Here is a 65,281-nt window from a genome sequence, read left to right as displayed (position 1 = left end):
GTGGTCTAGAGTATTCCATTAGAAAGAAAATCGACACTCAGTATATTCGCGATATGTCTTTACTCGCAGATAGAGTGAGGCACATCGAAGTGCTAAAGGCCGAAAAGTCTGAGGAAAGGGCCAAGACTACTAAGTGGCCAAAGAAGGGGAAAGGTAGCGTACATAGATGCGGATCCAGTATGTCAAAGTCCATGTTCTATCGAGAAGTTCCTGAAGACGTCGAATTAAATGATTGTCAATCTGGCTGAACTTCAGCCAGGGGATCCTTATGTTTGTAAAGCATTGAAACCACGTGAAAACAAACTTGGGGAGCAAAACCCCAAGAACGCGATTCCTGCTGTGAAAACTTATACTTTTGATGTGACCAAATGTGATGCAATTTATGATATACTTGTGTCTGATGGTTTGCTTGTGGTCCCTAAAGACCAAAAACTTCCTTCTCCTGAACAAAGGAAAGGGAAGAAATATTGTAAATATCACAACTTTTTTGGTCATTGGACCTCACAATGTGTTCGTTTCAGGGATCTTGTGCAGGGGGCATTGGATTCGGGAAGGCTCAAGTATGACGAGAAAGCCAAAGCCAAATGAAGATTGATTCCGACCCACTGCAGGTAGCTGAAGCCAACTACGTGGAACCTTTCTACATTGGCAACGGTCGACATTTCTGAGAAGCTAAATCTGGGCCTGACACTCGAGGAAGCAAAGGAGGGAAACATGGCTGTCAAAGAACCAGAGGTCGCGAAAGAGGTGAGCCTAGAGGGGGTTTACCCCAAGGCAGGAGAAACTCTTGTTGAGTTTTTGTCACGAAGCAAAGATGGCGAGAAAGAGGTCATGCTTTGTTCTCGGTGTAGTGCCGTTTTCGACAAGTCAGCAGCTAAAGCCTATCAAGATTCCGAGATGAAGAGGCATTACCAGAGCAAAATGCCTGTGTCCAGAAGGTTGAAATATCCCCACGAGGAGTGGATTGAAAGGGATCAAGAACTCGATGGCAATAGAGGCCAAAAGTCAAGAATCAAGGACAAGACTTATGTCCCTGATGCTGGTTTGCCAAAGAATCAATGGTTCAGGCCAGCACCCCAAAACCGAAGCATCACCAGAAGTGGTCGAAGATCGATTTGGGCCAGGGGTCTTCCTATATTAACAACTCCCGCGTATCACGGAGCTACTCCTATGGCTCTGGAAACTACTATGCCCCCGAGCAAATGACCAGAACTCAATTCAGACGTTTCCTGAGGAAAAGAAAAGCTGAGAGAGAAAGAGGTGGCAAGTTCCGTTCCTTATGGGACATAAAGCCAAAAGATAACCCTCGCAATGAACCTAGTGTGGCGTCGATTATTAACCAGCTCGACCACGCCATCAAACAAGGAACAGTTGTGCCACCAAACCCGGCCAAAGAAAAAGGGAAAGATGTGGCTGAGGATGAGGATGAAGACATGCTCGACGATTTCGACGATAGTGATGGGGAAGATCTTAACATCATCTGCATAGTGTCTATCTTACCCGCTGAATTCGACAGAATCTCGGAGGTAACCGAAAATGAAGAGGACTACTACGACGAGGAAGAGCCGGATGACAACCCTTGTGCTACTACGTGATGCAAAAAGGATCCGTCGAAGACGAAAGAGCTATTTTCCAGAGGCCAACGGAGCAGATGAAAAGCCATTTGAAGCCGTTGTTCGTTTGGGCAAAAGTCGACGAAAAAGGAGTCAATAAAGTTCTTGTCGACGGAGGAGCCACAATCAATTTAATGCCTAAGTTCATGCTCAAGAAATTGGGCAAAACTGAAGCAGACCTAATCCCTCACGACATGGTCCTTTCCGACTACGAGGGGAAGACAGGTTCTTCTTTAGGAGCAATTATGTTGAACATAACCGTAGGAACGGTAGCCCGTTCCACATTGTTCATCGTGGTGCCTTCAAAAGCCAACTACAACCTGCTATTGGGGAGAGAATGGATCCACGGCGTGGGGGCAGTGCCCTCAACCCTGCACCAACGTATTTCCATTTGGAAAGCAGATGGAGTCGTCGAGAATGTGCAAGCAGATCAGAGCTACTACTTAGCGGAGACAGGCTACGTCAGCAAAAAGAATTTCGACAAAATTTTAGCCACAATTGCTCCTCTAGACACAGTGGCCTCTCAATATTTCAACCCGTACTCAGAGTACTCAGTGACATTAGATCCTATCAGGGGTTTGAACCTTAATGAAGCATACAAACCTGATGCCATGAGTGGATGGCACAGCGATGAAGAAAAGGATGCCACAACTGAGTGGCAAAATGAGGTTAAAGATGATTAATTCGAGCCTAGCTCGAATTTCGGCTTATGCAGCCGAAAACAGAATAAGGACGGCCTTAGAGGCCGCAAGAATAGCCAAAGAAATGGCTACTGAAGAAACCAATGCCTCAATTCTGCCTGTCGAAATGACATCCCAAGAGGAGGCAACAGCAAATGAGGATAACACGTGCATAAGAAAAAACGAGCAGAGAGTCGATGAATGCGAATTCGAGGATCTTCGCGATTTGAGACTGGATTGCATCTATGATGACGGTCCATTAGGTTTCGAAAAGCCAGTGGTCGACATTTCCAAGAAAATGGAAGCACAAGACCCTTTGGAAGAAGTGGACCTGGGAGATGGCTTAGAAAAGAGGCCAACATACATCAGTGCTCTCATTGACCCAGAGTTGAAGGACAGGATGGTGAAATTACTCAAGGAATTCAAAGACTGTTTCGCTTGGGATTATGATGAAATGCCTGGCCTCAGTCGAGAATTGGTGGAATTGAAGTTACCCATCAAAGAAGACAAGAAACCGGTCAAGCAATTGCCCAGGAGGTTCCATCCAGATGTGTTGGTGAAAATCAAGGAAGAGATTGAAAGACTCCTCAGGTGTAAATTTATCAGAACGGCTCGATACGTGGACTGGCTAGCCAACGTGGTTCCAGTGATCAAGAAGAATGGAAAGATGAGAGTTTGCATCGATTTCCGAGATCTTAACGCTGCCACTCCAAAAGACGAGTATCACATGCCTATTGCTGAGATGATGGTGGATTCAGCTGCTGGTCACGAATATTTAAGCTTGTTGGATGGTTACTCAGGTTACAACCAAATCTTCATAGCAGAAGAGGATGTGTCGAAAACAGCTTTTCGATGTCCTGGTGCCTTGGGGACATACGAGTGGGTGGTCATGCCATTTGGATTGAAAAACGCTGGCGCGACCTACCAAAGGGTAATGAATACCATTTTTCATGATTTTATCGAAACTTTCATGCAGGTTTACATTGATGACATTGTGGTGAAATCCCCATCAAGGGATGACCATTTGTTGCATCTAAGGAAATCCTTTTAGAGGATGAGAAAATATGGCTTGAAGATGAATCCCCTTAAATGTGCCTTTGGTGTTATTGCAGGTGACTTTTTGGGTTTTGTGGTGCATAAAAAGGGCATCGAGATCAACAAGAACAAAGCCAAAGCCATTCTCGACACAAATCCACCAACCAGCAAGAAACAACTGCAATCATTGTTAGGAAAGATTAACTTCCTAAGGAGATTTATTGCCAACCTCAGCGAGAAGACCAAATCATTTTCCCCACTTCTTCGACTCAAGAAAGAAGACACGTTTCGCTGGGAAGCAGAGCACCAGAAAGCATTCGATGAATTCAAAGCGTACTTGTCCAGTCCACCTGTAATGGCACCACCTATAGGAGGAAAGCCAATGAAGTTGTATATCTCTGCCACAGATGGAACCATTGGAAGCATGTTGGCTCAAGAAGATGAAGATAGCAAGGAGAGAGCCATATTTTACTTAAGTAGGGTGTTGAATGATGCAGAAACTCGATACACCATGATCGAGAAATTGTGCTTATGCTTGTACTTCTCTTGTGTGAAGCTGAAATATTATATAAAGCCAATTGATGTAATGGTTTTTTCTCATTATGATATAATAAAGCATATGTTATCTAAACCGATCTTGCACAGTCGAATTGGCAAATGGGCTTTGGCCCTAACCGAATATTCACTCACTTATGCCCCACTAAAGGCAGTTAAGGGGCAAGCAGTCGCTGATTTCCTAGTAGATCATACTTTGCCTAAAGAAATTGTAACCTATGTGGGTGTCCAACCTTGGAAGCTATTTTTCGACGGTTCTAGCCATAAAAATGGCACCGGAATCGGGATGTTCATAGTATCCCCAGGGGCATCCCCACGAAGTTCAAGTTTAGGATCAAGAAGAAGTGCTCGAACAATGAGGCCGAGTATGAGGCTTTGATATCAGGCCTCGAGATCCTAATAGCCTTGGGGGCAAGGAACGTTGTCGTAAAAGGAGACTCTGAGTTGGTAATAAAGCAACTCACCAAGGAATACAAATGCATCAGTGAAAATCTAGCTAAGTACTACACGAAAGCTAATAATCTGTTGGCCAAATTCGACGACGCTAGGCTAGGCCATGTTTCCAGAATAGACAATCAAGAGGCCAATGAATTGGCACAAATCGCGTCAGGATATATGGTCGATAAATATAGGCTAAAAGAGCTTATCGAAGTCAAAGAAAAACTGAACCCCTCTGACCTCAACGTCCTAGTCATTGACAACATGGCACCTAATGATTGGAGAAAGCCAATTGTCGATTACTTGCAAAATCCTGTGGGTACCACAGACAGAAAGACGAAATACAGGGCAATGAGCTATGTCATCATGGGAAACGAGCTATTCAAAAAAAACGTCGACGGAACACTACTGAAGTGTTTAAGTGAAGACGACGCGTTCGTAGCAATCTCGGCCGTTCACGATGGGTTATGTGGTGCCCACCAGGCAGGGATCAAGATGAAATGGATCCTATTTCGACAAGGGATGTATTGGCCTACTATTATGAAAGATTGTATGGAGTATGCCAAGGGGTGCCAAGATTGCCAGAGACACGCAGGGATACAACATGTGCCAGCAAGTGAATTACACTCAATCGTTAAACCTTGGCCATTCAGGGGATGGGCTTTAGACCTAATTGGCGAAATTAACCCATGTTCTTCTAAGCAACACAAGTACATAATAGTGGCTATAGATTACTTTACCAAGTGGGTAGAGGCAATTCCTCTACAAAATGTTACCCAGGACACGGTGATCGATTTCATTCAGAATCACATAGTGTATCGTTTCGGGTTACCTGAGTCACTTACTACAGACCAAGGCACAGTATTTGTAGGCCAAAAAGTGGCATCATTCGCAGAATCTTGGGGCATAAAACTCCTAACCTCGACTCCTTATTACGCTCAAGCGAATGGTCAAGTAGAAGCGGCCAACAAAACATTGATCTCCTTGATTAAAAAACATATTGGTCGAAAACCTAAAAGATGGCATCAAACATTGGGCCAAGTGCTTTGGGCTTACAGGAATTCACCTAAAGAAGCTACCGGGGCAACGCCATTTCGATTAGCGTACGGCCAAGAAGCGGTGTTACCAGCAGAAGTATATTTACAATCATGCAGAATTCAAAGGCAAGAGGAAATTCCAAGTGAAGATTATTGGAATATGATGCTTGATGAATTAGTCAATCTCGACGAAGAAAGACTATTGGCATTGGATACCTTAACCAGGCAAAAGGATCGCGTTGCTAAAGCTTATAATAAAAAGGTTAGAGCTAAATCTTTTATGCCCGGTGATTACGTATGGAAGGTTGTATTACCAGTCGATAAAAGGGATAAACGCTATGGAAAGTGGGCCCCAAACTGGGAAGGCCCTTTCACAGTCGAGAAAGTACTTTTACACAACGCTTATTCGATTAAAGAATTAGAAGGTCGAAATCGAAAAATAACGGTAAATGGCAAATACTTAAAAACGTATAAGCCAACGTTGTATGAAGTAAACATCGAATAAGGAAGCAAGAATAAGAAAATAAACAAAGTAAATTGCCAAACTCGAATGTTTTATTAATTGGAATAGAACATTTACAACTATGACAAAGAAACTTTAAAAAGGGGGATTGGCCCTATAACTATCGTATTTAGCCCTAAGAGGCTCCATGCGCCTCAAGACATCCTCTTGTTGGGATTCCAGTCTCGACTTCTCCTGTCGAAGATCCAGCTCCTCACGGGCAGCGGAAGAAAGCTTGTCCACCAAGGCTTTCAGAGCTCCCACACTCCCCTCAGGGTCCGCTCGGTTCAGAGCAGCCTTCAACTCTTCAAATTCTTCCATCTTCTCCTCAATTTGGTGTTCAGCAAAGAACACTCGAGCAGTAAGCTCCCGGTGTTCTTCATATAGGGGTACAGCTTCATGCAGGAGGCCCAGGAACTCCAGGAGAGGAGTTTTTACAGAGGCAATAATATTCCTCTGCAGAAGCTGGTTAACGAGCCTGGTAAGCTCTTCAGCCAGAGAAAGGGAGGAATGCAATTCCCAAAACAGGTCTTCTTCAAAGGCCAAGCTCCGGATCTGGTTAAGAACACGACGGCTAGCCATGGTTGAAAAGGAAGCAGGAAAAGAATTCTGAGAAAAAGGCAAGGAAGAGCTTGAAGAAGTTGCTGAAAAGAAGTAACCAAGAATGCTCTATTTATAGTAAAACAACAAAGGAGTGCATTAATTAGTGGCAATCGATTGCCAACTCTTCATCTTATGGTTACCGGCCACATAAATCACCACTACCATCGTGAATAGCTTTGGCCTTTAATGAACAAAGACTTACATCGAATCAAGAAAACGTGGTATAAGATTGCAATAAATGGGTTCATTCCCCAGAAACCAAGCAACGACTACGTAAGGGGGTGCAAGGAAGTTTGAACGGTGCAACAATAAGTGAATAGCCGTCAGAATAAAGGCGTAGTGGAAACTGAAAAGACATGGCAAATTAAACGTCAAATTATATGGCCTACGTGCCAAAACCATTGTCGAAATATTACATACAAATCGGCATCGAAAGCCATGGTTAAAATAGTGCCATCATTACATATTGATAAGATAAAATTCTAAAGCAGGAATTTAAAGGAATTCAAGCGATCAGCAAAGGTGGCAATCTTGGCATCGAGATCCTTCTTTACGGCCTGGTCAACCTCCAACTCCTTGATAACATCTTTTGTCGAGATGATCAGAGCCTTGGAATCCTTGGTAAGCACCTCCAACTGAGCCTTCACAGCAGGGCCTTCCTCGACCAAATCAGCTCGCTTTTTCTCCAACTTGGTAATCTCTCGATGCAGCTCCTCAAGTTTAGTGTCGACTTTGGAGATTTCATCTGCAATCAAAACCTTCCTAGCAGTGAATTTCTTGAAGTCCTCTTTCATTGCTGCAACTTGAGCTTTACCAGAAGAGACTTTTGCTTCCTTAAGGCTAACAGCTTGGCCAACATCCTTGGCTTGATGAAAAGTGGCTAAAGCATCCACTAAGAAAGATTGAAGGTTGGCCATAGCAGCATCCTGGTGAGAATCAAGTTTTTGGCCAAGAAGGAAGACAAGCAACTCCTTGGCAGCATGACTCGCTTGAGGATCAACTTGAATCTGGTCGAGAAACCCACTGGCGAAAACAATAGCCTTTAGCTGACCCATGCTTTCCTCGATTTGCTGAAGGTTGGCCACCCCACTAGATTGAGCAGTCTCAGTAGTGGCATCAGCTCGACGGGGTGGAGAATCTAAGTCTAAGGTGCCATCAAGAAAACCATCCAAAGCTGCCAACGGGTCCTCCTCGAACAAAGTGTCAAGCTTTTCACTAGACACATGAGACGAAGAGCCACCCTTGGCTGGAGGCGAAGGTTGCACAGTGGCAGACGATTTTGGAGGAGGCATAGGGGTATCATCCTTGCCTGGAAGAGTTTCTGCTTCGCGAAGGGGAGAGGTTGCACCTTGAGTTTCCTACAAGATAAACCTCTTTAATACCCTTTTCGATAAAGTAAAATGCACAAACCAGCAGAACATGAAGAAATGTAAAGATACCTGGCAAGCAGATTCCCTAGAAGGGCTTGAGTTGGTGGAGCTTTTGGAACGACGGGGAGATTTATGGACAGGTTTGCTCCTAACCTTCCTCCGCCCCTCAGATGTTGAGGTCTTTTTGGCCGAAGATGCGGCCTTGGGAGGTTTCTCGACACCTTCAGTTTTGGATTTTGCAGGGTTGGGAGCTGGAGAATTCTCGCGAGATGGAGGATTGGAGGTGGAATGCTCATGAACATCAGCCTGAAAATAAAGACAAACACAATCAGATTAAGAAACCACAGGTTAAAAATGTCACAAGGTACCCTCGAGAATGGAAAACGTACCTGAATGGCGGCGTCGCCACCACCTTCTTTATCATCGACTTCTGGTTGAGCATCAGATGCCAACTTAGTAGCCCCACTGGTGGTGGAAACACCAGCCCCCTTGGCCCTCTTCTGACTGGCCGAAGCAACAGGCTTAGGTTTCCTTTTTCGACTCTGTCGAAGAATACGTTAGTTCATAATCCAAAGAGATTGAAAAGAAAGAGGGAAAAGCATGAGGAAAGTACCTTGAGCTTGTCAGCAAGACTGACATCATCGTCCTCATCATCATCATCATCATCCTCAATCACGACTGGCTTGGAAGAATGAGCCACTGGGGAAATAACTTGAGGAGCCGGTCGAGTAATGACTTCGGCTGTAAACAAAAGAAAAATTAAGAAGTAAAACAGGAAAACCAAGGCCAAGTCGAAGTATTACCTTGACCAATACGCATGTTCAGCGATATGTGGTTGAAGATTTCGACGGGCACATGATACGGAAAATTCCATAGGTGGTACTTAGTCCAAGTCACTCGCTTTCGAGGAGGTAGAGCTTGATTGGCCAACACATTTATGTTTACATGGTCAACCCATTTAGGCAAGACCGGTGGAAAGGCCAATGCAAACCTACTCGTAGGCAAAGATGGGAACCTAAAGCCAGTTTTTCGAATAACAAAAGATAGACCCTCCTCACCAGGAGGAACAACTAACTTGGATTTCTTGGCTCTAAGTTCCCATTTTTGCCTTAGTACTTGAGCTGCTTTCGCAACCGTATCTCGAAGGCGAAGAGTTGGATAATATACCACACCAAAGAATTCTTGAAAAGATCGAATTTCTGCCAGGTGCATACCTTTGGTCTTCTTCGGATCCTGCTTCTGCAAAAGAAAAGCATCTGTCATGCATTGCAGACAATCGACGAGGGGCTTCGAAATTTGAGCCCAATACTCAGACCACCAGGCTTTGAAAGCATTGGTAGCATAATATGAATGAGCGTAAGTGAAGGGGCTTAGGTTGAGGAGTTTCTTGTTATAAAACTGAACAGTCGTGTCGAAAGCGGCAGCCCTCTTAATAGCTCCGGGGTACAGGACTAGACTCTTGTCAAATAAAGTGTTGGGTAGAACTTGGCTAAGCCCAAACTGTCGAGAAACCAGTTGAGGGTTGTAGCCACATAGAGTGTAGTCACTGCTAGCAAAGCCCACAGTTAAAACTCTAGGAGATAAGAGGGTCCTCCAGAGCGTAATGTGGTGTTCCTTGGGCAATGCAGAATCAGAAGCATTAGGGTAAGAATTCCTCAGCCAGAAAGGGCCACGAACAGCCTTGCTGTAAGGAGAGAAACTGGAACGATAGTGCTTCAGCTCGAGAAACATGGTAAAGTACCTTCTGAAGTCAGCTTCAAAACTCGACGCATCATAAGCAGGGGTCAGGGTCTCGAGCCTGTGGGCATCAATCCTAGTGTTAGAAACAGTCGGAGGATTATCTTGTGCCGGCAGAAGAGATTCGAAAACTGCATTCAACCAAAGTTGAAACAGCCAAAGAGGTCCAGCGGCATTCAGAGAGACGGTCTTGGTATTCCGGATATCCTCGACAGCTTCATTCAGCATTTGGTAAAGGTTGCCAAGGACAAGCCTAGCCATAGCAAGTTGTCGACCCTCGTGAAGCAGATTGGCTAAGGGCAAAAGTTTGGCAGGAATGCGCAAAGACTTGGTGCAAAAAACATAAGCAGACAGCCAATACAGCAAGAAAGCGACATGTTCAGCATCAGATACCTCACCACTCTCGACATAATGGTCCTTAATGAATCGACTAAAAGAAATGTTGTCAGTAGGAATCGAGATGGGTTTAACAGGGGCAGGTGCAGAGTGATAATCATCACCAATGGGCCATAATCCGGTGATAGCAGCAACATCCAAGAGAGTGGGAGTAATCATGCCAAAGGGAACATGAAGGCAATTGGTGGACCTCTCCCAGAAATAGAGTGCACTCAACAACATAGCAGGGTTATACGATATTGGAGATCTCGACAGCTGAATCAAGTCGAGAATCCCGACATCCTTCCAGTGTTGCCTCTTATCTTCCTCAACCCTACCTAACCATTTCAGGTAGGCTTTGTCATTAGCAGAGGGGTTAGGAGGAGCTGAACGAAAGGCTCGTTTTGGGTCAGAAAGAAATGGCATACGGTAAGAGGGTTGAAATGCCAAAACAAGCTCCTCCCCCCTAACGCTAGGGTGAAATGATTCATGGTCTTCAGGGAGACTATTGGGCCTATCATGCTTCACTACTTTTAAAGGACCCAAAATGGCGCGTAAAGTACCATTAACAGAGAAAGGAATGAGTACCTGGGATTTCCAGATAGCTCTCTTCTCTGCTTCGTTGGGGGGTTCCGGGATTGCCACGCGCTTGGATTCATCCAGCTTAAGCTCAGTGGCCAACGGAATGGTCTGCTCAGGATTGGAAGCCATTGAAGAGATTAGTAGATATTCCAGAGAAAACGGAAGAAGATGAAGTGAGAGCGCTTGGAGACGGAGTTGAAGGTTTGAGAAAAGAGTAAAGCTTGAACGGGGAATGCCAAGAGGGTATTTATAAACAGAGGGGCAAACGGAACCCAGGCCGCATTGAGTAATAATTTATAAAATTTTGGGGTCCAAGCGATTATTTTATTAGTTAACTCATGTCACCTCTCAGCTTTTTGGCATAGGTGAAATCATGGCCCTAAAAAGGCTATAACTGTCAGCTAGTGGAGAAGTCATCAGACGTTATGGCTGCTGATTGGACTTGAAGATCGGATGGTCGAGAGCACAAAGTATTTGAATCGTTGGAATCGAACGGCTACGATCAAAAATGCTTGGTGTCTTCAAGCTGAAGCAGTCGACAACCAACATTCTTGGGGGGCAACTGTTAAGCTAAAAACTACGAGGACTACGACTCTCGACATCATGGTGCAAAGGTGGATTCTCGACAACAAGGGCTACGGCGAAACCGGCAACTCAGCATACGGTGCCCCTCAAAGTCAAGTTAAGAAGAGTTATATCTCGACAAACTCAGCAGATGAAGAAATCTCGATCATCCTAATGGAAGAGGCAGTTACCGAGTAACAAGTAACTACAAGCACGTGCATATACCCACGATGCCACGAATAGCAACGGTTGCCCACGACTCAGAACCACCCACGTGGCAATAGAGTCACGTGCTCGAAAACCAGCGGCTAAACGTGGGGCATGGCGCCAAAATTCAAAACCCACGAAGCCATCATGCACCCAAGAAAAACCGCCAAGAACGTGGGCAATGACAGCACTATAAATAGAAGAAGCAGCAGCAGAAAGAAAGGTTCCCAACTCAAAACTCCGAAAGTTCACCAAAAAGCTCTAAACGTCCGCATCAATGAGACTCAGAGAGCAAAACGTGACGATGGAGGAGTATGTTGCAGAACCAACGCTTTAGTTTTCTTGCATTTAAGTTTGTTAATTCCCCAGTTCTTCTACGCATTTCCCTGTCGAGATCTTCATCTTTTGTAGTTTTTATGTTATTTTGATGTATGTGATTTCTTTGTAATTTACCCGTGTGTAATGAAATTCAGTTCTGTTTAAACCAACTTGGTGTTATCGAAAAAGCACTCACACACGCAACACTTTGGCAAAGCGTTTTCTCAAAAGGACCCCGAATCTAAACTTCCTTTAGTCGAACTAAGAGGATATTTGTTTACCAAAAAACCACGTAAACACAGTGTCAAACTCTTGGTTTCATATATTCCATTTTATGTTGTGTGATATTGATAACCAGACATAAATATGAGCAATTGCATAATCTGTAATCTAATGAACGAGAAAGAAAAGATGATATTCAAAGGTGAAAATGAGTGAATGAAAAGGTGGTCGGCATGGCACAATACAGATTGAAATAAAATGTCTGAATTGATCTGAGATTCACAGAGCATTAACATATATATTATCAGAGGAAAATCCGACCAAAATTTTGCATTTTCCACAAAAATGCGTTGCATGTCAGAGATCGAACGAATATGCTATGTCACTAATGGAAATTCCTTCTGATCAGCATTGCTCTAGTTGACATTTTTAATGAATAGCCAAAAATGGCTGCCCTATTTGCCTATCTCTTATCTTGTCAAGAACCTATGCAATTAATATTTTGCAGCATATCATGTGAGTCATTCCTAAATTTTACTACTTGCTAAGCTTGGTGTACTTGCTGCATTGGAAATTAACAGGGGATTGAGCACAACAGTAGCCTTAGCCTATGTTTAGATACACAGTTGAAATCAATACAAAAAGATGTTAACACAAATCTTAACACAAAAAGTAAATAAAACTCTTTTTATAAATAAGGGTGAACCTAAAATGCACCATTTTTAGGTGGTGTAATTTTACACCTTCTACTTTGATTGGGTATAGCAGGTCAACATATTATTTTTTTTTAAAGAAAAAATATCATTAAAAATTTATCATATATTAAATTTCTTTAAAAAAATGTGTTGACTTGTTATAGTAAGTTAAAAAAAGTGGTCTAAAATTAGACCACTTTAAAAGTGGTCCACATTAGGGGTCACCTATAAATAAAGGTGGAAAGTTGTTTACATTGCAAAACTAGTCTCCAAACACACGTACTCTAGGATAGCATATCACAACTTGGTCTTGCTAAAAGTGCAGGGAACACCAAAAATCTTTCTGCACAACTAGTTTAAGCACTCCTCTCTCCTCAACATGTTTCTTGTCTTTTAACTATTTATCATGTAACACACACTCATAGAAGTGGTCTTCTATTAATATTTTTCTTTTTCTTTTTTACCTCTATGGGAGAAAATACTACGAGCTCGAAACATATACTTGGTAGGACTAACTTTCATTATAAGGTTATTTTTCATTCACAAGACTCCAACCCGAGAGATTGCTGTAAAACTAGAACCAATTAGGTATTTTTTTGGCCCACTGGTATACTAATTTTCACAAGGATGCAGCTAACAAGTTCATTGTACTCCCTACATTCATGATCTTTTATTGTTTTAATTTTTTGTCTAAATTCTAAATTTTTTGTTGTTTTACAAACCCAAAACATTTTTTCACAATTTATTCCATGTATACCTTCATTTAATACTATATCTCTCACCTACCGGCTCTTATTTTCACCAATCAAAATCGTAACAAGTTTTTTAACCAATAACTTACATTCTCTTTCTTCACTTTAACTCAACATTAAATATGGGTGTTTATGTCAATAAATATATCAATTATTGAACTCTTAAACAATATACATAATCTTAAACAACAAAAGATCAAGAACGGAGGGAGTATTACTTTATTTAAATCCTTACGTTTTATTTAAGTAAATATTTAATGATATTACATAGCATGAATCAACCGTGACACACGCCACTCTCTTTCTCCATTCTCCCTTTATGGAATAGATAGATTATATATACATGCCCATAGAGATTTGTTTATAGTACATTTTCTTATATGCATAGTAAAGGAGCAAGATTCTTGAATATATTGCCTGTAATCCATGGCATAGTATATTGGTTAACCTTCCTCAGTCCGATCGAAAGTATGTGGACAAGTATCTAACCTTCACCTGCTTAACTTAGTCCTAATATATGAAATAAAGGTTTTCGGTCCCTAATTTTTTTATTTGGTTTGTATCCCTAATTTTTAAAGATCATAGTAATTTTGTCTATAATTTTTTAGAGATCACCATTCTTTAGTCCTTTTTGTGTTTGGTTTAGGTCCCTTGCCATCAAAATCAAAAGAACTAAATTATGATCATCTTTTAAAAATTAGGGACCAAAATCATTTACTCCTATTTATTTTATACGGCTTAAAAGATATTTAAGCCAACAAAATATACCACTCCATGCGCCCATAATTATAAGTTAAATAAAACTATGATTCATGAACAACTTTATATATTTTTTACATTGAGTGCAAATCATTGTCTTGCAAAAATGGCAGCAGGGAGAATTGACCCATTTTTGAAAGATGGGTTGGAGATGTCTCCGCCTTGCATATTAGGTTGAGTTGGTGGGTTCGATCGGTCAATCCTATCAAACAAAAATCATTTGGCATGCAGTGGTTACTAGTGTGTCTCTCTTGAGTCTTGAAGATGTCGTGTCATATCCTTATTGTAATTAAGTTACAACTTACACTTCTTTATCACAAACAATGTGAGGGAAACACTAAAACACAAATAGTGATTAGGCATGTGAGCGGGTAATGTTATAAAAGCAGGAAAGAAAATAATCGATCCGGCTAAAAAATTGGCGCTGGTAAAGTGTTGACGCAGCAAAGAGTGAGTTAAAGTGCATTGGGCGGGGTGAGTTAAAACGGATTTAAGGGTCAAACATCATCCGCATCCTGATCTGTTTAAATGGGTCGATGGATTGACATGACGAATCAAATCTGCATTGCCACACCTATGAAAACAAGCTCTTTTCATTAGGGTTTTGCAAGTATTGTCTTTTCCTTAAAAAAAAAACTACTCTCTCATACATATATAACTTGATATTATGACATATGCAGGTTTTTTTTTAGTAAATTACTTCCAGAAAATGTTTGCAAAAGTGATTGACAATACTGCATTTGAATTCATGAATAACAACCAGACACATGCATGTGTTAAATTAAAAACCTCATAGTTTAATTAGTTGAATACTCCTCTGACCTCTCTTTGTTTTCCAAAATTGATTAATATTGGAAATTTAAAGTGATATCCAATAATCCATGCAGGTGAAGTTCCTATCGTCAGCACTGTTCCGATGGATAAGATGTGGCAGAAACTCGCCGCGTCGTCAAACTCAATATCTGGTAGAGATGCATGGTATACGTATGAGAGTGACCATTGGCTCCTATGATTTGAACCCTTCATTTGCATAATCAGCAAGCACCCCATCATACAACAAGTGGAATCCACTTCTAACATTATTTGAATGTCACTTTGATTATATTATTATCACATTTGGGACACTTCATTGCTCACTAGCATGGCAAGATTTTGAACAAAGGAAAATGTTTGGTACGTGTACATTTCTTGTGCGTAGGCAATTAAAGTGAGTTATAAAGGAATTAGACATAAGTGATGGATGTGATACAAAAAGAGATACAGAGAAATTAAAAGCGTGTACGGAAAATGTCCTTACTCATTTTAGAGATAGAAATAATTTTTGTAAGAAATTCCTATGAGAGATGGTCCAACCAGAGCACATCTTCAAGACCGCAGATCTTTCACATTGATAGTAAAAATTGAACACAGAACTTTATAAGAGGAAGTAATCCGTCTTATCAACTAAGTCTACATTTATTGATTAAACAATCCTTTTTAATGAGATTATTAGTGTATGAAAATCAATTTTTTTTATTTGAATTTCTATAAATAAATTAAAGCAATTTCTTTGACACTCACTTAAAATGGGCGAGTACCATATATTTCATTTTAATTTATCATAATTTCTTATATAATTTCTTTGGAACTCATTTAATGGTGTAAATAATAAAGTGAAGTGTACTGAACTCTATTATTTTTAAAGATACTCAATAAAGCTAGTGAAATTATGGATCCATTTTGGAAGACAAAGCTTAACCGTAAGTTAGATAGCCAAAAAAATAAGATACAAAATTATAAAACTTCTTAAATTAGTATCTATGATGAACTCTACATAATAGTGATTGCCATTCATCTAATCTAATCTAAAGTTTTTGAGTAAAACAATTGAATTGTGCCACGTGTAATCCACATTGTTGCTTCTATCCTGCATACACAGTTACACACACAACAAATAAGAATATGCAGGGTCTACGCTTACGTATATTAATCCTAGGGCAAAGATATAGACGTATGTAGTTCTAAAATTATATGTATGGGGCAGTGGTTAAAAATATTTGTTTGAATTTTCAATGTTAAAAGTTTGATTATTAGAGGACAAATTCTTGGTAAAGACTTTTGAAAATTACTACACACTCGAGTCAAATAGGATTGACTCTAGGACCGGTCCAACACTTAACGAGGTCTAAAGTAAATTTTAAAGTGAGGTTTTTTTACCTAAAGAAATATGTATTTATTAAAACTTTTAGGGCCTTTTATACTTATTAAAAAATTTTAGAGGCCTTTTTTACTTAGTAAAAAGAAATATTTTTAGAGGCCTAAAACCCTTACTTGGGTGACTTGGTCCTTGGGCCGGCCCTGTTAACTCGGTAGGTGATACTTATAGTTAAATAAATAAAAAATCCTAGTGCAAAGATGTCACGTGTGAGCTTGGGGATGATATTCTTACACGCTTCAAATCAAATCAAATGCTCCTCTATTTTAATTAAGTTTTTAACATTTGTAGTGCTTCTGAGCACGATTCTCCCCCTAGGGAGGACTATAAATACCATAGAGTGGGTAACGTTTTTAACTTAGGAGACACAAACAACTTCGAGTTCAAGTGTTCTTCCTCTCTAGTACAAAATTCTCTGCCCCTAGTAATTTTTCAGCAAACAAAAATGGAAGGAGATAGTTGGTGTGGTAGTTTCTTCCAAAGGTCCAAACCTTACATAGCCATGATTTCTCTGCAATTCGGGTTCGCTGGCATGAACATAATCACCAAGGTTTCACTCAACCGTGGAATGAGCCACTATGTTCTTGTGGTTTATAGGCATGCTTTTGCTACTGCAGCAATTGCTCCCTTTGCACTTGTTCTTGAGAGAAAAGTGAGGCCTAGGATTACATTTGTCATGTTCATGCAAATGTTCGTGTTGGGTCTACTTGGGTTAGTAATTTCCTCTCTATAAAACTTGGTATTCAATGTTAAAAAAAATGTGTTCTAAAATTTGTTGCTTTCCTCTGTTTTTATACTCTGTTTTTATGCTCTGTTTTCCTCTGTTTTTACAGGCCTGTGATTGATCAGAACTTATACTATGCGGGGTTGAAATTCACTTCTCCAACTTACTCATGTGCTTTAAGCAACGTGCTTCCTGCAATGACGTTTCTTATGGCAGTGATTTTCAGGTATTAATCATTAATCTCATTTATCTTGCTCTATTTAACTCTGTTTTTATGCTCTGCTCACTTTGTCTGGTTTTTCTATTGCTTTGAGCTAACATGATTTTTTGCTATGTGATTTTGATGAACTAGGATGGAGAAGGTGGACATTAGAAAAGTTAGATGCCAAGCAAAGGTGTTAGGAACTGGAGTTACAGTTGCTGGGGCCATGTTGATGACATTGTACAAAGGGAAAGTCATCAATTTTTTGGGGTCTCAGTACATGCATCATCCAAGAAACTATGAGCCAGTGAACACCAATGCTTCTGCTGAACAGGATTGGGTTAAGGGTTCTATTCTTCTCATAATTGCAACCCTTGCTTGGGCTTCTTTCTTCATCCTTCAGGCAGTGACATTAAGGAAATACTCTGCTCAGCTCTCACTCACAGCAATAGTGTGTTTCTTGGGCACACTGCAATCAATTGCAGTTACCTTTGTCATGGAGCACAGTCCTTCTGTTTGGTCCATTGGCTGGGACATGAACCTGCTTGCCGCAGCCTATGCGGTAAGTTATTTAACGGTCACCTAACCACTTAAAAATGTCACATGACTTAGTTTTTCAATGTTAACAATTTATGATAAAATCTAACCATCATAATTTATTCTTATCATTCTCAGGGTATAGTATCATCTGGAATTACCTACTATGTTCAAGGGATTGTGATGCAAAAGAAAGGGCCAGTTTTTGTCACTGCTTTCAGCCCTTTGATGATGGTCATAGTGGCCATCATGGGCACTTTCATTCTAGCAGAAAAAATCTATCTTGGAGGGTAAGTCCTTATTTCACTATTTCCACTTAACATTTTTCAAAGTTCTTATCATAAACCAAAAGTGATGATGCATATTGCATCCATACGAAACATCACAATCATGTAAAAGCACAACGTCTGATAATATGGCAAACAATTAATGTAAGTTATCAGTGCAATAATTGATGTATGTTTATTTATTTTCAGGATCCTTGGAGCTATTCTGATTGTAATAGGACTTTACCAAGTTCTATGGGGAAAACAGAAGGAGCAAGAAGAGGAAACAGTAGAGGTAGTCACTGAGGTGATGAAGTGCTGTGAAGAAAATGGGAGGATGGAAACTGTGATGGAAGAAAGTGTTGAAACAAATGACATTGAGAAGCAAAAGGGTGAAGATTGCAAAGAATTCAGGGTGGTTATTGGTGTTCCGAAAGCTTGAACGAACTAGAGATTAGGAAATTAAGGGTGAATAATTCTATGGAGAACAGAGAAATTGCGAGGGGTTTTTGTTTTGTGTACCTTCATCCTCATTCTCACTGTTTCTGAAGAGAAACTTTTGTTAATGCTTTTTCTTTTCATGGTATGATTAGGACCATTATGTGGTGGCCTAGTTGCCCATGATGTAACTTAAATTTTGCTTACATTCCTCAAAGGAAAATTATATGTATATTGCACAAATCTCTCTCTCTCTCACCCTCTCCCTCTCTCTAATACAAATATCATAATGCCTTATTATGAGATAATTGCTTAAACTCTACACCCTAAGTCATAGAGGTTCGAATACCATATTAAATAATTACTTATTTCAAAAGCTTAATATGTATAATATGAAACAACTCTAATTCATTTACACCCTAATTATTTTCCACCCAATTTTGTTCTCTATTTCTCTCATTCGTCATCCGCACCTCATTTCCACCACACTCAAGGGAGAAATAAGAATAAAAGAAAGAGAAATGAAATGGAAGAAAGTACGTAGAAATGAAATAGAAGAAAGTTGGGTGTGAATGAATCCAAACCAACATTATAGCACCCATTAGACACTTTACTTTCTCTTTTTTTCTTTTTTATTTTCTTCCCACATTTCTCCTTCCTTCATATCTTTTCCACCTGAAAGTGGTTGTGAACAAAACATTAACCTTGATAAAACTTTCTCTATAATTTAATGGATTTCATAAATGGAAACTTGAACATATTTTAATAAGAGAAAATGGTACATGTACTAACAATGTAATTACTTTATCAATCAATCAGATTTTAAGGATGACTCGCATCAAATGATTAAATGAAATAAAAAAATAGAATTTCTGATATCTTTAAAATTTGATTGGTTGACTGTGTAAAAATCTTTCACGATTGTAATGATAGTGCATGTAAATTTTTAATAATTTAACTTGATTATCTCACTAGGAAAGTTTTATAAGTAATTTAATAATTTTAATAGTTTATGAGCTATCAAGCTTCTAAACGTAATATGTAAAGAATATAATTGAGTACTAATGTGAAATTCTACTACATTTTTTTCTTTAACAAAAGATGTCGTTACTCGTTTGGAAAGTATTATGTTACTTTAATTGTCCACTAACAGAAAACTCTTTTTTATTCATTTTGGGCTTAATTGCAACTTTTGGTCCCGACGTTTACCAATGCCACGATTTTGGTACCCCACCTAATTTAATTACATGGATGGTCCCCGACGTTGTAGGTCGTATGCAACGTTAGTCCTACCGTTTATTTCTTAATGGAGGAAACTTACGTGGACGTCTAGTTGGAGAGAAAAAGGAGGTATGAGGAGAGAGGAAAGCACGTGAGTATCACGTGAACCTTATATGAACCCATTATACCCAAATCTGAAACCCTAGGGATCTAAATCGTGTTACCTTCTTCGTTCTAGGGAGGTCAGGGGTTTGGGTATAATGAGTTCAGATAAGGGTCACGTGATACTCACGTGCTTCCCTTTCTCCTCATACATCCTTTCTCTCTCCAATTGGACGTCCACATAAGCCTCATCCATTAAGAAATAAACGGTAGGACTAACGTTGCACACGGCCTACAACGTCGGGGACCATCCATGCAATTAAATTAGGTGGGGACCAAAATCGTGGTATTGGTAAACGTCGGGGACCAAAGTTGCAATTAAGCCTTCATTTTGTTTAATAAGATAAAGATTTAATTTGTATATAATAGTGCAAAAAATCTCACATAAATATTGTTCACACACAAGAAGAGATTAAGTAAAGAACCTTAAAAAAAATTCGAGACATAACCTTTAAGCACTTAACCCTAAACATGTTCAGAGATTTTAGAGTTTAGGCGACGAGTTTGGGGTTTAGGTCAGTCGGACCGTTGAGGTCGACCTAACCTGTTTAGAGATTTTGGATTTTTTTATGTTGTGTAAAAAAATATCCATTTAATCCATGTAAATTTTTTAAAAAAAAAATCAATGGATTTTATTTTAATTAAATGATCCAATAAGTTTTAAAATACTATTCATCCACCAAATTAAATGGATGGGTCGTGTTATCTATCTATTTAATTTTAATTTGTAATTAGATTGGTTAGCTAGATGGATTTTGTTGAGATTTTTTTTTTTGAACTAAGGATTTTGTTGAGATTGATTGGATGGATAATGGGTTCATGAATCTATTTGCTAACTTAGTCATAAGCAGTTGCTTAATTTTTTGCCTTGGAGCATGCTTATGTGAAAGTTGATTGCTTAAACAACGGTTGCTTTCATAAGCAAACATTTGCTTAAGGTGTTTTGTGAGGGGTTGGCTAAATAACCCATGGTAAAATTTGGGTTAAATGACCCATGATCTAGGTGGACCATCACATTTAAATAAATTAATTAAACTTTTATATTTTATTAATTTATTTATTTATGGTCAAATATGTTTTTGGTCCCTAACTTATTACATGGATCTAAAATTGTGCCTGGAAAAAAATGTATTCTAGTCCTTGATTTCATCTAAAATGGTCACCGAACAACATAGGCTCATTTGAATTTTTCACATCTATTTCAGTCTCTTCATAATTTCTTCCATCAACTTTAATCCTTCTCCATTAATAATTATTTCAAAATTCAGAAATTCATATCTTCGTCCCAAAACTCATAGAAATTCATGAGTTTAAATCATCCAGACTCATCAAATCGAAATTGGAACCTGCCCCTAACGTGAACCCGAACTCAACCCATCACTGTCCAAATTAGAGCCTCTCGATGTAGAAGACAAATCCCATGGATGAAGACTCCACCGATGAGGATCCAATCGTGCACGGTTGCTAAAGCTCTATTTGCTTGCATCTTCACGTTCATTATAATAAAGAAAAGAAATTTTCAATTTAGCAAAAACTCTATTTGCTTGCATCTTCACGTTCAGTGAGAACCAGCAACGTTTGAACACTATTGGGGCAACCTGGGTATCGTTAATTATAATAAGGAAAAGAAATTTTCAATTTTTCAAAATCATTCAATTCGTGTTCATAAATACGAATATTTTTGTCAAAAAATGGAGATGTGAAGTGAGGCTAAGGTAACTTACCTGAGTGTGACTATATGAATTTCTATGTTTTGGGATAAAGATATTAATTTCTGAGTTTTGAAATAATTATGAAGGGAGAAGGACTATATTTGATGGAATTTTTATTTGGAGGGACCGAAATAGATGTGAAAGTCCACATGGAAGCCTATGTGAACTTGAACCGTGACCATTTTAGATAAAAAAAAAATCAAGGACTAAAATCTGTATTTTTATTTTTAAGCATCATTTTAGATTCATGTGTATAAGTCAAGGACAAAAAACATATTTAACAGTAAATAAATTAATAAATAAAATATAAAAAATTCTTAAATGTGATTGGTCCACCTAAATCATGGGTTATTTAACCCAAATTTTATCATTAGTCATTTAGACAACCCGTTTTTGTGAATAAAGTACAATTCATTCTTTTTCCTCCTGCCTTAATAATTCTTTTTTTTTTCTCGTACCCAACAAAAAAAAAATCATTATTGGAGTAAAATATGCATGAGTTGTTTATGAATTATTTAAGTTTTTTATGACATTTTAGACCCACAAGAATAGTGTTAAACGACCCAAATATTGGTGTGGGAATATTCCAACATTAATGGGTTGACTGTAGCCAATGGATGATTTGTTTCTGACATAGCAGAGGTGGGTTTCTGGCTTATGTCTTACAACTGTAATGTGAACTGATATTCTATCAATGCTGAAAGTGGTTTTGATTCTGAGGAATTAACTAAGATGCTGAAAGATCTTGGTGAAAATAGCCCCTGAATTTCAGTGTAAAAATATGTCCACTACCTTCTTTTCAAGGACAGATTCTCTTCTATCTCTGAAGAAGCATCCAACATGATACAACATATCCTTTAAACTAGAGAGGAATAATTACATCACACATTCCAAGTGATACATGACTATTTAAGAGATTAGCCACTTAATAGTGAAATGCAGATTTGCATTTCCTCAACATGCTTCCTCAATATGCTTGTACAGAACATTCTGATTCTCAAAACTCATTCACAAATGTCCCTAGCTTTCCATCACAATCATGTGTCAATTAAGTGACGAATTTGGTGGATAAAATGCATAATATCTTTAAGATACAACACCTCACCACCGGCCATCACCACCTTTTTTTATTTAACTAATTCACATGGTAGATTAGCAATATATTAATGGACTCAAGCATCAAACTAGTACAAAACATAAGTATCAAACTTCTTCTGAGATTCAATTTTCATATCTCTATTTAATTTAAAAGCTTCAAACAAGGGTTACTTAAAGGGTAGAAGAAAAATGATTATTTGCTGACAACAGATTTGGGGCCACCAAACACAAGTTATATTGGTGTTAGAACTTTTGTTGGGTTAATTAACTGTCTTGAAACTTTAACTAAGAAATGGACATTAGTGGATGATTAGGCAGCATTATTTAATTGGTATTAGATGCACAACAATTCTGCTTTTATCCAGAAGAATAACTGTAAGAGCATCTCCAATGCTAGTTCTTATTTCTTAATTCTTAGCACTATTCATGTGGGCCCGTACTGTCACATGTGCTTAAGAAACTCTATGCATATTTTGCTCCAACCATGAGTTTTTAGATTTTAGTACTATTCATTTGGTCCCACAATATCATTAATATTATAGTAGTAATATTTTTTTCTTTCATATAATTTTGATTTAAATTTAAATGCTAATTCAATATTTAAATTAAATGAATTGATGAATGAGAGAGAAAAAATTAACTTTTCATGTTAAGAACTCAAAAAGTAAAACATCTTATATAAGAACCTAGTTCTTATTTTTAAGAACTAAGAACTCCACGTCATCTCCTCCAATGGTTAAGAACTCACTCAAAAATAAGAACTAAGAACCTTGCATTGGATATGCTCTAAGAGTGTGACGCAGAGCCTTCCTGAAAAGAAATTGAGATATGACCTTGTATTATGCGTGTATATGCCAACACCCACTAGAAGAAAAATATTACAAATCAAAATTTCAGAACAAGAGTGGGGAAGCAAATATGATCGGTGGTGGAGGTAGAAATTTGAGATTATGGGGAAGCAAATATGATCGGTGGTGGAGGTAGAAATTTGAGATTAAGAGGACCAAGATGGGTCAAGATTAAAGAATATGGTAGGCGTACAATAATTTATACAACTCACATACATATGTATTACATATAAAAAAACAAAATTGAGAAGCTTTGAAATGGGTGAGTCCCTCCCTCTACCACCGAACGCCACAAACATTATTTTGCAGCATAGGAAATCTGAAAAAAAGGAAAAAAAAAAAAAAATGTAAGAATATTTTGGTGCCACCAATTGTACTTGGGCATGACAATGGGATGGGTCAGGATCATTCATCTTTTCCCAACACCAAACTCATTAAAAGCGGTATGAGTTTTGGTGTGTGTTCGAAGATATTGAGGGTGAAAATACAAAACTCAACCTCATTTCCGCTCGGGTTTAGAAACCCATGTTTAAAAACCCACGTCCTCCTTAATTTTCAATTTTTTTATTTATCCTTATTAATTTATGTATATTTAAATAAATCATATTAACTCAAATAATTTATGAAAATAGTTTTTAAGAATCTTAAAAATACAAGAATGTTAAAAATTAAATCATATTTTTTAGCAAAATATATGAAGATTTGACTACTATTATGATTCAAATAATGTAATAGTATATTGTAGCAGATTTGAGTTCGCGTGTATTAACAACCTCAACAAACTCAACCACCACCTCAAACTCATCTCAACCAGAACCATCCCCCTATTTCAGCCACCACGTGTTGGTCACACTCTCTTCAAGTCACCACGACGAACACTTTTCGCAATGTTGTATAGCTATCAACCCTAAATCATGCAGCCCGACCCTGTCTACTCACGGCCACCGCCGTAGCTCCATCAGCAACCAAGGCCACCCTTGATCTCCATCAACATCTTTCACTCTCAATCTTGTTTTCTCCCTGTGTTTAGACTCTTTCTCTATTCTCTAGTTGTTGTATTGTTGTCTCTCCCTTCCGTTCTCGTGAAATTAGGATTGGTATGTGTCTGTAACTAGGTTAAGTTTGTGTGTTAGAGTAACAATGGTTGGAGAATGAAAAACATAGTGGGGGAAATTGCCCCATATACACTCGATCTAGCTAAGTGCATTTGTCCCGGTTACTGCCGGTAATGACACATATAATGTTTGTGAGTTTTGAGATTGTGAGTGGTTAGACTAGAAAGGGTTTAAGGTTTGTAATGTTTGTTGAGTTAAAATACATATTATTTTCTCAATGGAGAATGTAGATAAATTGGTCGAACCACGTTATATCTAAGAGCATCTCCAACGCTGGTTTCTTAGACCAGGTGGAGATGCTAAGAAACCGTTTCTTATTTTTTGCAGCATTGGAGCATGCCTAGTTGGCACTTTTGAGATCTTAGCAACAGTGCAGAGTTTCTTCCACAAGGAACTCTGCTTTTTGGTTTCTTAGCCTTAAACAAATGATATTTTCTCTCACATGCTCAACAGATTTCAGAGGGAAAATTAACAGGATGAAGGAAGATGGAAAATTCACAACCTTAACAACATGAACAGAACACTAAAATAACAACTTTATTACAGAACATGGATTTTACAGAATAGAACACCAGTGTTTTTTTACATAAAAAAAACAAAAAATAAACATAATCTTGATCTTGACTGAGAAGCTCCGATCTGCAAAGAGATGAGAGAGTTTCAATAGAAGGGTAAATGAACAGACGAAAATCAACAAAAAAAAAATACAACACAAACTCACCTCAGATCGCTTTGCATGTGAGGAAAGGAAACTCCTTTGCGAGATTGAAGGCCTAGAAAGCATGAAACAGGGCCGGTGGTGGCCGGATCGTGGCCTGAGGGTGGCGGGTTGGGGGTTTTAGGCTGGAGAAGAAGAAGAGAGGGGCGGAGGTGGTGGCCCTGTTGGTCACACAAGTGCAGAAAAGAAAATGATTTGAGAAGAAAAGGAAGAAGGTGATGGCGGCAGAGAGGTGGAGAGAAGACGAGACGGTTGTTGATGTGGCCGGAGAAGAAGAGGGATGGAATGCAGGAGGAAGAAGAAGAAGAGGGAGGAAGGAGATGTGCGGCTAGGGTTATGGAGAGTGAGAGAGGAAAAGTTGTTTTTATAGTGGGAGACCGGCTGAGCCGGTTTTTTGCCCGTTAGTGACCAATCCAGACCGGTTTAGACCGGTTGGAACCGGTTTTCTGCCCATTTGAGGGTATTTTGACCGGTTTTACTGGTTTTCTGACTGTTTTGGCATCAGTTTTTCAATTAAATTATTTTTAAGTTGAAGTATTTATTTAGTATTAAATTTAAATCTAAATTGGGTGAAAATAAATATTATAAATTTATATTGTATGGTGGGACACGGGTGGGACCCTTCAAATAGTAATTTAAGAAACCATGGGTTGGAGCAAAATCTGCTTCAGTTTCTTAGGAGTTTCTTAAGTCTGATGTGGCAGTACGGGCCCACAGGAATAGTGCTGAATAGTGTGTTAAGAAACCAAATAAGAATTTTGGGGTTGGAGTTGCTCTAAGTCTCCATTGCACACTTATTCTCTCATCCCGATCCTTATATATTTAAGAGGCACTTACTAGTTACTACTCAAAGTCAAACTACATGTAAATTAAGCAAGTATATGTCAACTTTTCAATACTGGAGGATTTTGCTTAAAACATTATGATTATTGTGAGTGTCATCAATGTTTATAATGGGTAGCAAAATTATTTACTCATAATGTTCCGACTAGGGACTACGATGGATCATGACTACAACATGGATACCACCTTGAGACATCTATTAATTATAAGCTGCCTGAAAGTAACAAGCTTGGAAAATGATTTTGCAACATCAATTATCCACACTCTTTAATATCTGGACCATAGTCTCATTCATTTCTAAAGCACCCTTGCCATCAGGTGACGTTGATGAGGCCTAGAACAGTATAAACATTAGTAGCATTCCCCCCACTTTCACCATTTTTTTTGTTTTGCAATTTGCTCCATAGAATATATCTTCTAATGGATATAATGCTGGTGTCATCTATCATCGCATAATTAAATTAAATATTGACCTCTTATATATTGATCATGCTAGGTAGGTGCTATGACATGTCATTTTACATTAAAATTTGTTGGTAACAAAATATCAAAGATTTTGAGGGAGAATAGATAGATGCAATCATTTGGCAGCTAACGCAAGAGAGCAATAAGTTGCGATTCATTACACAACACAATTATTATTTTGTGTTAGTGGTCCACTTGGATCATTTTTATGTCACAAATTTTACCTTCAAAAGAGTAGGAGAGACGGTGGTCTTTGTCCTCAGTCCTCACTGCAGCTGCTGTGGGAAACGATTGGTGAACATACGCCTCATCAATAGCACATATCAGCACTCTGGCAAATTTAGGTCCGTGTTATAAATTGTGATCTAAACTGGTAGCTCCTGAAATTTCAAGCAAACACAAACTGGTGATTTAGATTAGTTTTTGCTGTTCAAAAAAAAAAGATTTAGATTTGGACTCGTTCATTCTTTTTTGTTAACTTGGACTCCTTTTTTGAATATTATATTTGGGCTGCCTGGAAACAATGGACTCCAAAAGAAGAAACCCAATAATGAAATGAACTTGTACCCTGTCCAGCCCATTTACATATATTGGCATTAAAAATATGGCGTTGACGAAAACAAAAACAAAAAAGGAGGTAATTATAATGTACTTCTGTTATCTTGTAAATTTGTTTATATGCGTATTAAAAAAAAATGTTTATATGCACAAGAGAGTCTTTTAAATGGGTCTCAGACCCTCAAATTATAAAAAAAAAAAGAGAGAGAGTCTTTTAAATACTTGGTAAGTAAGAAGAACATTCACACCATAATAGTTTTAGCTCAAGTGGTAAGAGCTAAGGGACACAAAGGATGAGGAGGGGAAGATCTAGGGTTCGAATCCTGAAAGGGAAATTTAAAGGGATTTTCTAACTTACTAACAACTAACCACTAACATTTACCTATAAAAAAAAACTAACCGATAAAAAATGATTGTCATACACTCATACTTGTAAATTAAAACAAAGTTTACAAAACTTATATCATGTTTTTTTTTTCTATGTCAAATATTAAGTTTTTTTAAAAGATTAAAGAAATATAAAGAGAATATTTTTCTAGAAAGGAACCAAAAAATAGGAACCTAGCTCAAGAAAGAGGTGCTCCGATAATTCCCAGGAAGAAAACTCATGAACTAACATGCTCTCTGCTTCTCCCACTCTGACCTCAGCCAAAAATCTAGCTACCATTACATTACCTTTCTGCAGTATATGTTGCAAGGACACCTCTCAATCCTACTTAAGAAGCCTGCATGTTGTTGCACCAAGGATAGAAGCATACTAATGAAATATAGGCACACTTCTCTTAAAGTAGAGTCCATGTAAACAACACGACAAAATCCCGGATCCTAACAAAGTTGTGGCCCATGAAGGACCGCAAGAAGCTTCGCTTTGAGGATTTTCAAGACCCCGATGAAGCCAAAATAACCAAGAAACCAGTCTCCAATAGCATTCCGAAAAACACCTCAAAGCAGTTTATTCTCGGTTTACGAAAGAACTATATTAAGAAAAGAGATGTAAATATTAACTTAAAAAGAATAATATAAATTTTAGAAATTTAGAAACCAAATCATAGGCGTAAATAAATCATTTGACTTATATATAACTTTAATGGCTAAACTAAATTAATTCCATATACCTATTAATTAATAATAATGATAATGAAGAAATATCTCTCAACCGAAAGCTCCAAAAGGAGGGAAACCGATAACGGCTTATCCTTTGCCAGCAACTTGAAGCTCTTCCTTTTTCCTCTTTATCTGATTTTCAATGGCATCCTCTCAGCTAAGCCACTCACTGCAAAATGAACAGAAAACTGAAGACTTAGAATTCCCTCTGAAGGAAATTGGAAATGAAGGTCTAACAAAACGGATTCTCAGAAATGGAGTCACTTGGCAAACTCCGTTCTCCGGAGACGAAGTGGAAGGTAGTTTAGAAAACCATGTCAATAATACAACCCTCCGACTCTTTCTTTTCTCTTTCTACCGTTTTAGCTTGTAACTCATGAATCATGATGTCTATGCCATAAGCCCATAATTGAAATAGGTTCATGGTAACTCAACTCTTTTGTTTACCTTTCAGTTCATTTCAGAGGACAAGTTGAAAACGGAGCACTTCTTGATTCCAGTTATGATAAAGGGTCGTCATTTCGTTTCAAATTAGGCCAATGTAAGCACTTTTTATTTAGGAAAATGATTTGTAGACATGTGTATAGTGCAAACATCCAACAGACACTCAAAGTGAGAAAAGAAGAGAAGAGAGAAGTAATGTATGTGATATGATAGAAAGGGAGATAGAGTGGTGTCCGTTAGATGTCTGCACTATTTGTATGTCTGAGTATCATTATTCTTTTATTTATTGCATGAATTCCTAGTCAAAAACATCACTACATTATCTACTAGAGTGGTTGGTTCAGGTGTTACATGTCTAATTCTCTTAAGCAATATCTCGCGTTTCAGTAAATGGAAAAATACTCCGGTTGGGAGAGTTAAGCCATCATGATGTGGATGTTTTTTTGCTAAAACATGAAGAAGAAAAAACTAGAAGAGTACACATTGGGGATAAATGGATAATAATGAAGGGAAATCAAATTCTTTGGTTTGGCTGTAACTGTTTAATTGGGTCAATGTATTTGATTTGCTTCCAGGTGAGGTTATCAAAGGTTGGGATGAAGGAGTTGCCACCATGAAGAAAGGGGAGAGAGCAATCTTCAAAATGCCACCCAATTTGGCATATGGGGGAGCAGGTTCTCCACCATTGATCCCTCCCAATGCAACTCTTATTTATGACATTGAAATGCTGTCTTGGAGCACCATCAGGGACTTGACCGGAGACGGAGGAATCATGAAAAAGGTGATTAGGGAGGGAGAAGGATGGGCTGCTCCCAAAGATGCTGATGAGGTCCTAGGTAACAATCATAATTATAATAAATTTTTATGTTAATATTATCATTGACTCTTATGGTTGGATGAACTTATTGTAATTTAAACATGCTATAAACAAAACCTGGCTACTTAGTACTTGGAAGGCTACATATAACTAATCTTGTACATAACTTGCTTATTTACAGTGAAATATGAAGCAAGACGAAAGGATGGGATGCTTGTCTCTGAGCCTGATAAAGGGGTGGAGTTTAATGTAAGTGATGGTAAGTTCAGGTATTCACTACATGTTTTGGCTACGTATATGAATATGATAGCTGAATTTTTCAGCTGGAATTATGGGAAAGAATATCATCTTACCCTGATCTTCTACCAAGGCAGGGATTTGAATTCCTTTCATAGGAATCACACATTCACGCTGTCAAACATTTTAAGTTGTCTGACCTTAGTTAGATGATTCACATTTTAATTTGGAATTATAACCCGGAATGTGAACCTTCCAATCTTGATTGCACGGCTCAGAATACTTGAATGCGTGAATAGGATCCCCAAATCAATGTGTTCAACCTACTTTCAGTATACATACTATAGTAAACTTCTCAGAAATTTTACTAGATGTTTAGAAAATTCAGAAAATTGATTCATCTGTGGAATGCATTGTTCAATATATCTGTTTGGATCAGGCTATCTCTGTCCTGCAATGAGTATAGCAGTAAAGACAATGCGAAAGGGCGAGATTGCAGAGCTAACTATCAAATTCTTATGTAAGTTTATTAGAAGTCACTCTTTTTTTCCTGACTAAGTATATGCATGTATTGCCATAACTTTGGTTTTAGGAATCCATTTTGTTGCTGTTGTATTTTTTTATCATTCACTGAAAAAACTTAGTAATATCAGGACATAACTTTGCAGATGGGCTCAATCAAAATTCAAATAGAACCAATGAGGTTGATGGTTTACTAGATTTTATGTTCACTACCATCAAACTTGAGCTGGTATCATGGAACATTGTTACTGATATCTCGGGAGATAAGAAGATACTGAAAAAAATTAAGAAAGCCGGTGAGGGGTTTGATCGTCCAAACGAAGGATCCCAAGTGAAAGGTAAAATATGATCTTGGTAAGAGGAAATGACCCCAAAATTATGGTGTTGTCTAAGCAATTTCAAACTAAAATATATCAGCTGAAAATTTGAAATAAAATAAACCATATGCACACTAAGGTTCATAACTAATGTTTTGATTTTCTGCAGTGATATATTTGTGCAAACAAGAAGATGGTACAGTTATTGAGAGAAAAGGGTCAAAGGAAGAACCTTTTGAATTCACAACTCAAGAAGGTATTATGCTGCTGTTATACATGGACACTGGACATGCACATTGTTATAGCATGTTTGGATCAACTTCTCTTTCACCATAATCCATTCTAATATGCAGAAGCTACTTACAAAAGTTTCTCTTCAGAATTGATTATGGTTTCAGAATCAATTGTACAAGAGTTTCCAAACATGACTTAGTAATTCCTGTGTCTGCTTTTCTTTTTTCTTTTTAAATCTTTGTACTCTTTTGTTCTATGCATTTCCAGACCAGGTACATGAGGGTCTAGAAAGAGCAATAATGACAATGAAGAAAGCAGAACTGGCTCTGGTAACAATCAGTGCTGAATATTTGTGTGACCATAATAATTTACATGGAAACACAGCCAATAATAAAGTCCTTTATTACGAAGTCGAATTGGTAGATTTCATTAAGGTTAGTTTCTCCTATCTTTCTAAGCATACAATTGTTCAAGGTATCATCAATGAATTCAAAACATCAACATAATATATTCTCCTTTTCTTCTTCTAGTCAATTTTCACAATCTCTTTTTGCCCATCTATACATTTTTTCCTGAATCTATCAACTAACTAAGAGGGCATAGATGAAAATAACTTATGTATTGTTTTTTTATTTCATGACCTGAAAGGAGAAACAAGCTCCACTATTTATACAAACTTGTAATGTTATATTGTTCTGAGATGACTCTGATGTGAACAGGAAAAGCCATTTTGGAAATTGGACACTCAAGAGAAAATAGAAGCTTGTGAGAGGAAGAAGCATGATGGAAATTTGTTGTTCAAAGCTGAAAATTTCAGGCGCGCATACCATAAATATGACAAGGCGAGTAACTTACAATTTACAAGCTAATGTATGATGAGCCTTGATAAATCTTGCATAAAAGGATCTCAGTGCCACTTAACAAGGGTTCTAACAGAACAGTCATCATTGATGTTATAGGCTGTAAAATACATTGAGTTTGATCACTCATTCAATGAAGATGAGAAGCGTCATGCTAATTCGTTACGATTATCCTGCAATTTGAACAAAGCTGCCTGTAAACTTAAACTGGGGGAGTACACTGAAGCTTCCAGACTATGCTCAAAGGTATCCTCTTAGGCTATGTTGAGTATTTTTCTCTTTGTCCTTTTGTCTCTCTTCATCCTCTGTGACAAGTAAATATGAATTAATGCATGCTCTTGGATTATGAAGAGATAGGTGAACTCTCTTCCAGAGTCCTATCTCACCCTGATGAGGCATCAAAACAATTGATTATAGTTGTTCAAGAGTAAATAAAGTGCATGTTTAGAAATCCTTATGTGAGTAGTAGGTTTGAAGTTTTGTGAATTGAAGCAACAATCAATTGATTGTAAAATGCACGAAAGCACCTCAAAACTGATTCTCCTCGATGCACAAAGGCACCTGATATTTTGTGTAGGTCTGAAGCTATGTACATCAAAACAATTGATTGTTGCTCGCCTTAAAAGGCAAACTTAGTTTTGAGGAGAATTTCTGTGAATAGCTTGTGAGTGATGCAATTGTTTCTGGGGAAAATAAGTTGATCCAAACATATCCAAAGCCTATATAGTGTCCACAATGCACAAAAGTGGGAGTATAAGGAAAGTGGAAAGTAGAAGGAAGAAGTTTTCTCTTAAAGCTATTGAAACTAGATTGTACACATGACATGAATGCATGGAAGACATTAACTTTGCAATAATTGACAATAAGTTGAATGTTTTAAAATGAACCTGTCCATGAAAATATTCAGGTGTTAGAACAAGACCCTTTAAATGTGAAGGCTCTTTACAGAAGATGCCAAGCATACCTGAAGACATCAGACTTAAAGAAAGCTGAGGCTGACATTAAAAGAGCTCTGATTCTTGATCCAAATAGCAGGTACCTACCAGTCTTGTCATTTTCAAACTAACTTATTAACTGCTGCTCTTGACAACTTTTATTTTCTATTTAATTTCAACAATGGGTGATTATTTTTTTGCTTGGCTCATATCAGAGACCTTAAACTTGAGTACAAAGAGCTGAAACTTAAGCAAAAGGAATACACCAGATGTGAGGCTGACATATTTAGCAAATGCTTTCAAGGATGAGCTTAGTTCTGAAAGTGATTTGTGTTCCAAATTTCTTTTTTTAGCATAAAAATCTCTGCATCATAGAAAATTATATAATGATTACTGTTCCTTGTGACGGAAGTTACTTCTGTAAATTGACTCCAGAAAGTTACTATTGCATATTTATAGATGAAACAATGAAATTAAGCACTATCCAGAAGCCTGTTCTACACTAAACTATTTATAGCTTAATCTTATTTCAATATGTTTACATTTGTATAGTGTACCAAGGTTTTTTTTTCCCTATATAGGTAGTATTATTTGTATACCAAAAATATTACATCCTGATTGTGTTTTAAGTTAGAAAATACATATTTAAAAATCAATACGGTCTATTTTTTTTCATGAGTAAACGATGTCGTCGGAAGCCAAACTCAAACACTACAAGAAATGGAAGGTTTTAAACCTAGCCGTCGTTTGAATACATCAAGCGAACATGGAAGTCTTGTAGAAGGCCTTCTAAGGTCGTGCTCACCCTTGGGCAGTCTTGCATGATTGTTAGTAAGCGAATAGGTGTTAAGTTGATTGGCCTTAGCTGGGACGAGATATTCCTCAATTAGGACACTTCATCCTCATTTATGATGCTCACATAATTGTGAAATCTTTGAGCCGACTAAAATGTTATTAAACATGTCGGTCATTTTGGCCGATCTGAACCGTTCCAATACAAAAATATTACATCATATGTATGTTTTAAGTTTGGAAATACAATTTATTAAAAAACTATTACAGTATATTTGTATTATCAATATATAAATATAAACAAGAATTATGAAAAGTAATAGGAGCAAAAATCCTCATTACATATAATACGACGTCCTTTTCAGTGTGAACCATGCCTTTATCAATCACATCTAGCCACCTAACTTGAATTTTATATAAAAAGATAAAGAATTTGATCATTGTGATGTGAATTGAATTTCAAGTTCTGAACCTGTACGAAACCACCAACTCCAATGTCACTATTTGGAATGGATATGAGTGGTTCAAACCTCTGCTGAAAAATATTTTCCTCATATATTATTTCTGCAAATCTTCCACCTTCTATAATGTGCCATCTCCATTTATCCAAAAAATCATCATTCATTCTAATTTCCAATACTTCACTATCTCACCAACCCACCCATCAACTACGTGTGGGTCCTTGCCACTCTAACTTTGTTAGGCCACACCGAACACTGTTTAAGGAAAAAACTAGATTGAGGTTCTCCTTTATCACACTAAACTTCAAATTTAATAAATTATTACAGTATATCTTATTAATATCAAGTAGCTAGTACTACTAAAAATATAGAACAAATTAGATACAGTTTCATCTATGCAATTTTTACTGTTTCACCTGTCATCATCATTATTCCCCCAATCCATTGATTTAAAAAGCAGCAACTTCAGCATGTCTTCTTACCAACCCTGAAATCATAATTTAAATCTCCACAGTTTGAAATTTTCCACTAGCAATTAAGTTTATGTGGTCTACAACAGATGAGGAAGGTCTAAATCCTCACTCGTCACACCAACTTTTGATTCTTTCACCATCCAAACTGCATCCACCACCACCAAATCCTAAACAAAGTAGCCACAATAATTCAATGCAAACTGCTCTTTCTCGACGTCACTTTGTGAACTCAACTGTCCCATTAAACCAATCTTCATATTTATCATCACATTATTCACCCATCCTTTTGCAACAAATTTTTCTAATGCGTAAATTTAATTATTCTTCAAATTACAAAGTTAAATCGTTTTTAGTTATTATTTTTGTTTCCGGTATCACCACATTTAAGTGAGTAGATATATCCCAACAAATCATTTTTCATACACACTAACCCAAATATCAAACTATTAACTAGATTTTTTTATAGACAAATGTTAGTAGTTAGTTGTTAGTAAATTAGAAAATTCCTTCAAGGTTCCCTTCTAGGATTCAAACTCTAGACCTTCCTCTCCCCACCCTTATGTTCCCTAGCTCTTACCACTTGAGCTAACCCTCGGAGACGAACTATTAATAGATGTTTTAAGAGTTTAACTATCTACAAATTAAATTAAATGTGTTGAATTTAGTTATCTTTTTAATTACAATTTTTTAAAATGTTTAAAAGCAAATATTACCTCATTTCTATTTAACGGTATGGAGAGCGAAGAAACGCATATATTAAGAAGTGCAATTAATTTTGTTAATTTTTTTAAAAATATTATTTATTTTTCTATTTTACCCTCTAGAGTGTGTTTTGTCTTTCATTATATAATATAGGCTTAATTCCATTTTGGGCCCATGATCTTTCAAAAATGAGCGATCCGGGCCCCCTGTGTTTAAGTGTAGCGGTCAGGCACCCTAACATTTCAAAAAGGTGCGTTCCAGGTCCTACTGTTAGTGCCGTTTGTTTGACCAAACGGAGCCAGTGACGTGGATTTTCTTTTTCATTTTAACATTAATTTTTTACCCAAAAATCCCCCCCCCCCCAATTCACAAACACGGTTCCCCCCAATTTTTTTACCCTAATTTCATCCTAATTTAGCAAGAGAAGAGAGATTGAGAGGATATTCTTGGTGCATTCTTGGTGCGGCTTCAACCCCAACTCAACCTTCATCCACACTCAAGCACAAAAACAAAAACTCAGGAAATTAAGAAGATTCATAATAGAATGTGAAACAGGGAGGAATGGGGTGTTCAAGTTGTCGAAGGTAGGAGGCTGGTGAACACCAATCCCTAAACCCCAACCCAGATTCAACCTCCTTCCTCCGCCGCCTCACCAGTCACTGTCGCCACCGCCATCATTTCCCCTGACCCCGAACTCACCAGTATCCCCCAGCCAAACCATGCCCCAGCAACCAAAATCCCCCTCCGCCCACGGATGATCCGGAAGCTCTCTCCTGACCCGACCACCACCACCTCTGAATCCCAATCAGAAACCACAAAACCCTCCTCGACCTCCATCGCCACCCTTCACCCTCTCCACCGAGCCAGAAAAACAACAGGGAGGAGAAGGAGGGATCGAGTCAGAGAAAGAGAACCTGAAATCAAACCAACAAACCCCAACCTCCATGAGACTCAAAGCCCCAAGCACTTCGATCCCGCCGCTTCGTTCTTAAATCTGAACTTTCATGCCTCCAAACACTTCGATCTCGTCACCTCAATCTCTTCTCCAAATACTTAATGTTGCTTCGAGGGCTTTTTGTAGAGGTTACTCAGATCTGGCAACAGCGATAGTGTTTGGGCGGTGGGGAACCCTAAGGGGTCGCGAGGGAGAAGAGGGAAAGAGTGGGAGGAGAAGGTTGGGTTGGGGGAGAATCGTGTTTCTGATTTGGGTGGGGGGGGGGAATTTTTGGGTAAAAAAATTAAGGCTTAATTCCACTTTGGGCCCCTGATCTTTTAAAAATGAGCGATCGGGGCCCCCCGTGTTTAAACGTAGCGGTCAGGCACCCCAACGTTTCAAAAACGTGCGTTTCAAGCCCTTCTGTTAAGTGTAGTTAGTTTGACTAACGGAACTAGTGACGTGGATTTTCTTTTTTATTTTAATATTATTTTTTTACCCAGAAATCCCCCCCCCAAATTCTCTCTCAATCTCGACATCTCTCCCTTTCTCACTTTCTTCTCCATTCTTCTCCATTTTTCTCACTTCATCTTCTTCTTCATGGTCGCCGCCACTGCTCTTCGGCCAAGCCACCACCACCGCGAGCTTCCTCACGCGAGCTCGCCGCTGGCCACACCACCATCACTGGGCCTCCTTCTTCTTCTTCCATGAGAGCCACCGCCGCTGGCCACACCACCATCACCGCGCCTCCTTCTTCTTCTTCTTCCATGAGAGCCACCGCCGGTCACACCATCACCTCCTCCTCATCCTCGCGCGAACCTAAAGGGCAGCCACCATGGCCACCACGTGGAAGCCATCACCACCATGAAAACCTAGGACCGCCGCCTTCAAAGTCCGATCTACGGCGAACCGCTCACGATCTCGACAAACCAACACCACCGCTGTGCTCCTCTCCTCGTCCGCAACAAAACCCACAAAGAAATTTCCGATTCCGACGACCTCCGCCGTGAACCGCCGTGCGCCGCCGCCGGAGGCGATTTCCGACGACTCACCCTCTTCTCCTCTTCTCTTTCTCTTGCTAAATTAGGGTGAAATTAGGGTAAAAAATTGGGGGGAAGCGTGTTTGTGAATTAGGGGGAATTTTTGGGTGAGAAATTTAATCTTAAAATGAAAAAGAAAATCCACATCACTGCTCCGTTTGGTCAAACTAACGGAACATAACAGAAGGGCCCCGATCGCACTTTTTTGAAACGTTTGGGTGCCTGACCGCTACGTTTAAACACGGGGGGCCCCGATCGCTCATTTTTGAAAGATCAGGGGCCCAAAGTGGAATTAAGCCAAAAATTAATGTTAAAATGAAAAAGAAAATCCACGTCACTGGCTCCGTTTGGTCAAACAAACGGAACTAACAGAAGGACCTGGAACGCACCTTTTTGAAACGTTAGGGTGCATGACCACTACGTTTAAACACAGGGGGCCCGGATCGCTCATTTTTGAAAGATCAGGGGCCCAAAATGGAATTAAACCTATAATATATATTACTCCTACAATGACATTATAAGGAAAAACATCATTAATGTTATATTAAAATATTTTTTTTACATCGGAAAGATAAATTGCACCCACCATGAATTGACTCTGGACCTCCCACTACCCAACTCATATGTCCCTCATCTCGTACCACTTAAGCTATCATACGGAGACGCTATCTTAAAATGTTGGGTGAACAAATAAATAAGAACAATTTTTTTCTTTAAAATTGAAAGTTAATAAAAATCGGAAATAATATATAATCATAACAATATTAATACACACACTAAAGTACATATATGCTTAGATGAGCGTACATTCAGTTTCAAGCTAAAGTCAAAGCGACTAAACGGCTACAACATTGATAGATACAGTACACACCTCATTTTTTAAACACTTCATTTATATCTATTTTGTTGATATCTCTCTCATCTTATCATATATCACATCTCATGCATTCTCTCTCTTACTTTTTCTTTTCTTCCTATCTCTCTCATCATTTCACCTCCTTTCGCCTCAAAAAAAAGTGTGTAAGTAACATTGTTGAGAACGGCAAACCCCACCTCCTGATGGAATTGAATTTTCCTTACTTTAGTACTTTCCTTAAGATCTCTTCATATTTCGTGAAACTATGAAACTTTCATTTTAAGGGTTCAAAACTTCAATCATTTCTTTGGTAAAATTGCAGAAATATAATTTCTCTATCACTGCACCAACATTTTATTGTTTATTTTTTAAAACACTTTATTATTAATTGAAATTTCATATGTTATTGTAATGCTAAAATACCTTAACTATTTCGCTATCGTTCTTCGTCACTTTCTGGACCATTGCACTGTACATAGTCATCTCTACTCCTCCTCCACCAAAACTGGTTGTAACACATCATCATGCACCAACTTTTGCGGCAACCACCACTTGCAGACTGTATATGAATCACCTTCACTGTGAGGACATTCCCCTCCCTAATCCCAACTTTCTCAACCTACCCCCGATAAAACTCATCCTCTCCTAACCACCATCTTCGCCACTTTCATGGTCGCTGGACAATGTAAATGAGGCACTTGGTCGGTTTCTTTCATAGTTGTCTTGAAACAGGATGAGATCAAGCCTTTATAGTTTTTGGTAAGTGGAGTGACAGATAAAAAAAGAGTACTTTGGGATATAAACTAGGGCAATCGATGTCGAGCATACGATGATGTCGCTTATTTCCATTTGTGGAAGTCTCCGACAGAGGAAAGAGTTGTAGGTGTTAATGTATTCTACCTTATCTAGGGGCTGCTGAAATCGTTTTTATTATGTCATGTGTGGGAGCTAGTACAGATGAATAAAGGCTTGCCACTTGGGTGAGACCTATTTTCTTAACTAATAGGCGGCAAATCAACTTACTATCTATCTTGTGAAGCTAACATGACTAGCTATATAAGTATATCCAAATCAAGATGAGACGTGATAGATGTGAAAGGCCGCAACGGGATAACAAAGCTCACCCAACATAGAAATAGTGCAATGCGATCAACACTAGTTCACCAGAAAGACCATGATGATTCGAGTGTAGCTCCTTCTATTCTATAGTTCTTTCTCCTTTTTCCTTCATTCTCTCCTTCAATTTGTATTTTCCTCTTCACTATCGTCTTCTTCCTTAGCATCCTCCATTTATGGATCCTTGTCAGCCTAGATGATTTCAGTATATTGGACTCTCTCCTAAAGCCTCCTTCTCAAGTCTCGCTTTCAAAATTCGATCTTTCACTATTTGGGTTCCTAAAGCTTTGCATTGCTTGTCGGGCTTAGACTGGGTCAACTTCCCCCTTTGAAAGCCCCATACATTAGCCCTTGAACAAGACCACGACTCAAGTAATTCTGTCTCCTATCCTCCATTACTAAAAGACCTACTTGTTTCTCTAGCCGACTCATCTCTCTCCATCTCCATTTTTGGCCGATGAGCGACCAGTTACTTCAAAGGGGGAGATGATTGCCACCGCCTTGGGTGATGAGCGGACTCTGCAACCCGTTGGCCCCCTGTGCATCCTCAAATTTCCATTTTCTTGCCAAAATTTGCCCTCTTCATTGAATCTTCAATCCTTCAACACAAATTAATATAAAAATTAAACTTAAACACTTTTTATCCTATAGCTCATCTATCAACAAGTTCTAAACAAAAGAAGTTGGATTTGGTCAAGATTTCTCATGAATTTACAAGGATAAATGCCTAAATTTCTCATTAAAACTAGGTAAAATTGGTACTTATCACCTCACAAGTATGAATATTCCTTACTTGAATATGAATGCCTCATATTAAAGAAACTTTTAACACACAAGAAAAAAAAAAACCCATTTTAATTACGTAGACCAATAAAGTTATGATTGAAATTTTAAAATTCTCAATTTCATTTTTTTTCTTCAACTTCCTGAAGTTTGCTCCATCCGGTAAATGAGAAACTAATCTCTCAAAACGTTGTTAAGTACTAGCATATTTATACTCAAGTATACTAGCCAATGTTATCTCCTCCCCCATTCCTTCCAACCGCGTTTGATAGAAGAGATGGTAAAAAAAGGTATGTGCATGAAGAAGTTGAGAAATTACATGGGCATTTTGGTAACTACATTGACAATATATTTAGTGCACTATAGTCTACAGTCAATCACTTGGTTAAGTGACTCAGTATAGCCTTCTCAATAATCTATTACAACATTCACAATACAAAATTTGTTTACTAAATATTATAGATGTTTGATTCTCCTTAAATAAGATCTCATGTTCGAAAAGAATTTGTTGAACTAGGATGGAAGTGATGATCCGTGCCGACTTCGGCGTAGCTCCAGCTCGATAGAAGCTTACCAAGCTCTTGGGGCACGTGGAATCCCGCGTGAATCATCAAGTTTTTTTTCTTGCTCTTCTCTATCGAATTCTCTCTCTAAAAACCAAGTTGTGTCCTGTTTTGATATGAAAATGGCCTTTTATAATGTGTTGTCACGTGTCTGGCCGTTGAACGCCCATTTTTTGCCGATGAGCGACCAGTTACTTCAAAGGGAGATGATTGCCACCGCCTTGGGTGATGAGCGGACTCTGCAACCCGCTGGCCCCCTGTGCATCCTCAAATTTCCATTTTCTTGCCAAAATTTGCCCTCTTCATTCAACACAAATTAAGATAAAAATTAAACTTAAACACGTTTTATCCTATAGTTCATCTATCAACAAGTTCTAAATAAAAGATGTTGGATTTAGTCAAGATTTCTCATGAATTTACAAGGATAAATACCTAAATTTCTCATTGAAACTATGTAAAATTGACACTTAATTATCACCTCACAAATATGAATATTCCTTACTTGAATATGAATGCCTCATATTAAAGAAACTTTTAACGCACAAGAAAAAAAAAACCATTTTAATTAAGTAGACCAATAAAGTTATGATTGAAATTTTAAAATTCTCAATTTCATTTTTTTTTTCTTCAACTTCCTGAAGTTTGCTCCATCAGCTAAATGAGAAACTAATCTCTCAAAACGTTGTTAAGTACTAGCATATTTATACTCAAGTATATTAGAAAATGTAAAAAATAAGCAAAATACAAACACAAAAGTCAACAATACATACTTATGAGTTATGAGCATGTAGGAAACGATACTATACACACGAACACAATACTTCCAATTTTCACCAACTCCCTCTCTTCTTCCCTTCATATATATCAGTTTCAACTTGCTTCCAAGTTCCACCCCCTTCCTAGAAACTCCACCACCTCTCTCACCTCCAAATTCTCCACCCACCACCGCCACCATGTCTCTCCTCCTAGCAATCCCCATCTCCCTCATCACCCTCCTCCTCTCCTACACCCTCTACCAGAGACTAAAGTTCAAGCTCCCACCGGGGCCGAGACCATGGCCCGTGGTCGGCAACCTCTACGACATAAAGCCCGTCCGGTTCCGGTGCTTCGCCGAGTGGGCGCAGTCCTACGGTCCAATCATATCAGTCTGGTTCGGCTCAACCTTAAACGTGGTCGTGTCGAATTCAGAGCTGGCCAAGGAGGTTCTTAAGGAGAAGGACCAGCAGTTGGCCGACCGGCACAGGAGTCGGTCGGCCGCGAAGTTTAGCCGTGATGGGCAGGATCTCATCTGGGCTGATTACGGCCCCCACTACGTGAAGGTGAGGAAGGTGTGCACGCTGGAGCTTTTCTCACCGAAGAGGCTTGAGGCGTTGAGGCCTATCAGGGAAGATGAGGTTACCGCCATGGTTGAGTCCGTTTTTCATGACTGCACCAATTCTGGTATGTTTCTCTTCGTTTCTTTACTGCTTATTTAATGTTTTGCAATTGTGGTTGTTATGTATGTCCCAACATTACATTAGGAAACAAATGCGTATTAATGGGACCGCAATTATAGACACGATACTTTGTGGAAATTCATAAAATTAGTGGTTACATTTTTTTCTTTTTTATAACCACTTCATCTATTCTGGATTCGAGATTAAGTTTTGGTTAAAATTTATCATCATCTCCCCCAAAGTATTGTGTGGGATTGAATTTTTATTCTACCCACACACTTAATTTACGTTGCCGATTGAAGTAGCGCGTTGCCGACTGAAGTAGGCTTAGGCTTTTTGTGGGTGGTGGTCACCTCAATTTTAAATCTTCCTGCATATATTGGCCACTTTTTGTTGATGTTTCATGAATATCAAATTAAGTTAAATGGGCATATGCATTTGCTTTTTGGCTTTAAAAATAGAACTGTACAATATTTTGTAAAGAATTTTTAAATAAATATTTAATTATTTCCCCATTTTTTCACACGCATTATAATTAATTTAAATTTAAAAGAATAATTTTTTTTTGAATATTTATGTAAATCAAGTGTACACAAGTCAAATGAATATATAAAGCTTTTTCCGGAGGAGACAACTAAAATTGGGTGGCACATCATTATTTCATGTTTGTAAGCAATAACAATATAGGTTTGTGGGTCGGTGGGTATTTTTAAATAAAACGAAGGTGATCCCTCATATTCTGAATAAAGAAAGATAATCGTATGTAACACTATAAATATTTGATATTCACGTATAAATTTTAGGGTTAACTATCATATTGGCCCCTGTCTTTGTCTCGCCGTCTGAGGTAAGTCCCTCATCGAAAAATTTATTGCATTTAGTCCTCGTCTTTGAAAAACTTTTGGAGCAGATCCTCGCCGGAGGGCAGAACTCCGGCGAGTGCTTAAATGACACGTTGACTGGATTTAATGAGATGATGTGGAATTAAAAAAATAATAAAAAAATAAAATAAAATACACATCAGAAATTTTATTTCAATTAATAAAAATAAAACTTATTAACAAAACTAACCCAAAAATTAATTAACAAAATCAATTTCCCCCAAATTAACCCTAAATCATCTTCATCTTCATCAAAATCAAACCCAGAGGATCCAAGCCTTCACGGCAAAATCAAAAATTCAAATCAACACAGAAAAATTCAAATCAACATCTCCTTGTTCATCATCTTCATCTTCTCCATCCCATCATCTTCTTCCTCATGACCTCCTTTGACAGTTCCTTGTTCTTGCTTCTTCAACTGGGCCATGCCCTCACCAGCCGCAACCCTTCCTCACCCGCAAGCCACCCTCACCTCTTCCAAAAAGCAAGGGCCGCTCTGCAATCCAAATACCATGTGGAATAATATTCAAACAGCACGCTCAACATCAAAGGCAAGTAATATTCCTCTATGTATTATCAGGTCTGATAAAGACCCATTTCTCATTTAATCGAATTTGGTTAAAATGAGAATTCACTACATGCAAGTCTAGCCATCATCATACTTGTTCAAATGGGTAATCAGAGGCAGCCCTCAAAATAAGTGGCGGTGGCCAAGCCATGAGTGGTGGTGGTGGCCAAAAATCTTTTTTGCGAGCCCTAGATCCACACCCACCACCTTCAGTAACTTCTATTCATCCCAAATTTATGCTTCAACCCAAATTTCTGCTTAATCTTCTTCAATCCGGAATCTCGTTCTCTGTTCCTCTCTCTCACCTTCTTCTCCTTCTCCTTCTCTGATAAATTCAGATCCAAACCCAAAATTGCAGATCCAATCCCAGATTTTCAGAACCAAACTCAAACCTCTTCTCCTTGCGGTATTTCTTTCCTTCTTCTCCCCTTTCTTTCTGGTAACAGAACACGATGAACTTGAGTCTGAAGAAGATGAAGAAGAAGATGAGTTGGGGGATGGAGGAGGAAGAAGATATGGGGTTTTGTGTTTCTGGGTTATTGATTGGGATTTTTAGGGTAAATTGGGGGGATTTTGGGTAATTAGGATTTGTTTTTTCTTTTTTTAACAGTAGGAGTTGTTAATTAGATTGGATTTGTTAATTAGATTGGATTTGTTAATTAATTTAGGCTAATTTTGATTAATTAGGTAATTAATCTGATATGTAATTTTTTAATTTTTTTTTAATCCATGTCACCTCACTTGTCCTAGTCAGCGTTCCAAATCAGCACTCGCCGGAGCTCCGAGCTCCTCCGGCGAGGATCCGCTCCAAATAATTTTCAAACATGAGGATCAAATGTAATAAATTTTCCGGGGAGGGACTTACCTCAGACGGCGAGACAAAGACAGGGACCAATCTGATAGTTAACCCTAAATTTTAAAAATTCGTTATAAAAATACTATATATAAATAACTATTTTATTTCTAAACTGATTTTGCATTTATAAGAAAAATCCGTGATTTCATTTATTTTGTAAATATGTGGACGTCACCTATATTTACTTGGGTAATATGCATTATGTGATGCACCATGAATGTTAGGCTAAACGTCCATTTCTATTGAAAAATATTTGCGTTTATTTTATTTTGGATTTTAAAGTTTACACAATGATATTTTGACGTTCCATGCCTCTAATTTTTAATTGAATAGAAGACACAAAAGCATATGTAAAATCATTTTTTTATTAAAATATCGTGTAAAAAAAGCAATATAAAGAAAATGTGTTAATTTACATACGTCAAAAGCTAGTCGAATATGGATGAACAACAGCGCAACTAGAATGGTCCCACTTTGACACGCGAGCCATCTAATTCTTAACAAAAAATCCCTTCATCAGAAAAAAAAATCTCAGTTTGTTGGTTCATTGGTTGGCAAAGTTTGAATGCGAAGAAAAGAAAATCACTATATGTGGTAGGTCACAACTCACAAGTCACAACTCACGATCACCAAAATATATTGGTATAATTTATTGCAAAAAATAAGCTTTTTTATAATAAATAAAATCGAATAACTCAAATCGTTTTTTTTTTTGTTGCATTGCATAACTAACTCAATTCGTTTTAGTAGAATTAAATAATATTATTGATCAATTAGTACAATTTTATTTTTGATTATTCAAAACATTGCCTAATAAAAATTAATCATGTGATTAGGTATAGTGGGTTGCAATATGATTATGATGCTGGGCTTATTTATTATATGTTGAAGCTACTTCATTGTTATCTTGCTTTCTTTTCCCCTGAACAATGCAACCAATAATGTTTGCTGGTTTCTAACCGGACCACCTTTGTTCAAATCACAAACCAACACTCTACCTAATTTTTCTGCCCTGAAGTGCCACATAGATATTTCTTCAGAACTAATTCAAGTGATAAATGATTGATTTCCATTAAATTGACACGTAAAGTTAAATCAATAGCACAACCTATTTATTTTAGCTATATGGAATGGATGATCTAGAGTTGTGAGGTTTCAATGTAATCTTTTCTAAATCTATCAAAAAGTAGATCACGATTTTGGTGCGGACACCCGACACCATTACACAGACCTACCTTACATAAACTCTACAATTTGTATCAGTTTGTAATTTATGGCGATTTAAATGTCACAAATGGCAGGTGTCGGGTGTCTGCTCCAAAACTATGGTCTATCGATGGAACTTTAAATCTATCTAAACAACCTTTTTTTTTTTGTTATCCTTCTAATGTATATGCTTCAATTTGAAAATAAAGAATTTTGAATGGTAAGTTATTAACCAAATGTGTATTTGTGTATTTTATTTGCAGAAAATTTGGGGAAAGGTCTATTGGTGAAGAAGTACTTGGGGACAGTGGCATTCAACAACATCACAAGGCTAGCATTTGGGAAAAGATTTGTGAACTCAGAAGGTGTGATAGATGAACAAGGAGTGGAATTTAAGGCTATAGTGGCAAATGGGTTAAAGCTAGGAGCATCTCTTGCCATGGCAGAGCATATCCCTTGGCTGCGGTGGATGTTCCCCCTAGAAGAGGAGGCTTTTGCCAAGCACGGAGCACGCCGCGACAGACTCACCAGAGCCATCATGGAAGAGCACACACAGGCACGCCAGAAATCTGGTGGAGCCAAGCAACACTTTGTAGATGCTCTGCTTACATTGCAAGACAAGTATGACCTCAGTGAAGATACGATCATTGGTCTCCTTTGGGTAAGTAGGAAGTTATATGAATAGTTTCTATAGAATCACTTTAAGCTTCAATGTAAAATCCCATACACTTTCCAAACACATCACATAACATTTTATTTGCTTTTAAAAAAAAAACAAAAACTAACATTTTATTTCCTTTGATAGGATATGATCACGGCTGGGATGGACACAACAGCAATCTCAGTTGAGTGGGCAATGGCTGAGTTGATTAAAAACCCAAGGGTGCAGCAAAAAGCTCAAGAGGAGCTAGACCGGGTAATTGGGTTTGAAAGGGTCTTAACAGAAACTGACTTCTCAAACCTCCCTTATCTACAATGTGTGGCCAAGGAAGCTATGAGGCTGCACCCACCAACACCACTAATGCTCCCTCATCGTTCCAATGCCAATGTTAAAATTGGAGGCTATGACATCCCAAAGGGGTCTAATGTACACGTGAACGTGTGGGCCGTAGCCCGTGACCCAGCTGTGTGGAAGAACCCGTTGGAGTTCCGACCCGAGAGATTTCTCGAGGAGGATGTAGACATGAAGGGACATGATTTTAGGTTGCTGCCATTCGGAGCGGGTCGGCGGGTTTGCCCCGGTGCACAACTTGGGATCAACTTGGTGACATCCATGTTGGGTCACCTCCTGCACCATTTCTGTTGGGCCCCACCTGAAGGAGTGAAGCCTGAGGAGATTGACATGGTTGAGAACCCTGGTTTGGTTACTTACATGAGGACCCCAGTACAGGCTGTGGCCACTCCTAGGCTTCCCTCACACTTGTACAAACGTGTGCCCGCTGATATTTGATCTTTTTTTTCTCTTGATGCAACTTTGTTGTTTTGTTACATTCAGAGTTTTTCCTTGTGAGACTATTTCTATTACTATATGTAACTATCATTGAAATCACAATCTAAGGAACTAAGGAAGACTTAAAGTAAGTTTCGCCTTGTCCCATTCTGATTCCAGGCTATGTTTGTTTATGGCGTACAGACATTAGCATACACTACATGAAAAAAATTGAACAAAACTCTTATGATTTGAGATGAACCTCCATTCACATTGTACTCAACTTTGTATACAAACACACTTTCACACAAAGGATGTAGTAGAAGCAAGACCAGAATGATTTTATAAGACAGCTAATGATATATGCAATATTTACAGATGGGATATGAAAGGCGTGTATATATTGTATCTATAATAGTCCTTAAATGTATTACCCTTTACAAACTATGCACAATATTACACAGAACCCATTCATGAAAGCTTTTCATATACTAGGTAACAGCAGCATCACTCCACTTGCATTAATTAATATAAGGATAGCTGATCAATTCAGGAGTGGTCTTGTTGCAGCCAGCTCACGTAGAACCTCCCCCCTAGTTTCTTATTCACTTCAACCCTGAATATTTCTTCTTTGATTCCCCTGCTTACCTTCAGAAGCAGGTTAAACTTGACATAGTCTTCAATTTTCTGCATTTTTTACAAACATTTGTCAATTGAGAAATCTAAATAAGTGAAAATGTAATAATAACATGTCCTATGCAAGGAAGAGAAGTAACATATGAAGAAATTAAAGGGCAGGAGTGTACAACCATAGGAGATTAAAGGCTGATATAAAGAAGCATGCATTAGTAGAAGTTGACCAATAGAACTTCCTAGTTCCTACCTTGGTCTTGGCCAGAACAATCTCCCGAAGCTCGTATGGAGACAGAGAGTTGGACCTCTTCGCAATGGACTTCACAGCATAGTTAGCAGCATCTTTGACCTCAGAATTGTGAATTGGCACTTCATACCATCCGAATATGTGTCCCTCTGAATTAAAAGTAGTACTATTTCTTAGAAACAATTTATACTTAAAAAGAAAATATAATTAAAGAAATAAAGGAGAAGGACAAGAGGCTACTTTCGAAGTCACCATTGTGGTGCCAAAATCAATATAAGCAAGAACAGAAACAAACAAAAAAGCTTGAGGGTGCAGCATATACTTTTCAAACTGCGTTTCAAAGGGGTGATGGGGTTTGCTCCCCTCAGCATGTTACAGAGTTTCACCATCAAGCATAACTCCCATAGCGACGTAAGGTAAAATCCTTCTATGAAAGGGGCAGGAAGCCAGGAACGGATAAACAGCCACAAACCCAAAGCTCATGGTCTAATATGTGGCAGAGGTCTCTTTTCCATTCCAGAGGATAAAAGTTCACATGTCAGATTAATCTAAAAGTTCACTATGACTATTTTAGTTGTATCTCTAGTCAATGGGGGACATTAACAAGTAGAACTAATAATTTTAATAATAACATGCCCCTTCAGCCATATTTTTATTTTGGTTTAAACTATAGGCATCCTCCACTGAGGCAATCTTGTTCGAGCCGAGTAGGACATCTAAGGGCAGAAAAGATCTCCCTACCAGCTATTTAATGCAGCTGCATTCATAGAGACTCGAACCCAAAACTTATGCTTAAGAGAACAACATCGTTTTAGTTTATCTACACGCTTGGTAATGCACCTCGCATATATGTTAAAGCTTTGATTATCTATTCACTGTTATAAGGACAAACAATGCCAAAATGCACAACTGCTGCTGCTACAGCCATTAGAAGACACCATACGGTCCAGTTCTTCTACCCCATGGTAATTCTATAAAACGTTGTAACAAACCTTATTGACACCACTAACATCTGAAATAAAAATCTACAACTTGCATAGACTCCAAAAATAACTTTTGTGCTAATTAAAAGAAATACGTCTAAGTTCAACCATGAATTGAGGAGACATGGTGCAGCAAAGGGGTGAAGAAAGAAACATTCTACTTGGATATTCATGAGAGGATATAAGCAGCCCTTCACCTTGCTTAACGCCAAGATCTGAACTCCTGAAGGGAGAGGTGACATGAGCAAGCTTGAATTCCTGCAATTGTATGAAGTTCATCCATGGCTTCACCCAAATTTTGGCTTCATAAATCTTCTTCTTTCCGCCATCAATTGCTTCCAATGTAAGATAATATATTTTACCTGCTATCACCTGTTCCTTGGTTTTCAATACCCTTGCAAATTCAAGAAGGGCATTCTGCATAAAAGAAATATATATAAATGTACTTAAACTTTTCACAATTTGCAAATGAAAGGAGCGGCCAACATTATCAGGCTAGTAATGTTAAGAGAATTCCATCACAGGTCAATTAGCTAGAAACAAGAAATAAACAACAACTGGATTTATAGTACATAATAATGCAATTGCATGTATACATGATTAGTCCTGCATTCTTGCTCCAACCCTAAATCAATACTTTTTCATGATTATGCTTGTACAAACGAAATCATGACCCAATGAAGTGAACTAAAAGGTTCTGTACCTATCTTTAGTTCTTTGCATCTAACATAATTACCAGACCAAAGGGGGAACATGGCTACTCTCAATCAATACAAATCTGCTCTTAACAATTCCTGGCAATTACAGATGTTCCATGATGTCCCACCAAACAAAATTTAAAGGATTAATAACGGCTTTAACGCCTTTTACTTCCGGGAAACAAGTATACAACAACATGATTACATAAGCAAATACACAAACACTGCTAAAAACAACAATTTTTTTTAAATAACCGCATGATGAAACATTAGGTCAAGTAATACGACAAAAGAGGAAATTTTCCAATTTAACTGTGTTTAATTAAATAAATAAAACCCATTTCAATTAATCAACGAACGAATCAAACCCTAGTGCCAAAATTCAATCTTGAGCACATAGATCAATGAAATCAATGATTTTTTTTTAAATACCTCTTTTTTGTTATGTTCATGAACGGCGAAACGAGCAAGGTTTTCAATTGCAGCACCGTCAGGAGTAGCATCGCGTGCTCCCAGATTCATTGTAATGATGTTGTTGTTGTTGTTGTTGTTGTTGTTGTTGTTGTTGTTGTTGTTGTTGTTGTTGTTGTTGTCCTGCTGCGTGCATAAACCAAACTCATAGAACCCAGAAAGTGGAAGCATAAAAGCAACAAAGAACACGAGAAGCTTCGTCATGTGGAAGTCTTGTTCTCACTCTCTCTCAATCTCAAATTCTGAAACAATGAAACACGATTATCAGGGTTCGATTGAGACTTTGAATGTTAGTTTAGTTTGTTTGTTTGTTTGTTTTGATTGGAATTGTGGAATGGTAGCTTGGATGTTAAGGAAAGAATCTTCTTCTGGTTTTGGGCCGATCCATGAAGAAATTATCAGCGGCCCAGTTACTTGAGGTGGCGTAGGGTAATGGGGAGGTTGTTATATTTTTTTGACAAAGTGTAAATAAAACTTTGACCCAAAAAAAAATGTGTAAATAAAACTATTAGAAAACTATGGCAGTCCCTTTCAACAAATGACTTTTCTGATTCGAACATGTAAATAAAACTATTAGAAAACTGTGGTGAAAATGGTTGAATATATAACTTATATACGTATCATGAATTGATTCAATATTTTCTACTAAAATTGGAAGAGTCATATTTGCAAAAAAAAATATGGAAGAGTTTGTGAAGAATGAATGGGGTGATTAATTCTTTAGTCACTTCAACTTTTACTTGAAAACGAGTAAAAACAGTTATTTAATATGATCATTTAAGATAAGTGAGAATAATTATGATATTACAATGCATTCCTTTGCAAATACTCTTTGGTACAATGGAAAGAAAATGCATCCCATTACAAATGGAATCACCAAAACAAAAACTTACATAATCACAAGTAAAAACCCACTTAGATATATTGTACAACCCTATATATTTTGACAGAGAGGTAAAAAGAACAAAAACAAAGTTGAGGAATGGAATGGATGGCATTAGAAGCTCACCAATCACTATTCCATCCTTGTCATATGTGACATTCATATCTACAACCTACACTAGGAATGATCTTTTGGCATATTAATGTACAATTACAAGCGACAGTGATTCATCTCTGGCTTTGGTTACCTATCTTCCTAACATTCAATCATCAACTTCCTTGATGTTCCAACTCTTGCTTCTTCAACGATTCTTGCACTTCTTATCCTCAAAAACTTCAGGCACAAACTTGTTAAAACTCTCCAAGAACGATTCCCATTCTCCTTGGTTAAGGTCTCCAAAAGAAACTCCAGATTTGGCCTCCTCTCCTTCAGTTCCTTCCTTGCTATTATCCTCATTGCTTGAAACATGAGGGGTGCTACTAGCCTTGACTTGCAAACTAATCTTTTCAAGTTCACTTGTTGTCTCTTCATCGCCACAAAACCCCCTGGTCATCATCTGGCCTATTTGGGCCAGACAAAGGCCGGCCGCAGTAGCTTGCTTCAAGAAAATGGTGCAGATGATAAGAACACGAACGGAGGACTCCCTCAAAGAAGGGACCTCAGTCCTCAGGATTTCAGCGTCTTTGAAAGGATCAAGCTTCGAAATGTATTCGAGTTCAGATTCTGAGAAAGGAACTGAGGCTTGTGGCCAGTGCAGCCACTCGAAATATGGATCATCCAGCCACTCTGGGAGGGAAAAACCATGGTCAATTGGAACAAGGTCAGCAAGTGCAACTCCACTAGCATAGCTTTTGTGGTCATGTTTCATCACAAGCATGTTACCAGCATGTCTGTCAAGATTCAAGAGCCTAATGTCCAAAATTCCAATCTGGTGGACTGAATCAACTGAGAAGAAAGAAGGGCCTAACTCTCCTGCATCAAAACCATGGCCAATAAAGCGTTGGAGTGAGGCAAGTTTAGGTACTGTGGCTGCTTCTGCAGAAGCATTGTCAGTAGCAGCAGAGAATTCAGCATGAGAGAATTTTACTAAAGCGGTTGGAGGCACACCAGCAAATCCTCCATGATCAAGAAGATAAGCAGCTAGTTCTCTGATTCCAGTTTCACCTACTCTAATTGAATGCTTCCACCCTTGTTGCCCCAGCATTTGACCCATTAAGCTGTTTGGGTTGTTCAGGGCTGCTGGTTCTTCATCTACTGGCTTTGCTACAGCAATGTTGGTGCCACTTTTGTTCTTGAAAACATAGGCACCGCCTAGTCCACTTGGGAGTGGAACAGGTTTAACACCAGAGGCCATGGCTATGGCAACCTCAGCAACTAGAGCATGTACTGGAGCTCCACTTCCGCGAACTATCTCAATCCTTGGAGGAGGATGATGAGAAGTGAGGTCCTCACTTGATAGTGTGGTGAGTCCCAGGCATGGAGTGGAGAAACTGCGGTGAATGTTGTCGGATTCGAATGCTAGTTCAATGGAGTGGGAAAAACTAGTGTGGCTAAGCTCGAGAATGTTGTGATCGAGGTGACCAAAGGATTGGAGTTTGCATCTCTGGGATCGGCTAAATGGCTTAAATCCATGATGTTGTTGGTCAATGGCTACAGCCATTTTGAACAATCTCATTCAGATGAGAATGGCAGCAGTGCATTCCACGGGGGGCAGTTCTTGCTCACCAAGTCCCCTGAAAAATTAGTTTTCTGAAGGCGATGACATCTGCATTTCAAAACAAGCATCAAAGTTAATGCATGTTTGGAAATCATTCTGCAATTGATTCTTAAGACAGGGTTTTTTAGGGTTTCACTTTTGATTCTGCAGAAAAAGAAACTGATTCAAACAGCTATTAAACCTCTTAATTACTAGATATGAACATGTCTACGTGTGTAGGCTCTCTATATTCAGGAATATAGTTATTTAGACATGTCTGTGTGTATAGGCTCTTTGCAGAAATAGGTTACCTGTGTAAAATTGTGATGTTATTATAAAGAGAAGTGAAATTCATTTTCTTTCCTTGAAAATGTGTATCTAAGCAAGTTCATATACATTAGATTCAAAACTCATTTTCAAATGTAATAACTCAATGTTAAATTACTAGATACTATACTATATTAGGTGCAAAATGTCCTTCAGTGTTTAAGGGATGGCTACAACAAGAGAAGAGCATGACATGCATTGATAGAACAAGTAATCAAGATGATAATCTGGATGGAAATTCCATTCCTTCTAAAGTAGTAAAACATTAACATGTCAGCACTGAATCTAAGCTTCAATTGATGATAACTTGTTTGAACAATTATATCCTTAACAAAAACTTCTAGATTATTTATTCCCTTTTTAATTTTTATCATGCAACAACATCAACAACAACAAACGGAGCCTAACTAATATAGCAAAGCAAAATGCAGCCAAATTTCTTACTGTGAATGCTTTACGGGTAAAATTCATTTGCTGGACTCATCGCTTAAGCTTTGGATACCAAACTAACAGAAAAGCAGGGCTAGCACATCTTTTCTTGAATCCCTTATAACCTGTAAATTTCCAAACCCCAAAATGTCAACAAGAAGATTTAAATCAAAGATGAGTATTTGTATATCTCATGTCACATGACATTCATCGAATGAAATGCAGGCAAAAAAAGAAAAATCCCTCACTCCTCTGCACAGGGATTATTTTCCACAATTTCCTGTTAAATCATATATGATTGAGACACAACCACAATTAAATCCTTCTCTAATCTCAAATGTTTAGAATGATGTTTGATTCACACTGATTTAGATGTGTGTGATAGAAACAGAATAGAGAAATGATATTTTGAAATAAGCATCAGAGAGAACATTCTGCATGTCATGAAATACTCATGAAACACAAACTAGAGACAATGACACCTCACAATCATCACGAGATCTTGAAGGTTTTCATTCATGATTTCCATGAAGGAAACTCTAACGTGCACGCCAATGCATCATAAAATTTTCAAATGCTGACAAAAGTTAAAACTAGGAAAATTCATCCTTACTAAGAAAAACAATTGGGCATTAATTTCGGTACCATCCCTTTACATTCTTGCACCACCCAAATCTACCGTTTACGGAACCCATTACACACCGCATTTAAGATTGCGGAATACAGAACATACCTTCCGCAATCAAGTTTGCGGAAAAATGTCAAATGTAAAGGGGTGGTACCGAAATTAATGCGCAAGCAAAACTATTCATTGAACTTGTAGGAAAGTGTGATTGTTTGAAAAGTGGCGCTTTCAGAAACAACTTTTACAACAAACCCACCATGAATCAAGTTAAAAAGACAACTTCCTTTTCACATTTTCTCAAACACATTGAGTGCATGTATGTAAAAAGAGATAGAGAAAGAGAATGTGCATTGTACCCTGAACACGCTGGAAAGGTATTCAGGGAAACGAGAAGCAACGGGAGCGCGAGAGAATCAAACCGTCGTCGCAGCAGGAGTAATATTAACGAAATAAAACTCCACTCCCACTCCCTAAACGTTAATATTCATTCCCCCCACTCCTATAACCACAAAACTTTCCACCACGCTTTTTCCTCTTCATATGTTCCTTCTTTCTTTCTCCAATGTTACTATTTTGGGCTACACTGTCCCTCAAACACCGACACTTGGCATGTTTTCAGACACAAACGGTCAAAACATAGTAAATACTATGAAACATGTTAATTAATTTAGTATCAACTAACTAACTAATAACGGTTTGTGGTCCTATCCTAACGTGGCACCTGCTGTGACTAAAAAATATGTTGTTGTGGTCAAGTTATTGAATTCCTCTTGTTGTTACATTGCAAGGGTGGCATTTTTCTTTTATTAGATTGTGGCCGTTTAGAAGTTTTTGAGTACCACAGATTTGTGTTTCTCATGGCCTTTCTTCTGCTCTTGATTTATGGCTATGAAACCGGCTCAGATTCGGTCTAATAATATGAACATTTAGTTCTGTGACATTGGAATTGTTTACTTTCAAAAACAGTAAAAAAAACTCAAAAGGACTAAACGGAAATATGGTATATTATAAGGACCAAAAACATGTTTAAGCCATAAAATATATACTTGTTTATATCACATCACATCTTTAAAATCTTATCAGTAAACATTGTATACTATCATTGCATTTAAATTATCAACAAATGTTTGTCCCTTGGGGAACATCTAATAAATAAAAAATCACCAATGTTCGTATCAGTTTCTCATTTCTCAGAATCAATTCTAAAACTCAAAAACTACTCGTAGAAACTTCTTCCCATTCTGACTTTAAAATCAATTGTAGGAAATTTTCTTTAAAGGAAAAGCCCCAAATCATTGCACCATTTTCTTTGAACATAACGAGTATCTCTTGTAGGAAATGAAAAGTGATCATTTTATTATAATAGACAAAAGTAATAGGCCTATATATATGCTTAGAATACAGAAATAATTATATTTTATGTATTCTCTTTATATAGAAAACATCATGGAAACAGAGGGAACTACAAGAGCCATAACATGGACGAACTCTTATTGTTTTCTTCATTCTAGCAGGTAGTGTGCATAAAATCACCGGACAGCCACATGATCCCTTGGTTGAACTCCATTAGATTCAGAGGGAAGACGGATCTTGTCGGCGGCACCGGCAATCTTCTTGTCAGAGACAGCTTCTGCTACTGATGAAGCCGACACCGGACTAGCTTCTACCTGAGAATCCTCATGAGGAAATGATCTTCCACTCCAACGTACAAGATTCTTTATGCTGGTTTTGAGCTCATTATCCTTAAGCAAGGACTCCAGAGTTACATGCACACCTGATAACAGTCCAAAGCACAATTTCCAAAAAGCATTTCAATGGTCGGTCACAGATAGACGTTTCTTACAAAGAATTAGCTTTTAAGATACGGAGTCAAAGATCAAGACATACGGTATCTCCAATAGTGCTTTGGATTTGTAGGGTCGTTGATCGTCTCCTCCGCCGCGGGGCGTTTTGTGTACTCTTCTTTTAATGCTAACAAGTCCTGTCCACCAGATTAAGAGCATGATTTTCATGAGCAGGTAAAACAACTAGTGCAATGCAATGGCTAATTTTTAACTGAAAGTGTTACAACATGTCTGTCCGAATACCTGAAGAGGGAAAATTGCCCACATTGATGGGGCTTCAAAATGTTGCCTTATGATAAAATGTGCAACTTCTGGAACACATTGATCGGGAGCCAACTCATCAGACTCCACCACATCTTTGAAAAACCGCTGTCTTCTCTCTTCATCTTCTTCCCACCAAGCACGCATGGGGGAACAGTCATGACATGATGGGGCACACACCTGTGCACAGTGACATAACTCACCCAATCAAATGGCAGTTTTGCAAAACCCTCCAATTTCAAAAACTGGCACTAGTTCTCACTTCTCAATAAAGAAGAATTCAATTAAGCAGAATACAACAAAGAACCCCTAAATATCTAATTATAAGCCTTCTTAACCATATAACTAAAAGCACCACCCATAACCAATACTTTTTCATTCTTTACAGAATAAAAACCAAAATACATTTGAATGTGGCATAAGCAGATAAAGTTTGAGCTAAGGTTTCTAAACATTAAAAAAAGGGATTTGTTTTAAGAGGATTTATCATCCCTTGGATTCTTTAAGAGGATTTGTTTAAAAGCCCTTCTTAACCATAAAGCCTCAATAAAAATTAAAATAAAGAAGTCCAATGTGTTTTCATTAGTTCAACCAAAAGCACCAAAACAAATAAGGACAAGCAATAGTATACAGAAAACTTACAGTCATGTAGCTGTATCGAGAAGGAATACCAAATTCTAGATCAGATTCATTTGGCATGCGCTGAATGCGCAAACCAACTAATCCCAGTTCTTGCATGACCTACGTTTACAAATTTATAGTCAAAGGAGGTGCCTTTTCCAAAAATAGAAATCCCATTAGTATCTCTAGTATAATCCAGAAGGTGTTTGTGTGTGAGTTTCGTGACTAAAAGAGCTTAAGGTAAACATAATGGACATACAGGATGCACACAAGATGGAATGAGGCCCAGATCTTCCCCACAGGCCAGCATGTCAGATGAGTTTAGAAGTGCAGGCAGGGTCTTCAACGCATTTTGCCTCCAAAGATTCTCTTGACGGTGGAAATAGTAGTCATAGTATAATCTTTTGAGAACATTCTTGCTGTATTACATGATGAGCAGTAAGATCTTGTGAGATAATCTCAAGGAAGCCAGAAATCAGAATGTCGAAAGAATTTAGTACAAGATGCGCAACAACCGTTTTTGGTGTCAAAATATGCTAAAAAAAGCATCATAGTAGTAGGAACCATCCTCTGGGGATTTTCCTATGATCAAGGTACCTGTGATCATCCAAAGCCTGAAAATTTGAGGTATCTTCAAGGTTGAAACGAGGATAAAACTTTCTTGGATCCTCAGGATCTTGGATTAGAACTATATTCTGCAAACCAATAGCACAAAATATAATGTAGGACTTGCAAAGGATACAGATCACAATCAACAAGACAGAAAAAGATTCAAAGTATTTCAAAAGAAAAGCCAAATAAAAAGTGTGTAAATAAGTAAATTTGATCAACAGACATTATAAACCTTTTTACACTACAAATTAAAAAGAAGGTGCCACATCATCTTAGAACCTAAGGTTTTCACTAGAAGTAGAATCTTAAGAGTCTAGAATACTTAAAATGAAAGAACCAGTTGATTTATTGATAATGTAACACTCTTAATTGAATCAAAATTAATACAATTCTTTTAGTGGTACCCTTCATGGTATATATCAATACAGGGAGGGAGGGAGAGAGAGAGGGGGGGGGGGGGGGAGAGAAGAGGAATATGATCAATAAATCAAATTTGATAAAGTACCTGTAAAAGATCAAAGAGATTGCGCCGCATTTTGTCCTCACTCTCCAACAAAAGAGAACTTTCTGAACAAGTTTTCAGTTTGGAAGCAATTTTTTTCTCTGTGTTGCTATCCTCCTTGAACTAAAATCAATTGAGGAAGATAAATATATTTTTTAGCAAGACAGTTCAACACTAGTGCAGAATATTTATAATGATCACAACAGAATTGACAACAAATTTATCACAGAAGACGTATTCAAAATTAATCAATGTCAAGTCCTGCTAGCAGGCCTAGCCAAGTCCTATCCATAAGACAATACACAAGCCATGACCTGTTAAGAAGATATACTATCCAGTGGATTTCTATAACTGGGTCTTATGCAAATCATGAATTTTACAAGATTTCATCTGCAATTTACGATTTAGATAACACACAGACACGCAAGGTGAGATGAATTGAAGTAGGATAACAGGAAAAAATCAGGTGAAGAACTAATAAGGCATTGATATTTGATACAAATGATAGGAAAACTATATGTCTAGATGTTAGAAGTATTATGTTCTCAAGCAGCTAGGCATCAACGGTATATATTTATATGAATTGCAATAACAAGGGGGGAGGGGGGGGGGGGAGCAGACAAAAACATGGAAAAATGTTTTTAAAAAAAAACAGATGACATAAAATTAAATAAATCTGAAAGTGTAAAAATCATGTGTGGTTATGTATTATTTATTTAATTAAAAAAATGATGGTCTGTCAAAAGCAGTACTTCTCATATACATTCAGAAAAGTTGATGGTCTGTCAAAAGCAGTGCTTCTCATATACATTCAGAAAAGTTGTTCCCTCGTAGCTAAAATTGAAGGTATGCTATATTAGCGTACAGGAAACAATAAATACTTAAAACTTAAAAGAAAAATACATCCAGAAAAGGATGATCACCTCATAGCAGTTCTTGTCATATTCATTCAGAAAAGTTGTTGCAACAAATGTCCAAGCAGATCCGAATTTCTCCTGAAACAAGAATGAAACAATATACTGTAACATAACCCGAGAAGCACATCTACAAGACATGTCAATAAAAAACAGATAGCAGCCTAAAGGAAAATTATTAATTGTAGCCTAAAAAGTAGACTGCTAACCTGTAATATTTCCTGCCTAATATAAGGCCGACTCAGGCGATTAAAGTCCCATATTCCTTCTTTTTCAAGTTCTTCCTGCAACGGATATAACAATTGATAAATTGACCAAAAAAAAAAGGAAACACACAAAAGCCAGTCAGATAAATTCAGCACGTATTCACTGCATCAAGTGCCCTTTCAATTGAAAAGAACATAAGGATACCTGACTTAGAGGAATAGATGGTCGGAATTTTCCAACTAGACCTGTCATGGCATGCTCTGGAAGTTCCCAAATTCGGAAGAATCCCAATATGTGATCAATCCTGTAAGCTGTAAAATATTTTCCCATCTGTCATTGATAAAGAGAAAATTAATCTTCAACCTCAATCCGAAAGTCTGCATAGACTATTCCCAGTTTAGACTTAAGAATAGGATCAAGAACTCAAAACCAAAACCTGTGTCAATCGAGCTCTCCACCAAGCATAGTTGTCTTTTGACATTTCTTCCCAATTATAAGTAGGGAAGCCCCAATTCTGTCCATTTTTATCAAAATAATCAGGAGGTGCACCAGTAGAAGTGTTCATTCGGAATAAATTTGGATTAACCCAGGTGTCCACACTGTTTCTATCAACTCCAATAGGAAGATCTCCCTTTAGAATGACTCCCTTCTTTCTTGCGTATTCTGCAGCTTCTGATAACTGTAATGTGACAAACCAGACAATAAGTTTTCATTTTTTGTTCAATGATTTGACTGCCATGAAGAACTTACAGTAAGGTTCAATATAACAACTAACTTGTAAATGTAGATGGTATTGAACATAGTAATGGAAGCTAATTATCTCGTAGTGCAGACTTTCCTTGGATACAAGTTTCTCTAGCTGTAAAAAATGGGAAACATAAAGTAACGAGACCGAATTTGAAAAAATAAATAATGAAAGCAAACAAACAAAAAAACAAAAGAAAAATACTTTATCTTCGGAATAATGAGCAAAACGACCCCATTGACTGCGCTCTGATGTTTCAAAAAAGTCCCGCAGGAAACAGAAGGCAGCATAGGGTTTCAACCAACCCTGTTACCATCAAGAACAAATCTGAGTCAGTGTAGCAATTTAAATAAAATGACAGTAAACAATTGACTATGACAAATTCATATCAAGAAAGGGGAAAGGGTAAGAGAAACAAAAAGATAAATAAAGAAAGATAAAAACTATGTTGCCAAAACATGAGGTGATATCATGCAGTAGTAAGACCTCATTCTCAGAGAAGAACTCCAGAAAGGAACTCGAATTAAGAATCAAATCTTTCTCTTGAGCAAAAACTTTCTTAGCAATGGAGAGTTTAGTAGCCATTGTAGCTTCATAATCAACATCCTGTAAGGACCCAAATAGAATCAACCACCACAGAAAATTGTCATCCAACAATATGTATGCATATAAAAATGGTGATGGCAGTAACAACATATTTACCGAAATATAGCCAAATATAACGATCCCAATTTTAAAAGTACTCAGTTTAATTATACAGGTGAAAACAAACGCCGCAACATCATAATTATCTGTAAGCCGAAAGGATATTCATTTGGCTTTCTCTTATTACAAACCTAGAAGTGAATCTCATAAGTATTTTAGCAAACTAATTGTGGCAGCCACTTGACTTTTCAATAAAAAAGTTTTAAAATTCAAAAACATTTGCAATATTAATTCCATATAAATATGCTTTATTGCCATTCACTTTGAAGGAAATGAAAAGTGAGTGGAGTGACTTTGAACACCAAAAAAAGTTCACCATTAATCCTTACAGCCTTAGCAGCACATCTTTTCTTATATAAAAATATAATCAGGTTATAATGGTGTTTGCTTAGAATTAATACTTTGTTCTAAACAACAGCAATTTTTTGACGGATTAAAAAGAAAAATTATTTAGACTTTGTGACAGCATTTTATTATAATGATGCATATATATAAAGCAGAGAACCCTTCTTGATGATGTCAATATATATATAAACATTTGATAGAATTACCTTCCCATCCAGTTGCTGTTTTGCCTTCTCAATCTCTTGCTGTAAAGAGGAGAAGCAAAGCATTTCAAATATCAGCATTTCAAAGTTGATATGAATGCTATTCAATTGAGAATAAAATTCCAAATGATAACCTTGATCTCCTCTGGTATATTCTCAGAAAGTGCCTGGACTCTCAGGTACAATGGATGCAATGCACATACTGAGAGAGAACTGAAAAACCATATGATCAAAACTTCAAGTCATAAACAATTAGTTTATGAATTGTTTGGAACAATAATTTGTCAGAAGAAATCTTTTTTCCAGCATAAGTGTAAAAACATTAATGCCAGTTTGTACCTTATCTAAATAAAAGTTTGATATAGTTTTAAATCAAAAAGAAAATACCAAATTTGAGAAATCAAACACATGCCAACCCAAAGTTGTAAGGAGATCAAAGATGCGGCCTTTAGTAACTTTCAGCAAATTTTGGAAATTTCAACTTCCTACATCTTTAATTATCTTTTTTCCATTTTACCAGAGTTTCTGACACACCTGTAAGTCCATAACTCAAGTCTACAGTAGAAGGAAGAAACAAGGGCTGCTCTCAACTGAGGTGAACAGGTATATGAGAGGGGGACATTTGGCATGATCTGAGTGGAGGGAGAATGATTCTGGTATCACCACTATAAGGTGGGATAAATATAAGAAAATAGTGGAGAAGGGGTTATTGAGACCCTTGACATTTAGGACCCATAGTTTTTCATTCTTTCAGCATTTTTCTGGCTATTTAACTGTATTACAATGGGTTAACTCTGAATTAAGAAGTCCATTATTTCCATTCTTTACTACCAAGTTCTATCAGTTTCCAATATTTTCATTTATTGCGGAGAACTAAAATCCATGTTTGCATGATTGATAATGTAAAGGGTGTCGATCTCTATATGTTTATCAAATGTCTACAATTAATTTGAAGGTGTTGTTCTACCTGTATGGATAAGAATCCCACCACATCCCATGCACAGATGTATCATTGATTGGTAAAAGTTGAACTAAATGGAATCCAGATGCTACCGCCCAGTCAACTAGTAATTTAAGATCAAGAAACTCTCCAACTCCCAGATCAGATTCCGACCTAATAGAGAACATAGGAATGGCTACACCAGCACCACGCCAAGGTGTTCCCTAGCAAAGCAAACCAACAATATATTAGAATCATAATTTGAGAAAAAGCACAATCATCAATACCCACAATGTAAACTTCACAACTTACCCGCATCATGCCATCTGAAAGAAAAATATATTTTGCCTCATTCCTTGAGGAGTTAATGGAGACTTCTCGATTCGGACCATCTTCTATAGAGGAGTTCCCAGACCTGCCATATTTGCAATATCTATATGTAGAATTGCTGTTAAGGAAGAATGTAAAGCTTGACAAGAATATTGTTAGCAACAAATGAAGTTAATGACAGCATGAGTTCATCATATTGTTCAGGATGAAATGTCCAAAAAGGATATCTTATTGGAAAGTCGCTCCTTTGCATCACACATTCAGCTAGCCAGACAGATTCACCAAAATAGTTGAGTTTTAGTCCATTTTCAACTTTCCACTGCCCCAACTTTGTATTGCTACCAATCACACATAACTGCAAAATTTAAAGAGATGTAAATAATTCATGGAATCATTATATGCAGACAGAAATGGTTTTTTAATGAATTCACGATCCATGCAGATAAGTCATTTAAGGATAAAAAGGTCTCACTGATGTGTCTTTCTCAATATTTGGGCAGGATATTTTGAATTGGACGACAATTGATTCAGCTGGTCATCAGAAGTCAAATAAGAGTTATCAGAAAAATAATGAACTGACCCTTCACACACACCCCAAAAAAACAGGTAAAAAATAATAATTTGCAAAAACCTACCTTCTGGTTCAATATTTGTGTGATCGACTCCTGTGATGCACGAATCCCAGCTTTGCCGAAAAACAACATCTTTGAAAGCGCTTCTGAAAGGGAGAGCATCTGAGCCAGTCTGGACTTGATGATAAAACAAGGAAATATCTTGAGAAGATATTTGGGGAAAAACTAATGCTTTTATCCTAACTAAAATCTATTGAATTATATAAGGAAAGAGAACTATATTCAACTTCCAGAAGTAATTTCCACACCTTAATTAAAAAGATTAAGAAAAAAGACCCCTGATGTGTGAAGCAACCTAACAGACCATATCCTTGTTGTTCATTTTGCGAAAATGATACTGCTTAGGCGCTTTATGTTATACACACATTGCTCCTTACAACCGCAGCATACTCATATCATGTCCGAGCATCTCCACACTTTAAATGTGATACGCTTTAACTACACCCACCTCCAATGAGGTCAGATAGAATAAGAACTGGGTCAAATAACATGCTACATCAAGCTTTTTCTTTGATAAATAACTGCTCCCCCCCCCCAAATCTGAAATATACTTTTAGTCGCCTTAATGCAAAGCATAGGTTCTGCACAAGATCTGGATGAAGTGCAAGGTTTTCTGATAAGCAAATCTTGCACGTTTTACAAGTAAGTTTTGCTTTCAGATGGAAAGTGTTGAAACAAAAACACAATAAAATTGCACAAAGTATATGACTGAGAAATATCAATCTAATGAACCCAAGTGGAATGACATGAAAAGTGTGCATAGAATCTGTACAATTTGTCCAAGATGACTCAAGTGCCATAATTTTGTCTTCTACTGTATAATATATTTATTAGGAATGGCAGCAAAACTCGTACATATTTCGCAGAAGCAACAAAAAGCAACCTCAGAAAGAATTACTTGAAAGCGATACAGAGAAATGTGGAAAGAGAGAAAGGAAGCACCTGCCAAAGATCACGGAACTCAACCTCCTGACCATTCTGAAGACCTTCAGGAAGGTTCAATTCGCGCTTCTTACCCATCTCCCATCTCAGAATATTTTTGTTATCATCTACAACATAATAGCTATACTGGCATTGGAACCCTCTTGGCACTGTGATGCTTCCGCTCCACACGAGCTCAGACCCTTGAGGAGATGGACTGAGCAACACACCCTTCTTCACATTCCCAGAACCAAGCAATGGCACAGAACCACACACCAGCAAGCTCTGACCCCATTGGGTAAAATATGGTATCCGAAAGGTTACCTTCACTGAACTCACAGACTTATTCGAAGAAAACAATCCCAGATTCACCATAGCTTCAGCTTCTGGCTAAAAATGAAATATTTATAAAAATCAAAATTGCAATTATCAGTGGTGGTGATGCAACAACAGACAAATCCAAAGTTGCAATATTCTGAGTGTAAACAGCTCACACCCTCAATTAACCAAAACCCAAGTTCCAATTTTTGTTTATTGAAATGCTTAAATTTCTGACATTTCTCTCACATGTAACTATTCTCACAAATTTCTTCTGATCTGTTTAACCAAACAGAAGGTGGGTCTTTGATTCTAAACCAAACAGCACATACCCATTAACCAGAATTCGAGTGTACCAAATTATAGAGACAGAAAACTCTCAAGAACTTGAAAAATCTAATCTTTTCTACGAAAATGAAGATGGGCAGATGAAAAATCTAATCTTTTCAACTCACCTTTGCTTCAACCAGAAGATATGATACGGCAAGTCTTCAATTGTGAATATATAAATAATTAAAAATGAGATTTTCCAGAAGTAGAAAGAGTGAGAAGAAACAAGGAGTGAGAGTGTGAAATGGAACAGAACAGAGACGTTTCTGGCTGTAATGAATGGTGTGTGATGATATTATTTTTCCTGGTGAGGGTGAAGCATGGCCGTCAATGTCTCTTTCACGGGAGAGTGTAGCACCTGTGGAAAAGACAAAGGTGTTTCTTGTGTTGGCGGGGTCAGTTGCTGCTCCACCGCACCAAAGCTTCTTATTACGATCTGGCTTCTCGATAGATCATAGATCAATCATATCTCTAGTACTACTACTTGCTACTAGGTAGGTAAATATCTACAGCACGAGTTTATTTATTGTTTAGTATAAGCAATAATATTAAATGATGAATTATTTAATTCACATTATAGATAATAGATAAGACCTCATGAGAATGTATGTATAAGTTACTCGAAAATATTTAGTCTACCACTGTCGCCGCAACCACCACCCTCCAATCCAGCCACCTCTATCGTCATTATTATTGTCACTGCCACCACCATCATCACGACGTCCACCCTCCACCGTCACTACCACCACTCTCCAGTCTCCACCATCACTGTCATCACCACTGTTGTTCCTTTGTTATGATTGTCTACATTTTAGCTAATATATGTTGTGTGCCAACATGTCGGACACGATGTTGTAACATCTTGACTATGACATGTGTCCCTGTGGATCTGATATGAATTGGCTAAGTTATCTGTGAAGCTTTGTTTTGATTATATGGTAATTAAGTTAGGGTTTTGCTGGAAGCTTTTGTGCACCGTTTAAGGAATATATCAAGTGTGATCAAATCAGTTTTAAGGGATTTGATCTGAGATATTTATGGAAGTTTTTATCTGCAACTGAAACGCATCTTTAAAGATTTTTTGCAAATTTGTTTCATTAATAACTTCCTGTTTTGTGTGGACTCTTTGCTGGCCCAAGCCCATCAAA

At 37.7% G+C, this 65,281-nt stretch overlaps 7 protein-coding genes and 1 long non-coding RNA gene across 10 annotated transcripts; 3 read left to right on the top strand and 5 right to left on the bottom strand.

Annotated features, from left to right (window-relative positions):
- Nucleotides 1–16,584: 16,584 nt before the first annotated feature.
- On the top strand, nt 16,585–18,648 carry LOC130730032 (WAT1-related protein At5g07050). Its single transcript, XM_057581904.1, has 5 exons — nt 16,585–16,949; nt 17,072–17,188; nt 17,315–17,726; nt 17,840–17,991; nt 18,178–18,648. The coding sequence occupies exons 1-5, from the start codon at nt 16,684–16,686 to the stop codon at nt 18,407–18,409; spliced, it is 1,179 nt and encodes a 392-aa protein (XP_057437887.1). The 5' UTR covers nt 16,585–16,683; the 3' UTR covers nt 18,410–18,648.
- Nucleotides 18,649–28,317: 9,669 nt separating this feature from the next.
- On the top strand, nt 28,318–33,098 carry LOC130730030 (70 kDa peptidyl-prolyl isomerase-like). The gene is made up of 12 exons (XM_057581903.1): nt 28,318–28,548; nt 28,704–28,790; nt 29,269–29,529; nt 29,692–29,769; nt 30,187–30,267; nt 30,416–30,607; nt 30,756–30,842; nt 31,088–31,254; nt 31,540–31,662; nt 31,780–31,926; nt 32,588–32,715; nt 32,831–33,098. The coding sequence occupies exons 1-12, from the start codon at nt 28,392–28,394 to the stop codon at nt 32,922–32,924; spliced, it is 1,602 nt and encodes a 533-aa protein (XP_057437886.1). The 5' UTR covers nt 28,318–28,391; the 3' UTR covers nt 32,925–33,098.
- On the bottom strand, nt 31,668–32,900 carry LOC130730031 (uncharacterized). The gene is made up of 2 exons (XR_009016208.1): nt 32,645–32,900; nt 31,668–31,985 (listed from the first exon to the last, which is right to left on the bottom strand). It is a non-coding gene; the product is annotated as an uncharacterized LOC130730031 (long non-coding RNA).
- Nucleotides 33,099–40,496: 7,398 nt separating the features above from the next.
- Nucleotides 40,497–41,323, bottom strand: LOC130730029 (uncharacterized). The gene is made up of 2 exons (XM_057581902.1): nt 41,106–41,323; nt 40,497–40,635 (listed from the first exon to the last, which is right to left on the bottom strand). Exons 1-2 carry the CDS (start codon nt 41,321–41,323, stop codon nt 40,527–40,529), a joined length of 327 nt encoding a protein of 108 aa, XP_057437885.1. The 3' UTR covers nt 40,497–40,526.
- On the top strand, nt 41,289–46,863 carry LOC130730027 (cytochrome P450 98A2). The gene is made up of 3 exons (XM_057581899.1): nt 41,289–41,775; nt 45,546–45,943; nt 46,088–46,863. The coding sequence occupies exons 1-3, from the start codon at nt 41,289–41,291 to the stop codon at nt 46,730–46,732; spliced, it is 1,530 nt and encodes a 509-aa protein (XP_057437882.1). The 3' UTR covers nt 46,733–46,863.
- A 79-nt stretch (nt 46,864–46,942) lies between these two features.
- LOC130730028 (cysteine proteinase inhibitor 12-like) lies at nt 46,943–50,057 on the bottom strand. 2 transcript variants are annotated; one of them, XM_057581901.1, is made up of 5 exons: nt 49,866–50,057; nt 49,705–49,820; nt 48,772–48,991; nt 47,595–47,740; nt 46,943–47,398 (listed from the first exon to the last, which is right to left on the bottom strand). In XM_057581901.1, the coding sequence occupies exons 1-5, from the start codon at nt 49,945–49,947 to the stop codon at nt 47,261–47,263; spliced, it is 702 nt and encodes a 233-aa protein (XP_057437884.1). In that variant the 5' UTR covers nt 49,948–50,057; the 3' UTR covers nt 46,943–47,260. The 2 variants fall into 2 exon arrangements, with proteins under 2 accessions (XP_057437884.1, XP_057437883.1); XM_057581900.1 differs by having other exon boundaries at nt 49,705–50,057.
- Nucleotides 50,058–50,530: 473 nt separating this feature from the next.
- On the bottom strand, nt 50,531–54,218 carry LOC130730026 (phosphatidylinositol 4-kinase gamma 1). The gene is made up of 3 exons (XM_057581898.1): nt 54,060–54,218; nt 53,094–53,203; nt 50,531–52,391 (listed from the first exon to the last, which is right to left on the bottom strand). The coding sequence occupies exon 3, from the start codon at nt 52,299–52,301 to the stop codon at nt 50,928–50,930; it is 1,374 nt and encodes a 457-aa protein (XP_057437881.1). The 5' UTR covers nt 52,302–52,391; nt 53,094–53,203; nt 54,060–54,218; the 3' UTR covers nt 50,531–50,927.
- Nucleotides 54,219–55,032: 814 nt separating this feature from the next.
- On the bottom strand, nt 55,033–64,586 carry LOC130730025 (4-alpha-glucanotransferase DPE2). Of its 2 annotated transcripts, none has more exons than XM_057581896.1 (23): nt 64,259–64,586; nt 63,507–63,871; nt 62,568–62,676; nt 62,405–62,463; nt 62,160–62,287; nt 61,915–62,041; nt 61,630–61,826; nt 60,797–60,875; nt 60,666–60,704; nt 59,896–60,015; nt 59,614–59,715; nt 59,440–59,523; nt 59,101–59,343; nt 58,869–58,994; nt 58,667–58,741; nt 58,467–58,538; nt 57,547–57,666; nt 57,027–57,124; nt 56,689–56,848; nt 56,451–56,549; nt 55,791–55,988; nt 55,591–55,684; nt 55,033–55,477 (listed from the first exon to the last, which is right to left on the bottom strand). In XM_057581896.1, exons 2-23 carry the CDS (start codon nt 63,858–63,860, stop codon nt 55,233–55,235), a joined length of 2,928 nt encoding a protein of 975 aa, XP_057437879.1. In that variant the 5' UTR covers nt 63,861–63,871; nt 64,259–64,586; the 3' UTR covers nt 55,033–55,232. The 2 variants fall into 2 exon arrangements, with proteins under 2 accessions (XP_057437879.1, XP_057437878.1); XM_057581895.1 differs by having other exon boundaries at nt 63,507–63,875; nt 64,259–64,585.
- Nucleotides 64,587–65,281: the final 695 nt, after the last annotated feature.

The sequence above is a fragment of the Lotus japonicus genome, chromosome 1, assembly GCF_012489685.1.
Source record: "Lotus japonicus ecotype B-129 chromosome 1, LjGifu_v1.2".
Taxonomy (NCBI): domain Eukaryota; kingdom Viridiplantae; phylum Streptophyta; class Magnoliopsida; order Fabales; family Fabaceae; genus Lotus; species Lotus japonicus.
This window is presented reverse-complemented; position numbering and strand designations above follow the sequence as displayed.

Bases quoted from the DNA above. Each gene is read 5' to 3' on its own strand.
- LOC130730032 (XM_057581904.1), top strand. From the start codon at position 16,684: ATGGAAGGAGATAGTTGGTGTGGTAGTTTCTTCCAAAGGTCCAAACCT. The intron at 17,189-17,314 runs GTATTAATCATT...TTGATGAACTAG, and splicing joins CTTATGGCAGTGATTTTCAG to GATGGAGAAGGTGGACATTA. The intron at 17,727-17,839 runs GTAAGTTATTTA...TATCATTCTCAG, and splicing joins TGCTTGCCGCAGCCTATGCG to GGTATAGTATCATCTGGAAT.
- LOC130730030 (XM_057581903.1), top strand. From the start codon at position 28,392: ATGGCATCCTCTCAGCTAAGCCACTCACTGCAAAATGAACAGAAAACT. The intron at 30,268-30,415 runs GTAAGTTTATTA...ATAACTTTGCAG, and splicing joins GCTAACTATCAAATTCTTAT to ATGGGCTCAATCAAAATTCA. The intron at 30,608-30,755 runs GTAAAATATGAT...GATTTTCTGCAG, and splicing joins CGAAGGATCCCAAGTGAAAG to TGATATATTTGTGCAAACAA.
- LOC130730027 (XM_057581899.1), top strand. From the start codon at position 41,289: ATGTCTCTCCTCCTAGCAATCCCCATCTCCCTCATCACCCTCCTCCTC. The intron at 41,776-45,545 runs GTATGTTTCTCT...TTTTATTTGCAG, and splicing joins TCATGACTGCACCAATTCTG to AAAATTTGGGGAAAGGTCTA. The intron at 45,944-46,087 runs GTAAGTAGGAAG...TTCCTTTGATAG, and splicing joins CGATCATTGGTCTCCTTTGG to GATATGATCACGGCTGGGAT.
- LOC130730029 (XM_057581902.1), bottom strand. From the start codon at position 41,323: ATGAGGGAGATGGGGATTGCTAGGAGGAGAGACATGGTGGCGGTGGTG. The intron at 40,636-41,105 runs GTATGTATTGTT...TGTTGAATGAAG, and splicing joins TACATGCTCATAACTCATAA to AGGGCAAATTTTGGCAAGAA.
- LOC130730028 (XM_057581900.1), bottom strand. From the start codon at position 49,947: ATGACGAAGCTTCTCGTGTTCTTTGTTGCTTTTATGCTTCCACTTTCT. The intron at 47,741-48,771 runs GTGAAGGGCTGC...CTTTTAATTCAG, and splicing joins AGATCTTGGCGTTAAGCAAG to AGGGACACATATTCGGATGG. The intron at 47,399-47,594 runs GTAGGAACTAGG...TAAAAAATGCAG, and splicing joins TTGTTCTGGCCAAGACCAAG to AAAATTGAAGACTATGTCAA.
- LOC130730026 (XM_057581898.1), bottom strand. From the start codon at position 52,301: ATGAGATTGTTCAAAATGGCTGTAGCCATTGACCAACAACATCATGGA.
- LOC130730025 (XM_057581896.1), bottom strand. From the start codon at position 63,860: ATGGTGAATCTGGGATTGTTTTCTTCGAATAAGTCTGTGAGTTCAGTG. The intron at 62,677-63,506 runs GTGCTTCCTTTC...CATCAAGTCCAG, and splicing joins AGTTCCGTGATCTTTGGCAG to ACTGGCTCAGATGCTCTCCC. The intron at 56,849-57,026 runs GTACCTTGATCA...CATGTAATACAG, and splicing joins CAGGCTTTGGATGATCACAG to CAAGAATGTTCTCAAAAGAT.